Source organism: Mustela putorius, unplaced genomic scaffold (genome assembly GCF_011764305.1).
Source record: "Mustela putorius furo isolate JIRA1106 unplaced genomic scaffold, ASM1176430v1.1 tig00000145_pilon_pilon_pilon, whole genome shotgun sequence".
Lineage (NCBI taxonomy): Eukaryota > Metazoa > Chordata > Mammalia > Carnivora > Mustelidae > Mustela > Mustela putorius.
The window spans coordinates 19,595,196-19,667,284 of NW_025421294.1; the positions used below are offsets into that span (position 1 = coordinate 19,595,196).

Below are 72,089 nucleotides of genomic sequence, written 5' to 3' on the forward strand. Positions count from 1 at the left end.
GTAGAATTCAGGAGGTGGTAAGAAAGCTGCCTTCAGAAACAGACAAACCAGAGTTAATCCCAGCCGTACCAATTCTAATTATGTATATTTGGACCCTCTGAGCCTCAGTACTCTCATCTGTAAAACTGGAACAATAGTGCTATCCCATAGATTTGATGTGAAAATTTAAATGAGATAATGCTAAGTAAAGCAATCTACATAGTTTGGACACAGGGTAAGTACTCAGTAGCAATAGCTATTGTTTATTAGAGACTCCAATTTCTGTTCTTGGAGTTGAACTTTGGCCTTGATTTTGCTTCAGACTCTCTGTCACTGAGCCAGCCTTGCAAATAGTGATTTCCTGCCAATCCCTGTCTCTGTGTCCACTCTTGGCTGGTCAAAGCATTCTCTGTAAGCAGTGGCTAAGAGAAAGTTCCATCATGCAAAGTCATCTCAGGCCCCAAGAGTGGTTCCTCCTGCCTTCAGCACTACTGGATTCTGTGCTGCATTGTTTAGTACCTTTGGTTTATGAACCTTAGGCGTTTCTTTTTTCTACTTTTTCTTTATCACAATCATTGTATTATAAAAACAATACATACTCATTATTTTTTTTAAAGTACATTTAGAGTATAAAGCAAAAGTCTCACTCCTCACCCAAACTTCATTCCTACTCTTTAGAAGAAACTGGTTAGCAGTTTCTCATGTGTATTTCCAGAAAACATGGCTATAGAAATGTATATACACATAAGCTTTTCTGTGGCTTTCTTCACTTAATAATAATTGGTCTGGAATACCTTTCTCTACCCATACCTGATAGGTTCACCACACACTGTACAATGGCAACTTAGATTTTTTTTTTTTTTTAAGATTTTCTTTCTTTATTTAAGAAAGAGTGTGTGAGTGGGGAGGAGCAGAAGAGGAGGGAAAAAGAATCTAAAGAAGACTCGGTGCTATGTGCAGAGCCGGATGTGGAGCTCAATCCCACCACTACCAGATTACAAAGAGCTGAGGGGCGCCTGGGTGGCTCAATGGGTTAAAGCCTCTGCCTTCGGCTCGGGTCATGGTCCCAGGGTCCTGGGATCGAGCCCTACGTTGGGCTCTCTGCTCAGTGGGAGCCTGCTTCTTCCTCTCTCTCTCTGCCTGCCTCTCAGCCTACTTGTGATCTCTGTCAAATAAATAAATAAAATCTTAAAAAAAAAAACAAAAACAAAAACAGCCGAAACCACAGACTGGATGCCTAACAGACTGTGTCACCTAGGTGCCCCTTACATTTCTTTTATAAAAAGCGACCGAAGTTGATTTCATCAATCCCCTACACATGGGCATGCAGGATATTACTACTACAACAACATGATGAACATCCTTGTATATATATTTCTGTGTACTCCTTAAGTCTTCAGGCTTCCGATTGCCAAATGAGACTAGATTGGGGGTGATTCATCAAATTTGGTCTTACCTCCCAAGTCTCCACCCAAATATAGCTTTCAGTCCCGAATGCCCACTGACTCACTGGTTGGTGGTGTGACCACCTTCCTCTTCACTTTAAAATAGAAAGAGGTCAATGGATGGTTTCCTCATGATCCCACTCGAAAAGAGTTCACAGAACCCATGTTGCTCCCTTTATCTGGAACTGGAGGGGGAATCCCAGGCATCGGGAAGTAAGATTTCAGAATCTGGCTGTGTTCTCAGGTAGTCCTGAGGTAGCTCCAGAGAAGGAAGGAAATGTGTTTTTGGTTCATGAGATATAATCCCAGCTGTTTTCAGTGGGGCTGAGAGGGATGTGAGTGTAACTGTAAGGACAGTAGCTGAGACAGACTTCAGGTGGTGGCTGGCGGATGGTGAACACACAGGGCTTTCATCAGCAGTGACTCGGCATTATTATCCTAGCCGACATCCGTCCCTTTACACTGTGTCCTTGCTCAGGCCAAGGACAGGATGGAATAGCAGGAACTTTGATTGCTTATCCACAGCTCAGCCTGACTCATGCAGGACCCAAAGCCAGCCCCTTACCATACCCTGGGTGAAAACTAGGGCTGTAAAAAGTTGCCCCTGGGATGTATCCAAGTTGTTTACATAGAACTCTATGACCCAGTTTTAAGCTTCAGTTAGCCCATTCCCCTATCTGTTAAAAAAAAAAAAAAAGTAAATACAACAATTATTGTCCCTGTGTTACACTGTCCTCGAAGGCAGGAGGTATACCAAGTGCTTAACAAGAATATGGGATTATATAAGCGTCAATAAATCTCTGATACTTGCTTTACTGATATCTCCCTCTTGCCTAACACAGTGCCCGATTCAGAATAGGTGCTTAATTAAAATTTTTTCAATGAATGAATGAACAACCTCTTCACTTCTTAAGGGCAGGCAGGAAAATTGCAAAATAACCCCCAAGGCCTTTCCAACCTCACGTCACCCTGTTCTCTTCCTTCCTTGTGATATGGAAGTTTACTGATAATGCAGTTTGATTTGTTTCACTCAATTCACTCTCTCTCTCTCTCTCCCTCCCTCAGAGAAAGGATGTTCTATTCCCCCTGCTTTGTCCTCAAGACCCAGCCACATCAAAGAATAAGCTCAGAGCCAAGGTCCTGGAATGCAGCCTCACCTCAGTAAGTCCTAGGACCATGAAATATCAGAGGAAGGAGGAAAGAAAATTCATTCATTCATTCAATAAATATACAGTAGAATATCTAGTGTGTCTAGAATTGAAACCAAAAGCTTTCTGCTTGGCCTTGCCTCTACTCTCTTGCCATGCTGGTCTCTGCCTCAAACCCTCAAAGCCTGATTTCCAAATCCCTGGTGAAAATGCTTCTGGACAGGTAGTCAGTCCTCAGGTGCTCCCACTGTGAATCCAGGTGCCCTTCCCCACTTCTTGTTCCTCACTACCTCTCTCCTAGCACCTTTCTCCTTCTTTAGTTTCTCTCCTCTGCCCCTGATTCTTGCCCTCTGTTGTGAGCTTAAATGCATCCCTCCAAAATCCATGTTATAGTCCTAACCCCTGCACATCAGAATGTGACTGCATTTGGAGATAGGGTTTTATAAGGATTTTATTTATTTATTAGACACAGAGAGAGCGAGCACACAAGTGTGTGTCGGGGGGAACATGTTCCCCTCTGAGCAGAGACCCAATGAGGACTCCATCCCAGGACCCCTGGATCATGACTTAAGCAGAGGGCAGATACTTAACCGACTGAGCCTCTCAGGCGCCCCAAGATAGGGTCTTATAAACATTTTATTTATTTATTTATTTATTTGAGGGAGAGAGCGAGAGAGAGAGAGAAAGAGAGAGCGAGAGAGAGAGAGAAAGTGAGTGAGCACAAGCAAGGGAGGGGAGGATGTCAAGCAGAGTCTGTGCTGAATGCAGAGCCTGATGGAGAGCTGATCTCACGACCCTGAGGATCGTGACCTGAGCTGAAATCAAGAGTCAGACACTCAACTAAGTCACCCAGGCGCCCCTGGAGATAAGGTCTTTAGTTAGTTAGTTAGTTAAGATTTTATTTATTTATTTGTTAGAGTGAGAGAGAGCATGAGAGCAGGATGAGGCATAGAGGAAGGAGCAGACTCCCCGCTGAGCAGGGAGCCTGATTCCATCCTCCTCTATTAATCCACTTCCATGGCCTAAACTATCATCCCTCCCCTTCCCAATGGCCTTCTCAGGTTAACACATCCATACACTGAAACCTGAACTGTCATCCAGATCCCAGCTCCAAATTCCATTATGCCTGAATTCTTTGGCCAATCCTGAAACCTCAAGGGGTCTAAAACCACAAAATCTTTGTAGGTCAGCCCAACCACCTTGCTTTATCCATGAGGAAACTGAGGCACAAAACAAAAATAAACTCGGCTCTCTTCCCAACTTTCCTATCCCTAAAAGCACTATCTGGTCACTCAAAAATATGGAATCATCTTTTACTCTGCCCTTTTTCCTCCCACAGAGCCAATCAAGGAACTTCCAATGGATCCCAAAAGACAACAGAGCTAGGTACCTCAGGAATGGTAAAACAAATATAAAATCTCTCTAAAGGACTACAATTTCAAGCAATGCATTCAAGAATGCCCATAAAATCCTAAGAAACGGGGGCTAAACCTAAAAACCACAAAACACAAAAGAAAACAAGATACCATAAGTGAGAATCAGCAGGAACAAACCTGAATAATCATATCCATAAAAATATGACATAGAAATTAATAAGTACAAAAAACGAGTAAGTATGTATCTTTCCCTCTTTCTTTCTTTCTTTCTTTTTTTTTTTTTTTTAAGAGAGGAAGGGGGGGTGCAAGGCGGGGAGGAGCAGAGAGAGAGAAAGATTTTTGGGGGTGGGGTGACTAAAATGACATAAGTTTACCAAGTGAAGATACAGAAAAAGCTCTCAAGAGTGAGAGGGGTCCTGACAGGACTGCCCAGGAGAGAGAGAGTCTCTTAAGCAGGCTCCATATTCAGCACAGAGCTTGATCTGGACTCAATCTCATGACCCTGAGCTCAGCTAAAATCAAGACTTAGATGCCTCATCAACTGACCCATTCAGTTGCCCATATTTCAAAAAATAAATGTGAGCCTTAAACATATGAGCCAAGGGTAAAAGACTAAAAAAGTATCCAAGCCAATTTAAAAAAAAAAAAAATTAAAACTAGGGTGAATTAAATAGCAGATTAGATACTTTTTTATTTTAAAGATTTTATTTATTTATTTGACAGAGAGAGAGAGAGGTCACAAGTAGGCAGAGAGGCAGGCAGAGAGAGAGGGGGAATCAGGCTCCCAACTGAGCACAGAGCCCGATGTGGGGCTCCATCCCAGGACCCTGAGATCATGACCTGAGCTGAAGACAGAGGCTTTAACCCACTGAGCCACCCAGGCGCCCTCAGTTTAGATACTCTTAAAGGCAGAGTTAATTTACTAAAAAATGGATCTGAAGAAATCTAAAAAATGAAAGATACAGAGGGATGAAGAATACAAAGAACTACATATGTGACATCGGAGGATAGAGTAAAATGGTCTAATATATGTTTAATTGTTTTTAACAAAGAAAATGAAGGAAAGAATAAGAAATAGGAGTGTTTGTAGAGTCAGGACCAGGACTAGAGTGAACCTGGGGCTTAAAATGTATTTTAGACACTCATTCTCAGGGCCAATTCTGTATTTACACAAGCTCAAGAGTGAGGATCTCCTTAAATTTAGTGCCCTAGGCACCTCATTGGCTTCACACTGGTGCTGGCCATGCTGAGAATTTTTCCAAAATGTTGTAAGACAGCAAACTCTGGATTCAGAAGTCCCAAGAAAGGATGAAGAAAAACATATTCACAACTACTTACATCATAGTGAAACTGCAAAGGCCTGGGACAAATAAAGATCAATAACAAAGAAACGAACGTTAGACTGACCATAGACTTCTCCAAAGCCACAATGGAACCAGAAGCTTATCTCAATGTCCTGAGTCAAAATAACTGTTGTTTCAGAATTTTTTTCAAGAATTTAAATATGAGGGACGCCTGGGTGGCTCAGTTGGTTAAGCAGCTGCCTTTGGCTGAGGTCATGATCCTGGCATCCTGGGATGGAGTCCCACATCGGGCTCCTTGCTCGGCAGGGAGCCTGCTTCTGCCTCTGCCTGCCATTCTGTCTGCCTGTGCTTGCTCTCTCTCCCTCTCTCTCTCTGATAAATAAATAAAATCTTAAAAAAAAAAAAAGAATTTAAATATGAGGGTGAAAGAAAGTAAATTTCAAACCAATGGAAACTGAGGTAATTTACTACCAACAGACACTGAAGGAAGTCCTAAAGGATGACTTCAGGCAGAAGGAAAGCAATCTCAGAGAGATGCTTTTATAAGAAGGAACAGTGAATAAAGAGATTAGTGGTTCTGTAAACCACCAATGAACAATAATTTGACCATATAAAGAAACAACAATGTCTCATCTCTCTTGAAAAAAAAAATTAAAAATTAAAGAAAGATAGAATAAAAACACTCAACTAGAGCAGAATATAAAGGGGGATGTAGGTAGAGACTTACGGATTTAAGTTAATTTAAGGTCCTTGGGAGCACCTGGGGGGCTCAGTCATTAAGTGTCTGTCTTAGGCTCAGGTCATGATTCCAGAGTCCTGGCATGGAGCCCGACATAGGGCTCCCTGCTCCTCGGGAAACATGCTTCTCCCTTTCCCACACACCCCCTGCTTGTATTCCCTCTCTTGCTGTCTTTCTGTCAAATAAATAAAATCTTAAAAAAAAAAAAATTAAGGTCCTTGTATTAAATTGTTTAAGAGGGTAAAAACTGTGATTAATTTTTAAATATCTAGGGGATCCACTAAAAGGATAGAGAGACTGTACTTCCATGGCAATCAACAGGAAAGATTGGAATGACTGGGGGAAAAACAAACAAACAAACAAAAAAACCCCACCAAAACAACCAACCAACCAACCAACCAAACCTCAGTCCACAGGATGAGAAAGTAGAAAGAAAAGTGGAAATAAAAACCAGCACCTAGGGGAGGCTAGGCAGGTATTGGGATAGGGGGTATATGGGAAATCTCTGTACTTTCCTCTCGTTGTTGTTATAATTCTTTTTTTTTTTTTAAGATTTTATTTATTTATTTGAGAGAGACAGAGACAGAGATAGCACCTGTGGGAAGGAGAAGGAGGGCCTCAATCCTGGGACCCTGGGATCATGACCTGAGCCTAAGGCAGATGCTTAACTGGCGGCCCTCATCTTTGTTATAAATCTAAAATCACTCAGGGGGCCTGGATGGCACCATCAGTTAAACATCCACCTTCAGCTCAGGTCATGATCCCAGGGTCCTGGGATCAAGCTCCACATCAGGCTCCCTGCTCTTTGAGAAGTCTGCTTTCTCCCTCTCCCTCTGCCCCTCTGTCCCTTCCTTCCCTGCTCATGCCCTCTCCCTCACTCTTGCTCTCTATCAAATAAATAAAATCTTTTTAAAAACATCTAAAACTGCTCTAGAAAGTAATCTCAACACATACATACAAATGACAAATAGGACAAAATAAGACAGAAAGAAATCTAATTCAGTAATTTTCATTTCTCATACAAACACATGCAAACTGAAAGGTACTGCTCTGCCCTAAAAAGACAAACCTTGGCAGGCTGGCTAGAAACCCAAATCCAGTAATATGTGCTTGTTACAAGTAAAACAAGGGAGTGAGTTTAAGTAACTGCTAAAGTTTCCTCCCGCTTCATTCAGCCAATGTGATTTCCCCATAAAGTCAAACAGAATAAATGTGGTCATCCGAGGAGAGTTTGATAAAGGAATTATTTGCAAATATGTGGCCGGACTGTAAGGAAATCACAAGGATAGTGTGACATTCTGGAACTGGGAAAAACTGGGCTCCGTTTTATCACCTCTAGGACAGAATGACATAGTCCCTAACACACACATTCACACACATACATCCATAGCTTTAAGACTTTTAATAGCATCCCGTGGTCCTTAAGAAGGATAAAACTGCACATCCTAACAGAACCTCCAACGACTTCTATGATCTGTCCCCTCTCCCCTATCTCTAGCTGTTTCCAGGCCCAGAATCCACTGGATTGTCAATCCTTCAGTCACAGTGGCTTTCTCTTACATCCTCGGGTTCACCATGCTGGCTCCCTCCCATCTCAGGACCTTTGTGTGTGCTGTTCTCGGCCTGGAAGACTTCTCACTCCACCCTCCAAACCCACTTATCACCAGACATCCTTTTGGGCTGAGCTCAGGTATCACTAGATACTAGAGGAACTTTCCCAAAGCCCCAGCCTTCATTATATACATTCAGGGCATTGATACCTCTCCCGAAGAGCACTGATCACTGGTGTCACTTTGTATTCATATTGGTGCAGTTTTTGATGACTGTATGTCTCCCTAGACTGGAAGCTCTCTAAGGGTAAGAACGGCACTCTTCATACTCACATCTGTGCAGTGCCTGGCACCCAGTGCCTAGCAGAAGCTTAAGCAATACTGACAAATAAAGGAATGAAAACATCCTCACTAAGAGAAAGGCACTTTGCCCAGAAACAAGTGTTTCTTGTTACTTACGGTATGGAACACCCTAAGAAGCTTTCCCCAGTTTCATCACACAATTTGCATTCATTCATTCACAGATTACTTACTTGCCATTTCTCTGTGTTAGAGAAAATTAAGCACAGCTACCTTCAAAAGTGTTTCCTGAGCATAAAAACATTCCCTGGGCTGTTCATATGGCAAGAACATAGTAGGAAAGCCTCCAAGCCAAGGCAGTGGACGGCATCTTGGTAAACCTGATGGACACTCAAGGTGAAGGACAGGAAACGCCTTCCCATTCTTGACCCATCAGACTCAGCGCAGTGGCAGAAGGATTAGCGATCAACCATGAAGCCTTTCCAAAGGCCCTAAATGGTGGACAGGGCCACAGCCAGGGGAATCCAAATGACTGAACTCTGGGCATTTTGGCAAAATGGGGCTGAAGGAGCTGAGCTTGGTTGGCTTCAGACAATTGCTAACCACAGAAAAATCCTCTCTCTTAAAATTCCCATTTGCGGAAGGGACAACGGAAAGCATTTCCTTAGATTAATAAAATTTACAATCCTGTTCCCTCATTTGATTGACTTTATACATGGATGGTAATGGCTCTATGCCTTGGCTTCCTGATCCTCACAGGATGAAAATTTTTAGATTCTTTAAGAGTATCAGTAATAATAATAGCAGTAGCAGCTACTAATACTTAACTAAATATCATTCTATGCCAGGCTCTGTGCTAAATAAATATACATACATACATACACACACACACACACACACACACACACACACACACCTGTGTATGTATAAAAATCTCTTTTAATCTTCAAGTAAATTAGCTCATGGTGGTCTCCTGCTTAAGACTCTTCAATGAGAGGCACCTGGGTGGCTCAGTGGTTAAACTTCTGCCTTCGGCTCAGGTCATGATCTCAGGGGTTTGGGATCAAGCCCCAAATCAGGCTCTCTGCTCAGCAGGGAGCCTGCTTCCCCCACCCCCACCCCGCCTGCCTCTCTGACTACTTGGGATCTCTGTAAATAATAAATAAAATCTTTTTAAAAAATTAAAAAATTTTTAAAAATTAAAAAAAAAAAAGACTCTTCAATGATTTCCACTGTTACTGATATAAAATGTGGAGAGCCATGACTTAGCAGAGTGTGGAACTCAATCTTGGTGTTGTGAGTTTGAGCCCCATCTCGGGTGCAGAGATTACTTAAAAGTAAAACATTATGGGGCGCCTGGGTGGCTCAGTGGGTTAAAGCCTCGCCTCTGCCTTAGGCTTGGGTCATGATCCCAGGGCCCTGGGATCGAGCCCCACATTGGGCTCTCTGCTTGGCAGGGAGCCTGCTACCCACCCCCCACCCCCCACCCCTGCCTACTTGTGATCTCTGTCAAATAAATAAATAAAATCCTTTTAAAAATAAATAAAGAAACAAAACCTTTAAAAGGGGAGGGGGCACCTGCTGTGGCTCAGTTGATTAAGCCTCCAACTCTTGATTTCGGCTTGATCAGGATCTTAGAATCCTTACTATCAAGCCCCATGTTGGGCTCTGTGCTCAGCAGAGATTCTGGTTGGGATCCCCTCTCCCTCTCTCTCTCTCTTTCTCTGTCCCTCCCTCCACCGACCACTTACTCTCTCTCTCTCTCTCTCTCAAATAAGTCTTTAAAAAAATAATTTAAAAATTAAAAAACAGTAAAATAAAACACAAACTCCTTAGCCTTCAAGGCCCTGTACCACCTAGCCCCTGCCTACTTCCGTTGCTGTATTCCAAGCAGCTCACCCATCAGTCAGTTAGCTCCAGCAGGATCAACCTTCTTTCTGCAACTCACGTACACCAAACTTGTTCCTACCTCATGGCCTTGGCACAGCTGACCCCTCTGCACAGAGTGCTCTTCCCTCAGAGCCACCCACCACTGCCTTTTTCTGGTAATCCGGGTCCCATCTCAGTCACTACCACCCTGACTCCCCTACGACCCTTCCCCCATCGCTTGGTCAGAGCACCCTATTTTACTGCCTCTATAGCTTGTATCACTATCTGAAATTATCTTAATTATCTGCTTCATCATTATCTGCCTCCTCTAACTAGAACATATATTCCATGACCAAAGCCTCATCTGTCCTGTTCACCCCTGAATTCTCAGTGTCCAGAACAGAGCAGCACACAGGAGGCATTCCACAAATGTTTCTCAAGTAAAGGAATGGGTAAAAGACTCTGTGAGATAAGAACTACTATGCTTAACCAATTTTACAGATGAAGTGATATTGGGTAACTTGCCCAAGGTCACAGAGATGGGAGGTAAAGAGAGGCGCTGAGTAACAACTGAACCCACTTGTGCTTTTAATCACTACACAAATTGAGACTCATTCCACGAATTATGTCATGATTATCTCCCCTCTATTCATTCTTTTTTTTTTTTTTAAGATTTATTTATTTTAGGGAGAGAGAGAGAGTGCTTGCGTGAGAGCAGGAGGGGGAGGGACAGGGGGAAAGAGAAACTCAAGCAGACTCTGTGCTGAGAACAAAGCCCCATCTGGGGCTCAATCGCACAGCCCTGAGATCACAACCTGAGCAGAAACCAAGAGTCAGACTCTTAACAAACTGTGCCACCCAGGTGCCCCTTCCCTCCATTCATTCTTTGCATAGAACCTGGCCCAAGAGCTAGGCAGCAAGGAAACAACAAAGCAGTACAGAGTGTGAATTACTACAACCACATGAGATAATTGGGAGTACTCACTGAAGCCAAACCAGTCCTCAGTGTATATCCACAGATACACAAACGTGTTCAACAAAAGTCATGTACAGAATTATTAACAGAAGCAACATTCTTTTAAGATTTTAAGTCATCTCTATATCCAACATGGGGCTCAAGCTCACACCCCCAAGATCATGAGTCACATGCTCCACCAACTGAGCCAGCAGTATTCTTTTTTAAAAAATATTTATTTATTTATTCTCTTTGTGTACACTCCACGCCCAAAGTGAGGTTCAAACTCAGGACCAAAAGGTTAAGAGTCACATGCTTTGCCCACTGAGCCAGCCAGGTCCCCCAAGAAAGAGCATTCTTTTTTTTTTAAGATTTTATTTATTTGTCAGAGAGAGTGAGAGAGAGCACAAGCAGGCAGAGTGGCAGGCAGAGGCAGAGAGAGAAGCAGGCTCCCTGCTGAGCGAGGAGCCCAATGTGGGACTCAATCCCAGGACCCTTGGATCAGACCCGAGGCGAAGGCAGTGGTTTAATCAACTGAGCCACCCAGGTGTCCCAAGAAAGAGCATTTTTAAAAGTAAACACTGGAGGGGCACCTGGCTGGCTTAGTCAGTTAAGCATCTGACTTCAGCTCAGGTCATGATATCAGGGTCCTGGAATCGAGCCCTGGAATCAACTCCCACGCAGGGCCTGGGCTCACCGGAGAGTCTGCTTGTCCCTCTCCCTCTGCCTCTATCCCCAGCTTGTGCTCTTTGTGTCAAAAAATAATATGAAATCTTAAAAAAAAAGTAAACACTGGAAACAATATATATATTCATCAAAAGTAGTATGAATAAATATACTGCAGTGCAATTATGGAGCAAAATAGTAGACAGCAATGAAAAAGAAACTAACTATAATCAACCACATGGAAGAATCTTACACAAAAAAAGGTTATCTCCTATACAATTCCATTTATAGAAAGATCATCCTAAAAGTCAAGATAGTGATTACTATTGTGGGTAGAGGTGGGGTATGGTGGTGGTTGGGGATGGGAAGAGCATGAATGTGGCTTCCAGAACACTGTAGTGTTTTCTTTCTTGACCTGTCCACTAATTCCATAGTTGTGTTCATTTTGGGAAAATTTCACTGAGTTGTACACTTGATTTATGCAATGCTGAATCACATGAAATTTATGTTGAATTGCATAAAATTGCCATCTTTGTACGTGAGAATGGCTGAATATCGGCAATTTCATGTGTTTAATTAATATGCTATACTTTAAAAAAAAGATTACTTAAAGAAAAAAAATCCTATCTGGTTGAATTGCTTTGTACACAGCTCCGTAAAAAGTGGTTTTGAGAAAGAGCCTATGCCTTCCAAGGACTCCTTGGCAGGTGGTAAACAGGCTCAGGATGGTTGTAAATTCTCCCCCAGGGCCTGAGGCTGGTGCATTTGGCTGTGTACTCCAGAGTCCATCGCCTGGGCCAGCCCCAATATGATGCAAGTCAGCTGGAGGAAGCCAGAATGTCCTAAAGCAGAGATGAGCAACTCCAGCCTTGGGCCCAAGGTGTCAGTGTTCCTGAAACACATCCGTTCTCGCTTGCCCTAGTGTCTGTACTCAAGCCGCCCTCCTTCCTAGGCATTTCCATGACTCTAGCTCCTCAGCCTTCAGACTGCCCAGAGAGGCTTTCCCCATCCTCCCTAAAGGGGCCAGCTCCATCCCCCAACCATAGTCACATCCCTTTGTTATTACTTTTGTAGATTTAACCAACATCTAAAATTATTATTATTTGGTGTTTACTTTTGATTATCTGTGCCCCCCCACCCCCCATTAGATAGGCTAAGCTGTATTAGAACAGCGGATTCCTAAAATTTCTTTACTCTTGTATTCTCAGGAACTGGCATGGCACCTGGGACTTGGAAAGTGTTTAAATATTGGTTGAATGATGAGAAAACGAATAAATGACCAATGAAGTGGCATCAATGGATGTCAGGGAAGAAAAGGTGGCCAGAAGCACAACTGTCATTCAGAAAGAAGGACACAGTCCCTATTGCTCTCCTGAAGCAAGAGGGACCTTCAGAAAGTTGCTGAACCCCCAAGTCTAGACATTCATTCCTTGTCCCTGTGTTTTCCCAGGGTGCCCATTCTGTTATATGAGGGACTGAAGCATTTATGAGGTATTTACGTGAACCACTGTACAGAGTAAGAATGAATCATCATGCCTGTTATATAGATATGATTGAGGGTGTAAAGGATCTCACCTGAGATCCATCAATAATTAAGTGTCCAATTACTTTGGACAAAGTCTAAGTCTGTTTATTCCTAAAGCCAGAAGTTGCTAACTACTCTATCACCTGATTTTTCAATGTTACTAGGGAATTTCTGTGATTTGCAAGCAAGGACCAAGGGGGCTATTCTTGGACATTTTTTCCCTTCTCTTTCTGTTCATTACTCTCAAAAGTTGCTTTTGATTTAGCTCCCACACCTGAAATGAACAGTGTGCTTGCATTTTATGTGACTTTGAACTATGGCAAATCTGAAATACATTCACAAGAATATATTCTTGTGCCACAGAAGTATATTCACAAAAATCTTGACTCCGTAGCCAAAACTGATAGCATGCAAATCTGACTTCACATTCATACCTATGAGGAAATTGTTCTTGGATTACGTGAGGTCTTCTGGAATGCTTTTTTTCTCATACAATTCTATTGCCCTGCTCAGCAAACAGTGAAAATCAAGGGTCTTGTAGGAAAAATGGGGCAAAGGAAACCAGAGACCTGTATTATCACAACCAACTTAAAATCTTAAAATAATCCTGTCACACAGGTTTATTATTATCAAGGACCACAAAGATCTCTATGCACTTGGTTCTGAGCTAAGTTACTTGAAACACATCACCTTTAGTGCTCACAACTCTCTGAAGCAGATATTGTGCCATCATCCCCTTTTTTACAATGGAGGCTTGAAGAGATTAAGAATTATGCAAAGTCACCAAGTGCTTAATAGAACAGAATCATCATGCAGCATACATTCAGCATTATATCACACATGTGCTACCATGGAAGTTCAAGCATCAATTTTGGCTATGATTAAAAGCAACTCCTGGGTGAACTATTTAAGATACCGAGCCACACAGCTGAAAATACCATAATTTTGTTCTGCAAAACTGTACTAGTTAAGTCAGTGATGACAGCCACAGTATTACTGTTTTAACTGTTTATTAACAATTAAAACATTGTGCACAGTTTAGATTATTTTTCTCTTTCTGAGGTTTTGATACATCCCCATGAAATGGACTCCTCTTAAAATTCTAACTCATGGGGCGCCTGGGTGGCTCAGGGAGCTAAAGCCTCTGCCTTCAGCTCAGGTCATGATCCCAAGGTCCTGGGATGGAGTCCCACATTGGGCTCTCTGCTCAGCGGGGAGCCTGCTTCCTCCCCTCTCTCTGCCTGCCTCTCTGCCTACTTGTAATCTCTGTCTGTCAAATAAATAAATAAATAAATAAATAAATCTTTAAGAAAAAGAAAATTCTAACTCATTCCTTGCACCAAAATGGCCGAGTATGTTGAATAATACCTAAATGCATATTTGGTGTTTACAATTTGCCAGACGCTGTTCTAAGGGCTTTATGTACATTTTTCCATTCAAGTTCCCCTCAACCCTCTGTGGTAAGCACTACTATTAGTTTTCATATTACAGAGGGGGAAACTGAGATACATGAAGTTTGGATCACTTGTTCAAGGCTTGTACGGGTAGGACTGAACCTCAGCAGTCTGTGCTCAGTATCTGCACATCTGTCTTTCAAGGTCTCGAGCCTTCAAAACTGAAACAAATGAACACACTGAGCCAGAAAGCCTAGGAGCTAGGGCCAGAGCAGGGCTCTAACTCAGGCCTGACATACCATCCCTTCCTTAAGGACTAGGGTACCCCAACCTATCTTCAGTTACTCTAACAGTCCTTGAGACTTCTTCCTGTGTCTGAGCCTTCTGCCACTGAGCCCAGCTTGACAGAGACTGCATTCTGCAGATCTGAGCTGCAGGAAAACTTCTCCAAAGCCCCTAGGCTCTGTCCCTCTACTTGGCTCTCTGCACTCTCTATTGCTGATGTTAACTGTAATTAAATCAGTCTTCCATCAATTGTTTGTTTAATGTCTTCTGTCCCTTACTTGACTACAGGGGAAGCAGGTAATCTATTTGGGTTAAGGGGCTTGGTTTCCAGTGCTTAGTACACACAATAAGGCTGAGAAATGTCAAGTGAATATAGAAATGAATGAGGGCACTGATGGAAGATTATAGGGGAAAGCACACCTCACCCCCCACCCTGCCCTGGCCCCCTAACCACTGACTGAGAGCTCTATAAAGGCAAAAATTGTGTCTGTCTCTTTTATCACTATAACCCCAACACCTGGCACTGTGCCTGACTCACAGGAAGTGCATAATAATTTTTGGTGGAATTAAATAGTTAAAACATAGCCTCTGACCTCTTATCTGACAAACAAGGAGGGTATTAAGACCCAGAATACAGTTTTTTAAAGCAACAGTACATATGAAAACATGCTGAGCACAGGCATGGTACATAGCAAGTGCTCCATGAATGTCAGTCATTGAATTGGAATTCCTGCCTCTCCTAACTCCCACTAACTCAACTTCCAGGTCTTGGCAAGGCCAGGGGCTTAATAAGAGGGCCAAGCCCAGAAGTGAAGCCACTCTCCTCCCCTGGCCATGATCTGGTAGGGTTGAAAATGTTTACATTGACGTGGGGGCGAGAGGACTGTAATTAGCACAAGCAAGAACGCAGGGCCCTTAGGATCTGCCTCTAACAGAAAAGTTATACCTGGGCAGGAGACAGTCCCTTAGGAGTAAACAAAGTCAGATGAAGTAGAAGAGAAAAAAATGCAAGGCCTACTGGCCACCCAATCCAAAAGAACAAATTTGGCACCTTCAGCCTACCAGGACCAAACATCGTGCATTCCCCTGTCACCTTTCACTTTGTCCCCTCACCCCTAGCCACTGGCCTCTGGGCTGCTCAGAGGTTTAGAACACAAAACAGAATGTGCCATGATGCTGCTTAAAAGCCTTAAGAGGATAGTATATGAACTCCTCACCAGGCCAACTTCCACCTTGTTTGCCAAGCTGTGGCCGCAGAGGCCTACTGTCTGCCCTTCCACGTCAGGTCTTTCCCACACAGGGCTTCCACCAGGCTCCCTCAGACCAACTTGTCTCCTCCCTCAGGCTCACCGCTTCTCAGATTTCAGGTCTCAACACAGTCCCTCTCCCAAAACTTATCACAGCCTCAAATTGCTCAGTCTGCCTGTCTCCTCAAGATTGTGAGCTTCACAAGGGCAGGGAACACTGTCTGTCTCTTACCACTGAGTCCCCAGAGTCAGGGCAGACTCCTACTCAGAATAATATGCAAATGCATGAATGAATGAATGAATGAACACATTTCTTGTAACATCTGCCCCAAACCTCTCTTTAGGTTCCAAGGAGAGGCAGAATATAATCCTTATTTACCTCCCAGACACTCTGAATCACACTCCACTTACAAATCAGAGGCTCTGCCAAGCCCAGGACTGGAGGCTCCTCCATCCTCTCACCATATCACCAGGGCTGTGGTTTCTTCACCTCATCCTTCAGAAAGCTAAGAAAAGACCAGGAATGGAACCCCATCTGTCTCTTGACTAATTCCTCCAAATTAAGGAAACAGGACAGCAAACACACACTATCACCACCATCCTGCTTTCTTTTGATAGTTTAGAAAGGATGTATTTACTGCCATCCTTTTAATTGTTCAAGCAAGTCCCAGAGTGAGCACTGGCTGCAAAAATTACTACTCCAACTTCCCTTGTTCAGTGTGCTGAAATGACTTAACAAAAAAACAAGTTTTGTGTTTGTGATGCTGAGAAGGGGTGGTAGCAAAGTAGAGAGAACTAGGTTGCAAAGATCTGGGAAAATCATTTACTAGGTCATTCATTGAGCAGGTATAGGACTCTTGCCCTCAATTTCTTTCTACATCTGACAAATGAGAATGACACTTAATTCAAGACCAGCAAAGGTCGGTCCTAAACAACTGTCCTAGTAAAGAGTTTTTCTTTTCGCTTTAAGACTGCAGTGCTGGGCGGGTGGGAGGGAGGCTCTGCCCCCAGGATCTATGTAAGTAAATCATGCTGCAAAGGTACCTTTGAGTAGCAAGAAGACATTTTAAACTGAGACTCTGTGAACTCGAATTCTGGTCCAGATTTGCAAAATACCCCCTCATGGCCCATCCCCAGAGCCCTAGACCCAGCTCCAGCCCAAGGCCATACCTCAGACCTGGACTGGAAGCCTTTCATTGGTTCCTCTGACAACAGCCAAGCCCAGTCCTTCAGTGGTGTAGAAAGAAAAAGACAGCTCACAACCTCGCGGTCAAGCCAGAACACCAGCAAGACAGACTAAGGGGGGATTTAGGCCCTGGCCTAGCTCTTACTCAGGCATTAAAGCCATCCACCACACCCCACTTTCCACCCACCCTCCCCCCCACCCCCCACAGTCTCCTCCGTTCCTTGCCAGGGCCGGGCCTGCTGCCGTTGTGAGGGCTCTGGCCCTTCCCCGAGCCGGGCCTAATGGCGAGGGCTTTTCTTTTCTACAGCTGGGCTGATGCGATAGCCTCCACCCCACACAGCATCATTAACTGCAAAGAAAGGATCCTTGGCCATTTCTATTTCCTCCGCAGCTCAAGAACCCTGTTGTTATTTAATCCTATGGCTACTCCAGCAGCATCCTCTGCTCGGCCGGCTCCACCCATCCACCTGGCTAATTCTGGGCTGTTCCCGCGTCCCTCCGAGGGTAGCCAGCTGATGGGGGTCAATGGGAATAGACTCCCACTGCACCAAAGGGGCGTGGCCTTCGCTGGACTGTAGCTCCTCCGGCCTGCGTCCCGTGAGAGTTGGGAAACGCTAAGGGATGGAGAGGGGAGCAGCTAGTCAGGGCAGCCTGAGGCCGGCAGGCGCAAAGGCGCTGAGAATATCACAGTGGGATATGGCGGGGGTGGGGGGTAGGACTTGGCACTTCGAGGCTTGAGCCCGGCCTCTAGCTGAGAAGCCAGCGTTGGCCTGGGGGCAAGGGGTACTGGAGATGGACGAGGCCTTGGCCCTGTCTCTGTCCACACCCAAGAAATGGTGAAGTGGGGGTGGGGGGGGGTCTGTACTTACTCAAGGGAAGAATCGGATTCATTCAAGCAACCCCCACAAAGCCCTTCCTTGCTATGGACATTTAACATTTTCTTAGTTTTTGGTAAGCGCGGCTTCACGACCCCTCCCCCCAACACCCCTAGGCTAGAGAAAGATAAGGCCCCCTGCAGGGGGTCTTCCCGTCTCCCGCCCTGCCCCCCACCCCTGCGGCAGATCGAGATCCCTAAATCTATGTGAGTTCTCCCCACCCAGCACTCGGCCCAGGATTCAGAGGCCACAGTGCCCCCCAACCCCCAACGACACTGACGGTTCCTGCCCAAGCCCGCAGTGGCGTGAAGGTGGCCGTTACCTCCTCTCGCAGGCTGGGAGGGGGTACAGCCCGCGCAGCTGAGCCAGCTGCAGCAGTCGCCGCCGCCCTCCATTCATTGGGGGGGGAAAAAAAAGCAACAACAACCTCCACCCCTTTTTGTAAAAGAACGACGGCCTCTGGAGGAGCTACAGTCAGCCCCAGCAATCAGGGGTTAAGTTCTTTTCCGGCCCCCCATTCATAAAAAAAGGAGCGCGGCGCATGCGCGTGCGGGGTCTCTTGTGCCCACCCATTCATAGAATTGCGAACGGAGCGCGTGCGCACTGGAGCACCCTTCCCTCCCATTCATAAAAAAGCCATTTTCCCAGGCAGTGGTTGCAACACCGCCGCGGAGGCAGCGAGAGGAGCTGACAGCGCGGAGCTGGCGCTGCGGTGCGCAAGAAGTCCTGTCGGTTTCTCCCGCCGACGTCTGCGTGAACAGCGGCGTCTGACCCGCCCGGGTTCGGAGATTTACACAAGCGTGGAGCAATGCTTGTGGTTCTGCGGCTCCTCAAAGTAAGTCCCTAGCCGGTTTCGGGATCCGAAAGTGCCCCCTCTGAGTCGCAATACGACTCCCCCTCCGGCTGGGGCAAATGGTGCGCTATTTCTGGGCGCGCCTCAGTGTTCTTCCCTCTCTCCCTGAGCCTCCTCTAGCCGCTGCGGTCTGCCGCAGCTCCCTGACGCCCTCGGCTGGGCCGGCACAGAGCCGGGGGTGTTCACAGCTTGGCACCAGAGTTTCCGACCCCGGGGCACTGCCAAGCCCGGCTTCCCCACTCTGCGACTCAGGAAGCCCCGTGCGTGTCCCGGGAGTTTGCTACTGGCCTGGTTTCTTTCCTCCTGCCACCACCCGCCTCGAGCGTTGGAATGGGAGGCTCTGGGCTCGGTCAGGAGCCACCTTTTGGGTCCGGCGGGCGCTCTTGCCCTGGGCGGCTTGCCCACCCCGGGCTCCGTGCCCACGGTGCCAGCTCTGCCCAGATCTCCCCAGCCCACTGCAGCGGCCTATGCTCGACGTAGGTTTTTCTCTTCCCTTCGGAGCCGTGACAGACTGGGTTTTCTACCATTCTGTCTTCTCCTCGATGGTCAGCACGTAGATGGCCCGAGACTGGACATTTCTGCTCTCACTTTGGCGAGGCGGTTCTTAGCCGTCTGACCTTTGCTCTGCCGCTGCATTTTATGCTGTGGAACTGCCTTGCAGTTTCCTTACCCTTTCCCGGCCTCTGCAAGGGCAGAGGCCCTTCGGCCTCCTCTTTGCTCGTTTCTCCGGGCACTGAGCTGTGCCGGGCCCCGGGGCCGGGACGCGCTGGGGCTGTGGTGGGGGCTGAAGGTGCGTTTACATAACGCTGGGCGTGTGGGAGCTGGAGAAAGAGGTTGCATGCGTAGTAGAGATAAGGTTCCCGCTTTCCCTCCTTCTTGGTGGTACCAGGCTTGACATCACCCAGAAGAAAGATAGAGACGGTACGTTCTGAAAATTCTGAATCTCCAAGGCCACAGGGGCAGTGAAGGGGGGAAAAGGCGGGTTTGGGCAGCCAGGACAGCTGGAGCTTGGCTTCATCACTGGGGCCAGGGCTGTGCCCAGTTCCCCCTCCATGCAGACGATCAAAAAGCATTTAGACAGTAGCTGTTCTTGTGCAAGAAGAAGATTTCTCAATTCTCTTTGGGGCTGGGGGTTGTGGGCAGAGAAGGCAAGAGAGGCGAAAATGATTGCATGGCTCGATGGCTGAGTTATGGACGGAGAAGCAAGCTGGGCTGGAGGGGCTTGATGGTGGTGATTAGAGGGGAAAGCTGCTGGCTGCCTCATTCACCAGCTGCTGGATGGGCGTCCATATTGCCAAGGCTGAGTGAGGGCAGGAGGCTGCGTTCTGGCACACGGAGTCTCTAGTAACCCCCAGGCATGGTTAGCGCTGAAAGAAAAGATGTGGGTTCAGTGGGGTGCCCAGATCCAGTGGGAAACCTCACTTTTCTGCCTCTAAATCAGTGGCGTGATTCTCTCCAGTTTGGGGAGGGGCAGGAGCAAGTGCATGCCTTTCTGGTTAGCTGACCAAGGCTCTCCAGTCTTTCTGATGAGCCTCTCGGTGATACAAAGCTGGAAGGTGAAGGCCTAGAGCATTTAGGAAATACGGCCTTATCAATCTCTTAATAAACTCAGTCTGGCCTGTGGCCCTACCCGATATTGCACTGGTGATTTCACAATGTTTAGAGTTCTCTGGATCTTCACATGAATGGAACATAAAACATCTGAATTGTCCAGTTTTTTATTATCTTTAGTTTGTGGGTGTGGGGTGGACTAGGAAAGGAAAGACTGCAGTTGACCCCTTTAGCTCTCTGTTTCAAGAGAGGGGCTGGAAAGACGCAGACTTGTCCAGTGGTGAAATCCAGTTTCCTCTCTTTGCCAGCCCTTGGGAGCGACCTCACTTGCCAGCAGGCTTCAGGCAAATCCTTTAATGTGAGCAGCGCACACAATAACCAACTGAGATGCCGCATTTGGCCAGTACCTGGTGGGAGGCATTTTGATGGCATATTTCCAAAATCTCTATGATGGACAAATTTTGGTCAGTTAGGGTGAGGAAGACTTTCATAAGACATCTCTTAATTTTCCTTTTTTAGATTCTGAACCCAGGAGTCATTCCCCTTTTTGTGGAGTGGAAATCCTCATTCCCACTATCTTTTTTGTATTACCATCATTTTGAAATTACAACATTTCCTTAAAGCTTTGGTTAGGCTTGGTAGGAGGAGACAGAACCATAGCCTAGAATGATTCCTGGCTAAGCAGGACAGAAACTGGGGGCCGGAGATCATTTGGAGCTTACAGAAAAGGTAGAGAGATGAGGCTCTTTGGTATTCCACCCTCTGTCCAGCATATTCTTTACCCATTCCAACATCTACATCCCCATCCCCCACTCCCACTCTGGTAAACCCAGAGGTCTGGCTGACTTGAATGACAAATGAAGGCAGCCTTTCCAAGCAAAATTTGAAAGTAAGTGATTTTAAAGTAAAGGGAGAAAAAAACACCCATTAACACCTTCAGAAGTGGCCCTTGAGAACACTTTGGGACTTTGCATCCAATACCTGATGCTAACTCCTTGGGTGTGACATCTTCTGGCCCCCAGTGTGGGGGCCCCCCTCCAAGCATTTTTCTTTCTCAGGCCATCCTCTTGGGTATGACCCAGATTTTGTACCAGGGAGGTTTGGAAAAGAGCTCCTTTTCTTTAGTTAGAAGTTGAGTGTTCTTTAGAGAGTTAAGGCATTTAATCTGGTTGTGACTCCAGAGTGCCTGTCACCTTGCTGCTATGGACCTGCAAGTTCCTTGTGAGGAAAACTTACAGGAGTCTTCCACAAACCTGGATTTAGGGATACAGCTGAAAAATTTGGATTTGGGATGTAGATACGAAAGCGTTCTTAAGGAAAGGGAATGGCAAAAGTGGAAAGGTTCCATCTCATGGCAAACCTGGATCTCCTGGATAGAAAGAAAAGCAGTGACCCATTGGAATATATTTTTGGTCTTTCAAAAGAGCCAGAGGAAGAAGGGGATGAAGAGCAGCATACAGAAAACTGTATTACTCCTTTCAGACCAAGCTGGGGCCAGGTCAGAGAAGGTGAATAGCTAAGAAACCTGCTAAGCTTGAGCTTTAGTCTCTCCATTTGTACAGTCAGGGAGGGATGGAGGGAAGAAACTTCCCAAGGGGGCTGTCGTGGTGGGCTGTGCTGGGCACATACAAGGAGCTGGTTGTGAGGGAGCCACTTCTTACACAGAAGATGTGGAGTGTTGCATGAAGTTAGAGGCGGGATATTCTTGGCTCTCAGGGGTCTGGGGCCACCCTGCAGATCCGGACAGCTGACAAGGCTGGGGATGTATCCGGGACATGTGGTTGGGTTTAAGAGGCTACACCATTCAGCTGTGTTCATGATTGTTCTTTCCAAGGACAGTCTGTGGAGGAAGCAAGGGCACTGGGGAGGGAGCACAGATGTGCTGGATCTAGTGGAGAAGGGAAGAGGCCCTTCTGGGGCAGGTGGCCATTTGCAGAGAGTGGTTTCCCTTTTCCAGTAGTCTTTTTCTGGTTGGGAGGAGTGGGGAGTCATCTCCTGCCCCATCCCAGGAGGAAGCAAAAATCTGTTATCAGGAATCCATGATTAGAATCTTTTCTTAGAAATCTCTGGTGGAGGGTAGTAAGATAAATTGTCTTGTTGTCAGTGAGAGGGGGGCCTCCCTTGGGGTCTAAGTTTCTGTTCCCCTCCAAACTTTGATATGGGCCGGGAATTCTAGCCCCATTCTTTTCTCTCCCTTCACTTCTAGTATCTCTTTAAGGGGATCTGAGCAGATAACCAATGAAACCAACATTTAAAGCAGTTAGAATAGCCCAGAGCAAGTACAGCAAGACCCCACCACCACCACCACTAATCCTTGTGCTGGGACTTTGGCGCGCTCAACTGACTCGTTGTGGAAGAGGGAGAGGGTTGGGAACTGCTAGCTGGTAGTGGGACAAAAGGATGAAAAGCAGCTGTTTTCTTTTGTGATCTCTAACTAACTATTATGGCCAGAGGTGAGCTCCTTAGTGAACTCCTTATGCTGGTGCTGGAGAGGGGTGAGGGAGCCGCTGCAAGGATTCTCAGACAAATCCAGCTGCGCCAATGCTTTGTTCTCCCACAGGGGCTGTTCTCTGCATCTCAGAGATGCAGAGATGGTCTTCCTCAGTGGGGTGTAGGGAAGGCTGGTCCTTGGTTTTCCTCTCCACTCCCCCCAACCCCGCCAAACACCTTTTAAAGTCTTTTTGAAGCAATAAGTCATTATTTGGTTGGAATTTAATTAACTAAACTGTGATGCTGTCACAAAGAACCAAGCGGCAATCTGGGTGGGATTCCCGGCAGCCTAGAGACCTTTTCTTCTGAACTGATAAAGGGTTAAACAACCTTCGCTGGGAGGACCTGCCTAGACTGAATAGAGCAGTACAGAAATGGCCCATTCATTCAGAGCCTCTTGCCAGTCTGTCATGTGCAGAGCTATAGTTTTGAAAGCACAGCTGTCAGTATTTCCCAACTCCTCTTCCCAGGGGAAGTCAAGGGGAAGGGGTGGGTGGGTGGCATGGACCTTTAACACACCCCTTGATTCTTTTCAGCCAGCCTGCCTCTGTATCCTGAAGCTCAGCCCATCCCACAGGTACATATGCCACAGACTGCCAAGTGGCAAAGACAGGACTGTGTGCTCTGTGCTTTGCAATATTCTGCTGATTCAGTATTCTAGGACCGGCTTCTGGCTTCCTCTTACTCAGGCCCCTCCCTCCCTTCCCCACAGACCTAGAACAGAAAGCACCATCTGAGAATGTATCCCAGGGATCCTTAAGTTCAGCTTTGTAGGAGAGAGGAGAGGGAATTCCTTCCCATGCCAGGGCTTCCTTTTAGACTCTGCTTTGTGATGAGATCCTACAAGTGACACTAAAATGAACACACTTAGTGAAGCAGTGGTGTATGAGATGACAGAAGGGATGGTAAAGAAAACTGAATTGGAAACTTGAATTCTGGGCCTTCCTGTAATGACAGATTTCACCCCCAAGAGCACAGTGAGAATTCCCTCCACAGGGGGCCAGTCTGATGTAACCCCTGTCTGCGTGCTTCATTTCCCTGCTGGTTTGGTTAAGAGCCCCGTGAATGGCCTGTTGAGGCTCCCTGAGGGCTGGTGGCAGACTGGGGAGACTAGTGGAGTCCATGCTTGTGAAAGTGATCAGTGCTTTCCTGCCTTTACATGAATACCTAGATGCTACTGTAAGTCAGGGCTGTGGGGTTGAGGCAGCAGGCTCTTGGAGCCTTTGCTGTCTAGATTCAAATGGTGCCCCAATAACTTACTAACATTACTAGCATTATGACCCTTTGTTCTTCATTTCTTCCTTGCAGAATGGGTGTTACTCTCCAAAGTGATGGTGTAAGGATTAAATGAGAAAATCACTGACTGCTTAGCACAGAAGCCTGACTCGAAGATAGGTTTCATAAATATTAGCTCCTTCCACAATTATTATTACTTAGTATGAGAAGTTGGGAGTGGAGGCAAAAGTTTCCTTTCCTCATGCTAATCCATAATAATGCCACCTAAAAAAACTCCATAGAGGTGCTTCTCTGACTAAGTGGAGTGCTGGCTTTGTTTCTCTGTCCACAGTTTTCCAAATTGACCATCAGTCTTCCAAAGAGCCTAAATGAGGCAAAGCCTCCTCTCTCCTCTATTTATATTATAAATCTCTTCCTTCCTTGCAGGGGAAGCAGGGAGTACATATTAAACTGCACTTAAGTTCCTCAGCATTGCTTAGGCTAGAGGCTGGGTGTGTCCCAGTGAGTAGAGATTGATCTTATAAACCAACTGAGGGTTGGGGGTTTTGTGTTTTGTGTTTCTTGTTTTTTGTTTTTTTGAGGCTTCATTTAGCCTTGCTGAGGGGTTATCAAACAGTCTGCTCGGGAAGTAGTGGAAGTCCATGCTAATGGGGAGGTAAGGCATTGGGGCTGGGGGAGGGTTTTGAGCACTGCAACTGTGAGCCAGCCACTGGTTTTTGCTGAGCTAGTGGCCGGGAGGAATCCGACATCAGGGTTATGATAGGGAAGACGCATTTTGGAATATGCCTGCTGGAGCCATCTTGTATGTTGCATGTCCCAAGAGAGCTGAGTCATCATGGACCAAGCTCCCACCCCCATGTCTGGCCCCAACAGCAAGCCCAGATCTTGACAGCCAACATCCCATTGCCCACAGGCGCTGTGCCCACCCTGGCATCCTGGTGGGACTTTTCCATTAATGTGCCTTCTGATTCCAGGGCCTATTAAAATCTTTGAGCATTGCCATAAGAAAATATGGCTGTTTTTAAGAATTCCAAAAACAGAACTGGGGGAAGAAGAGTGTGTTCTTTACCCTTATTTTTCCAACAGCATGGCAAGTCCCAGTCCTAGTTCTAAGAGACAAAACCCCAACTACATGGGGCAAAATGGCCTTCAAACTGCCACTGGCAGTTTTGTTGGCAAGACCCTGAGCATTCATGACCCAAGCTTCTGGAATAAGGGAACCACACTGTCTTTGTCTGGGCTGGGGGTTCAGGCTGAGGCACCTCTTGGCTGGCACCTGAGAGTCTCATCCTATGCCTCCATCAACATTTTCCTTTCTTGTGCCCCGTCACATGTTTTCCTCCAGGTAAAGTCCCCATGGTGGGGACCTGGGGTTCCTAATGCTCGTCTGTTGAACCTAAACCCATTTGCAGAAGCAAGGCTTTGGAGCCCCTGCAAAAGAGTAAGTGGGCTAAGGTAGCATTCCCTAAAGTTCTGCCCCACTGTATCCTGGATCCTTGGAAAAACTCCTCTCTATAGATGCATATTTGACCTCACCCCCATCCACAGGGCCCCTATAGGAGGCTGCCTTGGTAAATGATCATTCTTGGTGGCACAAGTGTCAGACACTTAAGGCTAGTAACTCTGCTGCAGGGGAGTCTCCCATTTTAAGATGATGCTCTCCTTGCTTTTGGAGGGAATGTGGAGACAGGAGGCAGGTGTTGCCATTAGGCAGACTTTCTCCCACGTGAGAAAAACTGCACAGAAGACCTAGCATCTTTTAAGTAGGTAGAGCTATGGGAGCAAAGCCAATAATACATGCCCTATGCAAATGGGAAACAGCAGCTGACTGAGCACTGAGCCTTATGGAAAAGACTTGATGAGATGAGAACACAGGATGAGAACCTTGTGGATAAAGTTCCCTTTTCTCCCCTTCGTGAACTTTTCACTGAGAGCTAGCTTGCTCTTTTAGACAGATCAGAAAGCATTTGGAGAAGCCCTTCCCCCAACAATTTCACCTTTTTTTTTTTTTTTTTTTTTTTTTCCTTTAATCAAATACCGTTTCCAAGTTAGGGGGTATAAAATTGAGTTGCTCTGAATGCTTTTTCCACCCGCCGCCTCATTCCTCAGTGTAGACATTGGTAAGTATGGATGAGTCACCTGGGGCAGAGTATCATTCCCCTATGATTGGAGTACTGGGATAGGCCAACTGTGTATCCAGTCTAGAGAGGCATGGGGTTAACTAGAAATGGAAACCTATCAACACCCCCCCCCCTTAGCATTACTCTGAGGCCACATGAACCTGACAGCAGAGATGCAGGGACTGTTCCCCTAATGAGAACATCATTAGTATCATGAAAGGGCATTCATCCAACTCTGTCCGGTAACATTAATTCAGTGGTCTGTTCCTTTTTTCAATACCATTATCTTTCCCTTCTATCCGCTTCTTGTTCTGTCTCACACCCCCACCCACTAGTGGACTCTTCCCAGAGTCTAATCTTCCTCTTGGATTCCAAATTGTGTCCCCTTGGGCAGAGGTCTTGGCCTTCTGCTGCTATTTCTTTAAATTGATCTCCAGCCGAATTCCCAATGTAAAGGTCAGCAGGCGAGGAAATGGCACTTCTAATAGAAAACAATGTGCACTTTCTAAATTTGAACCAAGTCGTTTCCGCTCTTTGATTTAAGTGACTTCCTGGGGTTCCGTGTCAGGCACTGCAGTTGAATCTCTGGCGGGATTCCAACTTAAAATTGCACTCTCTCGGTGAAATTAGAAACTGATCCAGAGTTGGCTTAGCTATTCTAGTAAATAGCATTTAGGCTGAATGTTCAGCTCAGCACTTGGAAATGGGTGATGTGAGTGCCCCTCGAGAGGATTTCCCATCCAAGTTGTCAGAAGTGCACCTAGCCAGAGGTTATTAGCCATTGGAGGTTGCTGCTCTTAGAAGTGGTGGTTATAAGTTAATATCCTGGATGTAGAGGCATCACATACAGCCCTTCCTTCTCTTGTGACTATGTGAAATAAAGGCTTTTGTTTATCTAGCTGATACACTCCATGGGAGCTCACAGGGGCTATCTGTCATGGTCACTACATCCTCAGCACACAATCCTTTGGGTGTTCAGGAAATCTAAGCTGATGCTGTCTGGAATAGTGATACATTACTGGCAGGCAAGACGCTAGGTAGTGGATAGCCTTTTCTCATTTAATCCTCACAAGAACCCATTTTAGAGATTAAAAAACTAAGGCATAAAGGTAACAGAACCTTACTTACAGCAACATTGCTAGGGAGATGGGTGAGAATTCAAACTTGGATCTGATTCCAGACCTGTATTTACAACCACTGGGCTACCTAAACTTAAAAATAGGGCATATTTTGCAGCCATTGCAAGAATGGGTTTGGTTGGGCTAGGTTTGAACTCCTGCTGAGTTCTGTTGATAATTTTGTGTGCCTTTGGACAGGTTATTTGAACATCCATTTTCTGTAACTACAGAAGGGCTAGTAGTAGTGAAGAGTCAATGACACATTATACATGGAGCTTACCAGAGCGTATGGCTCATTAAGTGCTGAGTAAGTGTTGTTTCTATCACTCACTATTGTTAGTATTAATCATCTTGAGCCTCAGTGCTGGAGAATCCACTGAGAATCCAGTTCCCATTTCATTTGTACTCCCAAGGACCTTAAGGGATGGGGGTGGGGGTGTTAACAGGCCAAGTACTGATGCCTGGAATCCACTCTCTCTTCCTTTTCCCCACCTCCCCCTACCCAGGGCCCCTAGAAGCTTGTTCCTCTGCACAGTCCAGGACCTCCAGCCCAATGGAGCCCCCGATCCCACAGAGCGTCCCCTTGACTCCCAGCTCAGTCATGGTCCAGCCCCTACTTGACAGCCGTATGCCCCACAACCGCCTCCAACACCCACTCACCATCCTCCCCATCGACCAAATGAAGACCAGCCATGTGGAGAATGACTACATAGACAATCCTGGCCTGGTGCCCCCTATTGGCCCTAAGCGGACCCGGGGTGGGCCCCCAGAGTTGGCCCCAACGCCTGCCCGCTGTGACCAGGATGTCACCCACCACTGGATCTCCTTCAGCGGGCGCCCCAGCTCCGTGAGCAGCAGCAGCAGCACGTCCTCTGACCAGCGGCTCTTGGACCACATGGCACCACCACCTGTGGCTGATCAGGCTTCCCCAAGGGCAGTGCGCATCCAGCCCAAGGTGGTCCACTGCAAACCACTGGACCTCAAGGGCCTGGCAGTGCCCCCCGAACTGGACAAGCATTTCTTGCTATGTGAGGCCTGTGGGAAGTGTAAGTGCAAGGAGTGTGCATCCCCGCGGACACTGCCCTCCTGCTGGGTCTGCAACCAGGAATGCCTGTGCTCTGCCCAGACCCTGGTCAACTATGGCACCTGCATGTGCCTGGTGCAAGGCATCTTCTACCACTGCACCAATGAGGACGATGAGGGCTCCTGCGCTGACCACCCCTGCTCCTGCTCCCGCTCCAACTGCTGCGCCCGCTGGTCCTTCATGGGGGCCCTCTCCCTGGTGCTGCCGTGCCTGCTCTGCTACCTGCCTGCCACCGGCTGTGTGAAGCTGGCCCAGCGCGGCTACGACCGCCTGCGCCGCCCTGGTTGCCGCTGCAAGCATACGAACAGCGTCATCTGCAAGGCAGCCACCGGGGACGCCAAGGCCACCAGACCAGACAAGCCCTTCTGACGCTTCCAGTCGAAGCCCCCGCGCTGCCCCTGAAAACCTGGTTCCCTTCCTGACACCTGAGAAGACCACAGCGAGGCCAAAGGCTTTAAATGTCCTGAGGCTGACCTTGCTGGTCTGCCCACTCCCCACCCTCAGCTTCTGAAGATATGGAGACACCACTGCCCACCCTCTCTTTCCCGAAAGGATGAAGAAGCACTTTGGGTTGTTGTTTTTCGTTCTTTTGGTGGTTGTTGTTTTTTTTTTTTTTCCAGGGTCCTGGAACTCTGGCAGACAGACAGTGGCAGGGGTGTGGGGTGGGGGTTGGGGAGGGTTCCTTTTCAGAAGACAGAACACAGATGTGGACACATATCCGGAAGTTGCAGCTGCTTGAATGCCTTCCCAGTCCCTCCTTCCCCCTCTCCCCACTCTTCCATTCTCTGGCTGCTGGGGAGGAATCATTAACTGACCAGGACCTCTGAGGAAGACGCTTGGAACCCTGATGTCCGTACTTCTCTGCCTGCCAACCCCAGGTTGCCCTAACACCATGGGGAAGGTGAAGACCCTGGCAATCCCTGTTGTATATACTTGGGACCCCCTTAAGAGCAGAGGCTCATTCCCCACTCTGCCTCCCTAGAGCTGCAGACGGATTTTAGGAGCCACTACAGAGCGCATTTCTCCCTTCCAGCTTCATCACTAACTGTCAGGGGTGTTTGCTCATAACACCATCCTCTGGTTCTTACCGAGTCACAGACTCACCTACCACTATGAGTCCCGGGTTCTCTCTACCCAGATCCTTTCCAGAAATTTTTATGGGTAGAGAAGGCCGGGGCGGCACATGCGAGACCAAATATAATTTTGCCAATGAGTCTGAGGCTGTGGTCTCTGGATCCAGTCATTACGTTTTTTTAGAACAATTAAACCAGATGCTGTAATGGTGTTTAAAAAAATAATAATGAAATACTTGCTTCCTTTTGGGCCACCCCCAGGAAGGGCTGATTTCAAAATCTGGGGGGCGAGCAACCTCAAGGAACACAATCCCCCTTCCCACCAAGAAGAGGATTTTAAGAGCAAAGAAGAGAGGCAGCACCTCCCATTGGCAGAGTGACAGTAGAGCCGAGCTGGGTGTGGGCTCCTTCTCTTGTGATTCTGCTGCTTGCTGTCATAGCCTTTTGTGTACAGTGTTGTGTGTGTATCTTTAATGTAAATAGACAGATGATGAAAAAAAAAGTCTATTTTAGTGTTAGGAGGCCCTGGCTGAGGAGTAAGAGCAAGGGGGGTGGGGATTCTCCAGGGGCTTCTTGGGATTGAGCCCTGCTTCCCTGTGTGGCCACACTACCCCCACCCAACAGTCCCCAAAGACGTAGCAACTCACTTTCTCAAGGTGCTAAAGGACTCGAAGTGCAGCACGTCCAGTGGGTAGGTACTTGTTGCATGCAAAAGCTATATTGTGTGTGGTCCTCCCCCTTCCCCAGCTGTTGTGCAGGGGTTTTTGCTTCGTGTGATATTCTGTGTGTTGTCCCACCCCCATGAGAGGACATGGTCTGGGTCAGAAAAGCTACCCCAGGTGAAACCAGAAGTGCAGCAGGCAGACCTTTTGTAGCATTTCGTTTTTCCAGGAAGGAGGCAAGGAGGCAGGTAGCTGTGATTGACATGCACCCAGTGCTTCTGAGGACTTTTTTTTCCTTCTTGAAGACTAGTAGTAATATCTTATGATTTAGAATAAGTTAATCATAACCGTAGGTATTTATTGATTGGAGGAAAGGAGTGGAGGGTCATATTATTTTAGGCTTTATTTATATAACATTTGCTAGCTTGTAAAAAGTTATGAAATATTGCATCTATGTTTTCTAAGGCTGATTCACGTAGCTACCCTTGCCACAGTTGTGATGGATGTATGGATGTTCTTGCACAAATAGGAGGGAATGGTAGGACAAACACATTCAGCCAACCACTTACACTAATTGAATGTATCAGATATGTACTAAAGGGACTGGAGATGTTTTCCTCAGAATATTTGAGCAGAGGTTACCCCCCAAATGGAAGGGCACACGTCCACTCTTGGCAAGGTCTGAGAACTTTTCCCAGAGCCCCTCTCAAATGTCTCCATGGGAAACTTGACCCACTGCAAGTTGCACTTCAGTGATCTTGGTGTTCTACACACCCATTCTGTGGAGAATTGATTTACATAAGCTGTGTACACACACCCCCACACACCCCTACTCCACCAACCTTCTATCTACACAGACCCTGTTTCCTAACAAACAGCCTCCTGACCCCTGATGAACCCTGAATTTTTGTGTACATAGTTGTAAACATGGATTTTTCTAGTTTGGGTTTTCTTTTTTCTTTTTTTCTTCCCTCTGTTTTGCCTTGTTCTTTTTGGTTTGCATTTAACCTGCTAGATGGATGTGTGCCGAGCTGCCGGTGTCCCCTGTGCTCAGTGATAAAGGGAAGCGGTGAAGCAGCTTTGGTTCTCCCAGCTCTGTTGCAGGGCAAGTCCTCAGCATGTTTTTCTCAGCTTGGCAAAACAAAACAAAACAAAACTGGCTCGCCCATGGGCCCTGGGGGCCGGTCAAGGGCCACTAGGGACTAAACTCTCAGAATCACGACCCATTTCTCTGGGTGCTTCTGGCTGACTGTGTTTCCATCAGCAATGGCTTGCTTGGCTGGATTATGCCTCATCTGAACCTTTTCTGAAAAGAGCCAGCTGGTTCCCACTTCTGTTCAACCTGGGGTTAGTGGTCGTTCCGCGTGGAATTGGGGGTAGGGTCCACAAGCCTGGGTCCAGGACACATGTCCTAGTAAGCCATGGCTGCTCCCACCCTAAGGGTGGGTTTATGAAGGCCCAAACACTCCAAGAAGCACCCTGAGAACTGACTCTAGGATAGCCAAGACTTCTGGATGGATGTCGGGGTGCAACCAAGGCTTCTCACAGTCCCTGGCTGGAAAGAGGTAAAGACCAATCTCCGCTGCTGGTATGGGCCCCTTCACAGCCAGCAGAAGTGGAAGACCTTCATGTGACAACATCTAGTTCTTCCAGAATTGTGGAGTCTGCGTGGATCACCAGTGAACATCGAGTGGGGCCCAGTTAGCTAATGAGTGGCTGAAGTTTGCACAACATGGAAGGTATTGGTCAGGAGCAGACACCCAGTTTCCGTCACTTTGAAACTTCATAGTGTCCCCTGCTGCCCCAGGAGATGGCTGACGGAGTCTGGGCAGCATGACTTTGCACTGTATAATTCACTAGGGCATCTCCCAAGCTTCACTGGCTTTCTGGTTCATGCCTTCAGTAAGCATTTCCATGCCCTGTGCTTACTGTGACAGTTGATGACAAATCTTGTGCTGCCATTTTTGCTGTGGGTAACTGTGGTGTCCTACCTTGCTTTCTCTTCTCACTGCCCCACAGTTTGGTTTTGTGTTACAAACAGAAAAGCTGTTCAAGGTTCCCACCCCACTACCTTCCTACTTCATGTTGCCTCTTCACTGTAGCTCCTTCTCACCCCACAACAAAAGTTACCACAGAAGGTTTCCTTTGTATAGAATATTTATTTTGAAGCTCTATTTTAATAGTATTTATTTTAGAAAGTCTACTATTGTCAGAGTTCTTCTGTTTGTGAAGAAAAAAACAAGTTAAAAACCGAATGTACTGATCTAGAAAATATATATAAATATATATTGTTAAATATACACGGGACTGCCATTTCTTGTGTGTTTGTGTTCACACCCCCAATATCCTCACCCAGCACAACTCTTGAATTTGTCAAAGAACACTCAACAAGTGGAAATCTGTACCCCAGCTCTGGCAGGAAAAGGAGCAGAGATGGGGGGCTCCTTGTGCCACAATAGTCCCTTGTTCTACTTCTAGGACGCCCTGACAACCCCTGTAGGAAAGCTTCACTTTATAACCTAGCTGAGTTCTGCCAGGTGCTGCTCCATCCCCCCCTCCCCCCCACAGGAGTGTATCTGTAACCACTCACACAGGGAGGCAGAGGAGGTAGGTTTAGAAAAGTAGTGCAGTTCTCTCCTTTCATAAGCCCTGGTGCCCCCGAAGCAGATTTTCAGTGCACACGGACATATACAATGCTTTCAGAAGGCAGGCAAACTCTTTTTTTATTTTCACCAGATTGGTGGATATTGTACAAACGCAGTTCCTTTGACTTAGGAAGTCTCCCCTCCATTTAATGCATTGCCTTTGCCCTTATAATGTACCTTCTGTGTGTTTCTTCTGCCCACACCCTGTCCCCTGAAAAAAAAAAAAAACTGGTAGAGACCTGGCCAATTCCCACTTTATGTACCTGGGGGAACTTTTTAAATTTTGAACATGTGAACACCTGCCTCTTATTTTCTGAAAGAAAAGCAATTGAGTGATTCATCTTTTTTTTTTTTTTCCTGTTGCCATTAAGCGTGGGCACACAAGCAATAATGATGGGCAAGGGGGGCATGGAGGAGAGAAAGATAAGGAGCCTAGGGTCCAGTTCTGATTTCAACTGGAGTCCTTAATTTCTGGCGTCTTCCAATTCTTGGTTAAAACCTCAGGTTCCTCTTGAGATAGATAAACCCTTTCATTCCAAGGAGACCCACCCCACCATCTATGCCAAGGAGGGCACAAAGGATATTTGTCCTCAGTGTGGTCCTGTCTGCTCTACCTCCTTGGCCAGACCAAGTGCCCTGTCCTGTTTTCAAATGGATGAAGAGTAATCTGTGCTCCAAAGTCTTCCGGTGCTGAGCAGGTAAGTCTCCCACTGCTGATGGCTTTTCTTTGTAATCCCTTCAGTATCCATTGCTGTGTATCAGGCTTAGATTCAGCCTTGGAATTCCTGATACTTGGCCCAGCCTGGTTTTACACTGTCTCCTATTCAGAGATTAAAAATAACAAAAACTTAACGCAGGGTGCTGGGTGCTTATAATCTCACTAATCCAAGTGCTGTTTGAACAAACATGCACTGGTTTAAAAACAAACAAACAAAAAAAAACTCCCTGTCCAGAGAAAAAGCTCCACATTTGCCTCCCTTAACTTTCCTTCCCTGACTGGCCCTTTCTCCCCTCGGTTCCCAGTTACAAAATGGCCTTGGGCAATAATGGTTAGCAGTTGCTGAATAGAAGGCTTTCTTTTGCCAGGAAATTGACAAGTACACAGCAGACACTACCTGTTAGCTGCCTTAGAGGTACAGACACAGGCTCCGAACACATGCCAAAGATGTGGTTGGGATGGATGGGGAAAACGAGTTGAAGTCTTAATAGCTCAATTTGTTAGAAGCAGAAGATGAATTTAAAAGGCTCCCCAGTGACTGAATTTTAAAATAAGGGGGAAGAAGCAGAATTTCCACCCTCTGCATTCTGATAACCAGATAACTCCTCTAAGAGACACTATAAGCCTGGTGCTCATTCCACAAAAGAGGGCGTTGGTCCCTGCTCTGGGGGCAAAAACCAAGATATCCCCCCTACACACAACTCTGCTGTATGGCCAGGAAGCCCCAAGGCACCCCTGCAGCTCCCTGGCCATCCCCTCCAGCCTGCTGAAGCCACAACTTGAAATGAGCTCCACTTTCCAAAGTACCTTTGTGAGGTAATCAAATGAACCCAGGCAGACCGACAGCTCCATGCTGAAGGTGTGTGCCAGATGAAAGCCAAGAGGACATTTTTAAGAGCCTGAAGTTTATTCATCGGAACTTTAATAAAACAATATGTCCGTGGCCTGGGGCAGGTATTATTTTCATAATTTATGGGTCTTTGAGACGGGAAGAGAGCTCAGGGTTTTATTGTGTTTTGCACGATAAATGGCATTCCAATTGTCTACATGATGTTCCTTAAGGACTTTCGTCTGGCAGGAACACAGGCCTTCTGGAGCCCACCTGGGCCTCAAGGCCTGAGGCGAAGGATAATTAGGAATACATCTGTATCTGTTAAGCAGGAGATGATTGACAAACTCCCTCGTTTCCTTCTGTCATTAGAAGACGCTTCCTATGCTGACACCTACATTAACATTTAACTGTTGAAAAGTTTGGAACCCTCCCTGTTCTCTTCCTTTCCACCTTCTTCTCCCTTGGGTCTGGCCTCTTTTCCTTCCGGCCTTCCTGTACATGAAGAGACTCAGGTAGACTTCTGACTGGCTCCCCTCCCAGGGAATGGCAACTCTGAATAGAAAAATGTACCATCCACAAAGCAGGATAATGGAACTCCAGATGACATGCTAATTGAGATCAGTAGTTAGAATACCCACCGTCTGATGTTGGCGAGGATGCGGAGAAAGGGGAACCCTCCTACACTGTTGGTGGGAATGCAAGCTGGTGCAGCCACTCTGGAAAACAGCATGGAGGTTCCTCAAAATGTTGAAAATAGAACTGCCCTATGACCCAGCAATTGCACTATTGGGTATTTACCCTAAAGATACAAATGTAGTGATACAAAGGGACACATGCACCCGAATGTTTATAGCAGCAATGTCCACAATAGCCAAACTATGGAAAGAACCTAGATGTCCATCAACAGATGAATGGATCAAGAAGATGTGGTATATATACACAATGGAATACTATGCAGCCATCAAAAGAAATGAAATCTTGCCATTTGCGACAACATGGATGGAACTAGAGCGTATCATGCTTAGCGAAATAAGTCAAGCAGAGAAAGACAACTATCATATGATCTCCCTGATATGAGGAAGTGGCGATGCAACATGGGGGCTTAAGTGGGTACGAGAAGAATCAATGAAACAAGATGGGATTGGGAGGGAGACAAACCATAAGTGACTCTTAATCTCACAAAACAAACTGAGGGTTGCTGGGGGGAGGGGGTTTGGGAGAACGGGGTGGGATTATGGACATTGGGGAGGGTATGTGCTTTGGTGAGTGCTGTGAAGTGTGTAAACCTGGTAATTCACAGGGGGATAAAAATATATGTTTATAAACATAAAAATATATGTTTATAAAAAATAAAAAATTTAAAAAAAAAAAAAGAATACCCACCGTCTTCTGGTAAGCTTTCAATAGGATAACAAGAATCTAGAGGCCTTAAGAAATCACTACAAAAGCTACTGCTTCTGAGCAAAGATGCTGTGTTACCATCTACAGTCTTAAGAACAGTCAAGTTAGGGTGATATAATCAGTCTCACAGATGAGAAAACTGAGGCTCAGAGAAGTTAAGTCATTGGCCCAAGGCTACACAGCTGATAAGTGGAGAGCCTGTGTACTGCATAATAAGGTCTGTCTTTAACTTCCAAACCCAACCCAAGTATCACCTCCCATTGGATATTTTCCTGTGTTCCCAGAAAGTTTTCCTTACACTTGTGCCTCTGTACAAGTTGGCAGAGTAGGTGATCTTTAACCAAGATTACATAGACTAATTGACAAGAGATTTGAATCCTGGTCTAACCACCTCACCACAGCACCGCATTTAAATTTTGAGGCCACATCTCCAAACTGACCTCAGGAGGGATCCTCCATTACCACATGACATTACAAGAACCCTCTCAACATTGCTACTGGCCAGCCTTCCTGATTCCTTGTGCCATCAAAAGAGGACCAGTTTTCCCCAACAATGGAATTATTTGGGCTGTGGTGGCCAGGGACAAGAATCTTACACGGAAGAGAAAGACATGTAAGTTTCCCCTTAACAATTCACAAATGTGTTCTGCTGGCTTTGTGGTTGAGTGGGGCAGCAGCTGCAAGGGAGTAGATGCCTACATGGGGTGAAGGGCTTAGGCCATCCTCTTTGGATGTCTAGGGGCAAAGTCCTGTTCTTTGTGCCAGTCCTGGAGTAGATGGAGCAGGCACAGATCAGGGAGCCAAAGCAGTCAGGTCAGAGATGGATTCTGGCAAGGGTAGGGGGTCCCCAGTTTAGAAACAGTGCTCCTCTCAAATCCCCAGGTTACTGCTTGACTGATTTCCAGACAATGCTCCAGCTAAATGCTCCTGGATTACTAAAGCTCTTGGAGATGCCAGGCCTAATCTGATTAGAGAACTAGTATCTATCCAGGCAGGGCTAATTCCCAGAGTGGGCACAACCTTGGGGCTCTCCTAGTAGTGACTGCCACTTCCACAGGCCCCCTCTTAGGGCGATGTGGTGAGAAGAGCACTGAGTCTTACGGTCCCTAGTGCTCAGGTACCTGTTCTGTCATCTTCACTAGTTCACATGACCTTGGGAGAATGCTTGCCCTTCTAATAACAGCTGGTGGATGAGATACTGGCTGTGCACAACCCCAATGAATGCTCTTACTACTATCAGAGATGAAAACGGGGCTCACATGGGATGGCAGAGAATACAGGAATTTAGTTATCTATTGCTGAGCCTCAGTTTCTCCATCTTATGCCAGCAGCCTGGACCATGGAGGCAGGAAATCACAGAATGCTGGTCCAGTGTTTTCAAAAACTAATTTGAAAAATAAGAGGATTCCAAACCCAGATATACAACTTCTCTTGGAACATAAAAATAGCTGGTGCTGGGGGCGCCTGGGAGGCTCAGTGGGTTAAAGCCTCTGCCTTCAGCTCAGGTCATGATCTCAGGGTCCTGAGATGGAGCCCCACGTCGGGCTCTCTGCTCAGCAGGGAGCCTGCTTTCTCCCTTCTCTCTCTGGCTGCCTCTCTGCTTACTTGTGATCTCTGTCTGTCAAATAAATAAATAAAATCTTTAAATAAATAAATAAATAAATAAATAAGCTCTTAAAAAAAAAAAAATAGCTGGTGCTCTGAGCTCCCATTTCCCCCATGGTAGGAATTGGCTGGAGCTGAAAGGCGACTGCCCTTTCCAAACTGGGCAGGGTCCCCTTGCCTTCCCACAGCATCCCCTCCCTTTGCACTGCCCAGTTCCCCTGGGTTGAATGCCCACAGACATTGATGACGTTTGTACCATGATGTCCCATATTCCAGCCTGCTTCTCTTTTTTTTATTTTATATTACCTGCCTGGCTCTCCAATCATGATGCTGGGTAGTGTCAAGTCTGATTGGCCTCACTGGGCACTTTAACTGAAATCATGATATCCCAAACTCCACCCAGAGGGCTTCCTAAGGTTGCCCACCCTGCAGGCAAGTCACTCATATACCCGTACTAGAGTCACAATCTCAGAAAGGAAATCTAAGCTCATGGAAGCCAGTGGTTCTTAGCCCAGAACTTGGGGGCAAGGCGGTGGGGAGGGCGTTAAAGGGAACCCCTTGACATTGTTAGAAAAATTTCTGCTTTTTGTCTGAGACACACCCATCAGTTTCTCAGAAGGGCATGTGAACCTCCCAAAATGTTAAGAATCCCTGGTCCAATCCACCCACCTCCAATATATATATAGATGGGGATGTGAGACTAAGTGGCTTGTCCAAGGTCACATAACAGGTTAGCTGTAAAGCAAAGAATAGGAGCCAGGTTTTCTCTCTAGGAAACAGTGAATGGTTTTCAAACATTTATAAGCCTAATCTGTAGTCTAAATCTAAAAAAATGCCTCAAAAGTGACCTCAACCATAATGATACCACGACCCAAGAGCATTTTGCCCTGACTCTCTCTGATCTCTTCTTGGTTCTTCCTGCCACTTCTGCAATATCCAGCAATTTAATGACCTTTCTACTTGTTCACAACATGTCTCATCCTTACTAGAGGATGTGTTCTGTGAGGATGTGGGAAACTTGGCCTTTCTTGTTTGTGACATCAGTGCTGCCTGGCCTTTGTCACAGCACACACAGAAACTGCCCACTCAGGTAAACCATTAAGATCTGCCAGCAAAGGGCAGCAGCACTCCAGAGTCCAGGGGCTCTATCCTCTCAAGCTACACCCACTACCCTGAGCACCCAGGGGATCAGTATTTCAATATAGTTCACATCCACAGGGAAGCTTCCAGCACCATCTGGCACATGAGGGACAGTAGATAATCAATTCAAGATACACTGAGAGGAGAGTTAAAAAGGAAAGAACAAGGGGCACTGGAGCAATTTAACGGCTCAGTCAGCTAAGGATTTGACTCTTGATCTCAGCTCACATCTTAATCTCATGGGTGTGAGTTCAAGCACTGTGCTGGGCTCTCCACCCTTGTGGAGGGTGGAGTGAACAAAAGGAGTGAAAAAAAGGAGTGAACAAGTGGTCTCGGGCTTTATTTTATTTCCATTCTAAAGCTAGCCGTGTGAGAGAATTCAGCTATGACTAAGACCAGCTTCCATTAATACAGCTGACACGCGAGTATTTATCATATGCCTGGTACTATACCAATCAACTGCTTTTTACCTATTTTTCTTTTAATCTTCTCTCTGTATTAGTACTTTCATTTCCCCTATTTTACAGATGAGAAAACTGAGGGTCTAGAAGGTAGAGTCATGTGCCCAAGGTCACACAGGCCTGACTCCTGAACCCCTGCTTTCCTACCCATGTGCCCACTCATGGACACTGGGAAGGGGCATCAGCATGGTGTCTGGACAGCCAGCTGGGGATGGCTGAGGAGGCCTGAGCCCTAGCTGCCAGGTAAGAAGGACCGGCTGCACTGCTGTAGAATGACTCATGGACTGGGAAGGTATCTTGGGCCAGTAATTTGCAAACATGAAGCTGGCAAATTCCCAGCCCTGAGCTCCCTTTACCATTTGCCTGTGACAAAATATCCTCAAGGAGAAAAGAAGCAGCCAGTTATGCCATTTGGTTCTTCTGACCCTTCTAGAACATGTATGGTTACCATGAGTGTTAACAGTCAACAATGAACATTCAACTGCTTAGACCAGGGCAGTATAAGAAGAATGATAATTGACCAGATTCAGAACAAGAACAATGGTGGCACTTAATTTTTAAAAAAAATATTATAAGGACTGAAATATATTTTTAAAAAATAACATAACTTTTGCAAAAAAAAAAAAAAAAAACAGAATAAAATAAAATTCCTCACCAAATTCCCAACTTCGGTGTGACATTTTGGAGTATACCAGTCATTCACTGAACAAACATTAAGTGTGCAGAGATGTCCTTCCAACTTTCTAAACCGCACAGAGGATCACACTGCAGAAAACTTCTACACACATACATGGATGGCCTTCCTTCGGTATCTCCAAAGCTCCACTCTTATTTTTAGTAAGTGGTATTGCATGACATTTCATTTTACAGCCTTACCATTCCTGTTTCTACCTCATGTTGTGATAGCTCACTCTCTATACCCAGCCATAAACCTCACCTGGACCACAGGACACACACATTCTCTGCTTGCCCTGCCCAAGGAAGACAATGATCAAAAACAAGAGCCCTGCTGGCCCATGGTAGGGTGTGTATGGTGGGTGTAAGGGGTGGGGCTTGACACAGGGCAGCATGTTGGAGCCATTACTGGGGTATACAGGAAATTCCTCCCTCTCCAGAAGATCTACCACGTGGCACATCTCTGAATGAGGACAAAATTTAGACAGTGTGACATTCTCCTTAAAAGAGAGCCACGACAATCAACAGGAGAGAACAGGAAAGACTGCCATCTTCAAGATACACAGCTTTCATTGGGCCATCAGCTCCAGGTCTGTACTACTTAGAGAAGTGTATTCCAAAGTAACCATCATTTATTTATCCATTCCTTTCTTGTCACTGCCCTTCTTAAAACCTTCCAGTTTCTTCCTCCCCTTGAGTGTGGGCTGGACCTAGTGACTTGCCTCCAAAGAACAGAGCATGGAAAGGGAAAAACAGTCACTTCACAGTGGAGAAATCTGGCAGACTCCACCTTGACCAAGTGATCAAAATTAAACATCACCAGTAATAAGTCACATTAACATCACATACTCCCTGAAATCATGTGACAAGAAGGGCACATCACCTCTCTTATATTTCTCCCAAATTCATAGCCTTAGTGGAATCATGAGAAAAGAGCAGACAAACTCAAATTGAGAGACAGTCTTCAAAATACCTGACTAGTGCTCTTCAAAAGTATCAAGGCAATCAAAAGCAAGACTGAAAAATTGTCAAATACTAGGGAGGACGGAAGAGACAGGAGCACTAAATACAAGATGGTGGGAAAAAAACTGACATCTAAATAATATTTGTATAGTATTGTACCAATGTTAATTTCCCAATTTTAACCAATATACTATGGCCATGAAAGATACTAACATTAGCAGAGGGTGGGTGAAGAATATAGGGAATTTCCTGTACTACCTTTGTAACTCTTATGTAGATCTAAAATTATTTCAAAATAAAAAAATTGCTTAGTAAGTAGTTTTTTTAAAGTCTTCAGTTTCCTCCCATTGAGCTTAGAATGAAAGTCCAACTCTACCAAACACTACAAGACCTTGCCTAACTTACCCCAACTTTCTTCCAGAGTTCATCCCTTTGCTATACAATTAAGGGAAATGTAATTCTAGTCACAGATAACTTTAAGGAGTATAATCAAAGCATGCTGGGCTCAGTCCCCTTGCCAGTCACTGGTTCTGCATGGACATGTGGACAGTGACAACTATGAGATGTGAGGGGAAATCTGCTGAGGGTTTCTGGGAAGTTTCTTCATTCATAAAATGAGAAACAAGGAAGAAAGGAATACACTATAGTATCTTTGTGACACTGGAACTGAAATTTTCATACCATGAAAGGAGCTGATCTGAGGATATGGCCCAGAAGCTGGATGGCAGAGAGAAGATAGGAAGAGATTCTGAAACCTTTGTGATATCACTGCGTGGCCTAATTAGCCAATCCTGAAGTCACTACACCTGGAGACTTCTTTTACAGAAGTGAACACATCTTTCTTTTAATTAAAGGCAGTTTGAGGTAGGTAATTTTCATGACTTACAGTCAAAGGCATCCTAGCTGATGGAGTTGGTACATTCTCTCCTTCTTGAGAAGATTGGCACTTAGAAAGATCCTAGGTTTGGGAGGGCCTTAATCCTCCGTACAACTGTGTAAGTATAAGTCATCATTTTCAACCCTGTCTGAGATTTTCCTTGGAACTAATGCTACTATGTCATGTTTTGTTTTTTTTTTTAACATTTTGTATATATATACACACACACATCATATGATATATAATGTATATATGTATATTTTAATATTTTATTATTAACATTATATATATACACATTAACATATTTACACACACATACATATATGTGTGTGTATATATGTGTATATATGTGTATATATATATACACATATGATATATAATGTGTATATATATGTATATTTTAATATTTTATTTACTTATTGAGAGAGAGCATGCACGCACACACAGAGGGAGAGGCAGAGAAAGAGGGTTAGAGAATCTCATGCAGACTGTGTGAGTACAGAGTCTGATGCAGGGGTCGATTTCATGATGCTGAAACCATGACCCAAGCCAAAATCAAGAGTTGGATGTTTAACTGATTGAGGCACCCACGTGTCCCTAGATTTTTTTTTTTTTTAATAATTTCTATACCCAAGGTAGGGTTTGAGGTCAAGGGTCATGCACTCCACCAACTGAGCCAGCCAGGTGGCTCTACCACGTTATATCTTAAATGGGTCACTGACTTTTGTAGAGGGCTATGTCCAGTTCTACCGAGTCATTTGCAGCATTGAGAGTTTGGCAACCAGACTGCCCATAGATAGTAACTACTTCCACCCCCCAATTAAAAAAAAAAAATGTGGAGGGAATTCCACAGTTTTTCAAGGTGTATCCTATTAGTTGATTTTACATCCCCGCTTTTCAAGGTGGGGGTAGCCGCAGATCTACAACTCCTAAAACCTTCCAAAGTAGATTACATAGAATGTTGTCTCTGAAATCAAAATCATGTTTTCCTTGTAATTCCAGGAAGGAAGGGGGAAGTCAGATCTTAAGTAAATCCCAAATTAGAAACAGCCTTTTTTTTCCCCTCTGCTGAAGCAACACGGCCCCACAAGTCTTTCTTGTGGACTTTCAGACTGGATTACTGCCAAAAATGTGAGCAAGAATTTGGCCCATTGTTACTTTAAATATCCTGTGTCGCAGGCCATCTAGGAATGTCTAAGTATGGGAATTTTCCTTCTGAGGTCTGGGATGTAGATATAAATAACTCGTTTGTTAGAAGCTGTCTCCATCCTGCCTCTCCTGACTTCAGTGGTGTGAATATGCCAGCCTTATAAATAATGATTACCAGCCCACTCAGGGTGAGGCCAGCAGCCCAAAGCATCAGGTGAATGTTTCTCACCTGCTCTCCAACAATAACTTCTCCCTGCCAGGTCAGGCCAGCTGGGGTGGAACTACTTCCAAGGCTGCCCCAAACTTGTCTTGAAAATGTTGCCTGGTAGATTGTGGTGTAGGCTGACCCATCATCATCTTTCTACCATCCTGTTGAAGTGTGAAGAGCTCGTGCTTCTGGTAGGGTCAATAAGAACTGAGTTTTATTCCTGTCCTTCTCACCACCTCTTTCCAAAAAAAGGGTCTGTTGAAGTCAGACTTCCAGTCATATCTGTCACAGATGAACTGGTAGATGCAGTTTGTAGCTGCTTCTCTCCTTCCAGCTCTAACTTTCCAAGCTTCTCTGGCCTTCGGGTTACAACTAAACCAAACAGGCCTGCAGACAGCACCTGGACTGTCTGCAGGGACTCCCCACTTCTCTCAGGAGCAGAGTGTGTATGAGGGGTGACTATAAGGTGTGACCTCACAAGCCTCCCGACCCCATCCAGGCACCCTCTTGGCCTTCCCAGCCTCATGTTCACCTGTTGGAGAAGTAGAATGGTGATCACCATGTCGTCAGAAAATAACATTTGTTTTATGTCAGAACTGTGGCCTTACGTGGAGCATAAACATCAGAAGACCTGGATTCAAGTCCCAGCTGGGCCATACACTGGTTGTGTGAACAGACAAGTCACAAAATCTGCCTGAGTATGCATTTCCCCATCTGGAAAATGGGGACAATAATGACCTATCTCACACAGACTCCTGTCTGGGGTCAACAAGTGTGTGTACGTATAGTAGTTACCATGAGGTAAAAACACAATAAAGAAGTCAGAACGGGGGGCGCCTGGGTGGCTCAGTGCGTTAAAGCCTCTGCCTTTGGCTCTGGTCATGATTTCGGGATCCTGGGATTGAGCCCCACGTCGGGCTCTTTGCTCGGTGGGGAGCCTGCTTCCTCCTCTCTCTCTCTCTCTGCCTGCCTCTCTGCCTGCTTGTGATTTCTGTCAAATAAATAAATAAAATATATTAAAAAAAAAAAGTCATCAGAACAGGGCACCAGGGGTGGCTCAGTCAGGAAAGCATCTGTCTTCAGCTCAGGTCATGATCTCAGTGCTTCTCCCTCTTCCTCTTGCCACTCCCCTTGCTTGTGCTCTAGAAAGAGCACATTATTTATTCATTCTGTCAAATGAATAAATAATCTTGGGGGGGGAGGAGTCAGAATAAGGAGAGAGAGGATGAGTAGGAGACAAGGAAGAAGAGAGAGGGATACAGAAATAGAGAAACAGAGGGACAGGGAGAAGAAAAAGAATCACAGAGACACAGGCAGGCGGAGAGACAAAGAAAGCTCAGACCCAGAAAGGGACATGGGGAGGTGGGATCTGACTTGACTGGGAAGTCCTGAGGGGAAAGGAGGGATAGACAGAGCAGCTTCCTCTCCTGCTGAAAGGTCAGTGAAGTAGCAAGTGAAAAGTGCTACAGGGAAATCAGGTGACCTGGTGGAGAATGACCCACATGATGGTCAGAGAAGGCTGCTCTGAGGAAGTGACGTTTGAGCTGAAAACTCAGGGAAAAATCTGAGGTGTGAGCCATAGGATAAAGAAAGAGTCTTTGGTGGGAGGTCCTCCCAGAACCTAGTCCCTACAACACATACACACCCCATAAAGCAAAGTCAAAGAGAAATCTGTAAGAATTCCCCAAAGAAAAGATGGCTGAGCTGAACTGGGTTGGCAGTTCTTTAGAACTCAGTCAACCCCCCTCACGTGGCAAGAGCAGGAAGAGGCTGTGAGCCCCCAGGGAAGCCCTTCATGGGGGATAGGGGACAGCAGACAAATGGTTCAGATAAAGATCTCCTTGCTATGTGCTATTTTCCTTCCTAACTTAGCACCTCAGCTCACTGAATCACCAGGGCTTCCTCTGGCTGGGGAGAAAGACTTCACACTTTCCATCGCAGGCCCCCAACCCACCTCCACTTTTCCTCGGGCCAGCAGGGGACTATAATCTACATTCAAAAAAGTGCTTCTGGGTGCAGTGTGAGGAGGGAGGCATGGAAAGAGTTCAAGGAAGGATGCCTTCCCTTGACCCCAGTACAAGTTGAGGTGAAACTGCTCTCTTCAGGTCAAAACTGCAAAAACAAAGTTAAAGGTGTAAAAACAATGTGAGAAGGTCACACAGGGATAGCTTCTCTCTGGAACCCCAGGGAGGAATGGGGGGAGTGGGGACACCGGGAGAGGAGGGGAAGGACTTGCCTGAAAAGCACTCTTTAACTATTTTAACTACAGATGCCCCTCAACTACAATAATAGCGTGGGAAGGGTAGCCAGTTTCATCTGCTCAGTAAACAAGCATTTTTATATGTTTTAAACAAGTTAAAGTTGTGACTTTCTCTCCTAACCTGCTCCTGCTGTAGCTTTCCCCTATCTTAGTAAATAATTTAATTTACCCAGTAGTTCAGCCTCCAAATCCTGGGTTCATTCTTGGCTTCTTTCTTTACTCCCCACCCCACATCTGATCCAGCAGCAAATCGTACTGGTTCACATTCAGATAAATCCAGGATCTGATCTGTTGTCACCACCTCCACCACCATGCAAGCCACCCACCATCCTCTCTCCCATCTGGATTATTGTACCCACCCGCTTCCTACCGTGTCTCCCTGCTGTCTCCTGCAGCCCCTAGTTAGCTGATTCTCTGCCCTATCACCAGAGGGAATTTACTGAGAATACTGAGCAGCTGCGTGACCTTATTAGGCAGGTTATTTCATTTCTTTATCTTTAGTGTCTGCATCTAAACAAGAGGCAGAATAATAGTACCTGCTTCACAAACCTACTGTGAAGATTAAATTAGGTAAAAGTACTTGGCACACAGTAAGTCCTAGTATTGTGATTTGTCTGCCATTTCACTTACCATGCTGTGTAATAACTAGTTTTTAAAAAGTCCTTTCTTCCAACTAGACTGGATGTTACTGGAAGGCATGGACCATACTAACTCTCTGCTCACACACTCCCTACTGGCTTCTCATTTCATTTAAAACAGTATCTAAAGGCTGATTTAAAACAATATCTGAGACCAACAGTACTCCCTATGATCTGTACCTGACTATGCCTCCTCTGACTCTCCTCCTTCCTTTTACTCACTTTCTTCCTGCCACATGGCCTTCTTTGAGGTTCTTCCATCCACCCAAGCATGTTATGCCCCAGGGCCTTTGCATTTGCTGGTTCCTTGGTCTAGAAGGATATTTGCCCAGATATTTGCATATCTCATTCCCTTACTTCATTCAGGATTTTGCTTGCCACCTTTTCATAAAGGCCTATCTCACTTCCTGTCCTGAACATTCCCCACTTAAACCTCCAATCTCCTCTCACCCTATTTTACATTTCACCACCACCTGCTCTTATATTACATATACATTTTTGGTTACTTTTTTATTGTCTGTCTTGTCCACTAGAATGTTAACTCTATGAGAACGCAAGGAGGTTGCCTTTTTAACCTCTATATTCCTAATGTCCATGACAGTGCCTGGTTCATGGTAGGTGCTTAATAAAAATGTGCTGGATGGATGGATGGATGGATGGATGAATGAATTTACTGAACAGTTATGTACCCTGGCACTGTAGAAGGTACTTTACAAACTACACATCCTTTTGTTCAGTCCTCACATTATACTACTAAGTGGGATTCATATATTTTCTTTTTTAATATTATAAGAGAACTCATTAAGTATTTATACTCATCAAACTGAAGCCTATGAATGCATCATTGGTCCTGGGCAAAATTCTGGATTTTATTGGTAAACTAGTGACTTATGAGCACCTAGAAAAGAAAGCTGTGGTCACCAGAAACCAGCACATATTCACAAAGAGCAAGTTCAGTGGACTTCTCCTTTGATAGAATTACTATCACAAAAGTATGAACCAGTTCAAGGCCTTTGCGAAAGCCTCAGGCATTCTTTTGAATACAACTGAAAAATGTAGGTCGAATGAAATACAACAAGGTCATTAATAAATGGTGATTTCCAAAATCTGGAAGGAGGTACATCTTTCTTGTCTCTTTCCTTTGTCCTCCTCAAATGAATACTTTGATTGGTGATTTGATTAATGACAGAGAAAGAAATGCTTAGAAAAATATCAGTAGATTCCATGAAGATAGAAGGAATAAGCACACTTGGATATCACAAAAAGGTTTTAATTTTTTTGTTTGTTTCAGGTGGGACTTATATTTTAAAGATTACAAAAGAAAACAAGTCAAGTGGTAAACCTTCCAGAGCTGGGCAAGAGTAAACCCCAAATAGAAGGGACCCCATATGCTGTTCCCTCCCCTGTTAACTCCTTCTTGGTCTTCTTAGCCTACTGAACCTTAAAGATCAACTCAAACATCTTTCCTTCCATGCAGCCACTCCAGCCTTAGGCTGGCCAGGCACCCCTCGGGCATCCTGTACAGTCTGCCTGGCTTCCATTCCCACTTCCGACAGCTGGGTTGACATGGGCAGGTTACTTCACTCCTCTGCACTTTAATTCCCACGTCTGAAAAGTGGAGAAAATACTAGTACCTGCCTCATGAGACTGTTGTAAAGATTAAATGAAATAAGATGAGTAATGAGCTTCACAGATTTACCTGGCGTATACTAAATTCTAATATTTTGCTCCATTTGTCATTTCACCTACGATGTTGTGTTGCAGCTGCGTGTTTCACGGGCCATCTCTTCCTATCAGCTGGGTGGGCCCTGGAAAGCATGGACTATATCCAACAAACAGCACAATGCATGGCTGGATGTCACTGGAAAGCATGGACTATATCCAACACCCAGCACAACGCATGGCACAAGGTACATTAACAGTCACTGTTTGCCAAATGAACAACAGCAACAGTGGAAGCTTAAATTTAGTATGTACTTTTCAGGTGCCAGGTTCCATGACAAATGCTAAAAAATACATTCACTCTTCTGAGCCTCACCAACAAACTATGAGATGCTATGTTTTTGGCCATGTTAGAGATAAGGAAACTGAGGCTTCCAAAACTTAAGCAAATTACCACCGAAACAGTAAATGGTGGAGCCAGCATTCAAACTAGAAGGAAGGAACTGAGCAAGGGAGGAAGTCAACTTGACCTCTGTATTGGCTCAGCCAACCCATAGCTCAAGGGGATTAGGGTACATTTGTGTGAAAAAGGGAAGAAGAGAGCTAATAAATTTGCAAATCTCCCACCCAAGTCCCTAACCTCACTCTGGTTCCAGCCAAAATAACACAACATCAACTCATTGTTTCTTGGTGCACAGATGCTTTCTCTTTAGCAATGAAACACCCAGCTTGGGCTCGGGGTGCAAAGCTGGAGAACTGTTATGGTTTACCTCTGGGTGAGGCTTGAAAGGCAGATGGGTACTGGAGCCCCATGGGTCTCTTATATCTCCATTTCCCTCCAAAACAAATTCCTACAGAGGAGCGTATGTACCAAAGCCACCCAATAAATAAGTCACCAAACCTGGCGGAGCCTAGCCCAGACTGCAGCCCCAATCCTGCAGTTTCAAAACTGGGAGAGAAAAAAAATTCCATCTCTGAGCATGACACTGGGGAAAGTTTCCACTTGTCCTGAGTCTCAACCCCCTTCAGGGACTGTTGGAAGCACAGAGCTCAGTGCTACCAGCACCCAACACACAGAGCAGTTTGGGCTTGTCCAAGGCTGAAAAGACACTCTGATGAGTTGGGTCTAGTCTTTCAAATGTGATCCCGCTAGCGTGGGAAATGGGTGCCAAGAAAAGAACGATAGATGTACGGTTTGAAAGCCACAGTGGGCTAACCTGGCCAGTGCAGGAAGTGTAGGGTAATTCAAAGACCATGGATTCCAGGCCTGGCCTCAGGTTCAGATCATGGTTCTGCCAGTTAGTACTGGGTAACCTGGATGGATTGCTTGTCCTTTCTTTGCCTTAATTTCTCATCTGTAAAATAGGGATCCTAATTCTAACCTTGTATGGTTGGTGTTGGGATTAAAAGGAACAGTGGCTATAAAGTGCCAATGAAGGAGGACATAGTAGGCACTCTGTAACTCGTGAATGCATTCCCCCAGAGGGAGAGGGACCCCTGAACCAGGAGGCCCAGAGCAAAACTAAGGAGAACTGCTCACACAAGGAATCCCCTTCTTTATTGCAGACATGCTCTTTCATCATTGCTATCCAGGTCTTAGGGCTGTGACTTACCTGCTGATTCTAATTCATCATCATATTCTTAGGAGCATGAATTTACTTTCTGAGGCCTTTGAGATTCAAATCACTTGTTTCAAACATGCCTCCTGGACACTGAACACAGTGCTCCAGGCTTCTCTTCAATAATTAATTCTTCCAATAAATATTTATTGACCACTGATTTCTTGTCAGGCCAGAATCTGGGATGAACACCACAGACATGGAGCCTACCTAGGGGAAGCCTGGCCATCTGGGTGGCGAAACAAGACACAAGCATGATGGGAGAGCCGAAAGCAAGGCAGCAGTGTAAGTTCTGCTCGTGAGACCCTGTATCATGAGTTTTTAGCAGAGCCCTGTTCATAAATATGGCATGAAATGAATATATTATTGAAATGAAGACAAGGGAACACATGGAAGAAGCACCCACGGTGTTCCAGAAGGCAAAGCATGTGGTGCCAGCCTCTCAGAGCAGCCGGTAGAAGAGGAGGAGCCCCTCCATACAGGCAAAGCTGCTGAGACTTTGGGAGGTTTATTTCCTCTGCACATAGGATCTTTGGAAGATCCGGGATTTGAACACTGGCTTTTCTTGACTCCCAACTTCGTGTTCTTTCTACTATCGCAAGCCATGAATACAGTATCCTCTGAGGATTTCAGACCATCAGAAGATGGCCTGGCTGTGGCGGATTTTAGGATCAGGCCTTAGGGGCTCTTGAGTACTAGAATAACATGTTCAGTCTTGAGTTTCTGAGCAGGGCAAATGACAAGTTAGGAGCTGTTTTGAGAAAGAGAAGCACTGACTGAGGACAACAATCACAGAAAGAATATACCATCAGCTACCAGTGTTGTGTTTACCCAAGTCCTGCTGTTATCAAGCTCATGTCAGAGGTGAGGAAAGGGAGGATAAGAAAGGCCAAGCCATCTGTTCAAAGTCCCAGGGCTGGTAAGAGGAGTTTGAACTCATAACCCATGATCCTAACCACTTCCTCACCCATCAGAATGAGGAGAGACGAACCAGAGAAAGGGCTGTGGAAAAGGAAAGGCTGGTGGTTTATGGCAAAGACCTGTCGAGAAGTATCAGGAGGCTTGTGCCTCCACAAGCTCTGGTCCAGCCCAGTGTCAGTGTCCCATGACAGACTACTCCTTTTCCACTGTAACCCCTCTTACAATGTCTCCTCCTTCCTGAAAGCTGACCCACCTATCCCAAAGGCCACTCTTTTCCCTGACCTCCCACCGCTCTTGGTGCCTTTGACCCCCCAACCCGGCATTTGAAACCCAGATCAGAATCTGGACCTGTCACCTCTTAGCTGCACAACATGGGCCAGTCTTTGCCTCAGTTTCATGGTCTGTCAAAAAGATGCCATAAGACCTCCTGGAGTTCAGTAATTAAAGACAATTAAGGATGTGCTCTAAAAGAAAGAGTAATGTTTTCACGTGACAACCAAAATATCCCATTTTTGCCACATTGCCTCACTACATTATGAGATTATGAATGAAGGTTTTTATCTGTCCCTCTGCGGCACATCACAGAGCTGACCAGTCACGCAAAGGACTTTACTCTTGGTATCTTGCTAGGGAGAGGCCCTGGGAACCAGAGGAGCCGGCCACAGCTAAGAGGCCAGGCTGCCAGTCCTTTCCTGAATCTGGTGGGCCTCTGGCTTCCGAGGCAGCTGCAGTCATGCACAATTCACCTCCTTCCCGTGGAACCCATTTCAGGATTAGCTGCCAGGAGGTCATAAAATGCAAAGAGGAAGTGGGAGCATCCCACAATTGTAGGAACCTGGCTCCAAGGGAAGTAACCTGTCTGTTGGTCTGTCTGCCTCTGGGGAAGTGGGCCATAAATCGCAGTCTTAAGGGCTGGTGAAAGGCCAGAGCTATTTATAAAAAGTCTGGGCTTTTGAACTCTTTAAAGAGGCAATAGCCTTCTCTCAGATAATTGAGGTTTGGTATCAAGGGCTCAAATGCTTCAGCAAACAAAGCTGTCAGTGCCCAGCTGGGAGAATGAGGAGGAGAGTGTTTGCTGGGAAGCACAGGAGCATCTTCCCCCACGCCTGGTCCCACAATTCTGTCTTGCATCCCTGACCTGGGCTGATCACCAAGCATGCACAGATGAACTCAGGCAGGAGGACGGTCCACTTCCTTACAAGAGCGGGAGGCAGCTGAAAGAACTGCATACCCAGGTTTGCACACAAGGCTGTGTGACTACACTTGCTGTTTCTTCCACCTTGAATACTCTCCCCTCTAGTCCTTTCTTGAATGTCACCTCCTCCAAGAGCCCTTCCTTGCCTACATTGGCTTCTTGCAGCACCTCCGTTGGTTTTATTTTCTTCAAAGAACTTTCAACCATCTGAGAGCTGGGCTTCATAGACGTGTGTCCCCACCAGACCCTTAGCGCCAGCACCCTGAATGGCAGATGGAACGAAATACCATTAAATGCTCCCTAAAAATCTCCCTAAAAATCTGTTGCATGAGAATATAAATTACCATACGATCCACACAGAGGAGAGGACCATGACCCTGTGTGGGGAGTGTAGATTGGACTGGGAAACACTTCAGAGAGGTGGTGACAGCTAATGGGACCCTGCAGGAGGAGCAGCCTCCCGAGTGCAGGCCAGGTAGGGACTGCATGCTATGTGTCAGGGAGCAGGAACAATGCAGTGTGGCCAGCGTACAGGGCACAGGAGACAAGGCTATAGAGGAGGAGGGCAAGCAGGTTTTATAGGCTCTGAAGGGGCACAGAATTTATTGCCCTAAAATATGCCTCTTTGGCATAAGGATTACTTCAAGCTGGTTATTTTTAAGAAACTGCAGAGAGAGGAGAAGCTTTAAAAACTGAGCAAAAGTTACCCTTTTGTAAGAGACATTTACATGGATAAGAGAAACCTCCACTTGTAAGGCTGTGTTTTCCTCACTGTACCAGGAAGAGGGAGATGACCAAATCTCTAGAGATGCGTATCAATAGAGAAGGCAATGAATTAAATCTTCATTAACAACCATATGCTTGTTTTCTGTGCTTTGCTGGTGACCTCCCATAACTGGCTCCTCCCCACCCCCCCAAGAACAACTTCCTTTTGTTTTTAGCTGAAGGTGGTATTGAAGATGATGGCCTGGGTCATTTTGGAGAGTTACTTGATTTGCCTGTGTCTCTCCCCTGTAGACAGAAGGGCTACATGTTATTTAACTTTTTGGGGTTTTTTTCCTGCTAATCTTTCTATTACAAAGGTATCTCAGTCAAGAAACAAGAAGGGTAGAAAGAAAATTATTTTTCATATGCGCCCCCCTCCAGTTTTGGCGCCCCAGATGGGACTTTCTAGGACACCATACTCATTTTGGAGTCTGCAGACAGAATCTTGGTAAACTGGCAGAATCCATGAAGGGTAAGAATTTTTACCAAAGCCAGCTCTCCTGGATCTCTGTACTACCTGGTCAAGGGAAAGATAAAAAAATGTTTGCCTCTTCCTTTCCAAACTTAGATCAGCAAAAGAAAATATGCTATGAGCACTCATTTGCTAGTGATCTTCCTCCTCCTAGAGATGGTCATTGTTTTCTTTTGTCTCTGTCTTCTGTGCTGTTTGGACAAAGAGGAGAACCATAGGTCTAATGAGGTTTTTCCTTTTGTCTTGTTCTATGGCTTCAGATCTTGGCTTTGCAACCCGTAAGATTATTCTCCCTGGTCTCGACTAGCCGGAGGATACATGTACCAACATGCATCTGGCGGATAGCCGAATAGGCTGTAGATCCAAGCAGCAGCATTCTCTTTGTCCAACTGTGACAGTTCTCAGGGGAGTTTGTCATAAGGGGTACCAATCCATAAGGAGCCTTTGTCATGTCAACCTTCATTGTGTTGTTATTGCTGGAAAAGTCCTATGCCAGCAGCGCCTTCCAGTGTCACAGACTAGTGGGTCTGTGACTGAAGGCATCTTGCATTCTCATGGGAAACCAGAGACACTGTTCCAGCTACACCATTCTTATTGCCTGTGACAACAAAGATCTTTGGCTTTTTAGACGGAATCTAAGAGTGAATTTTCTTTCTTTCCTTTTCTTCCTTCCTCCTTCCCTCTCTCTTTCTTTTCTTTCTTGCCTGCCTGCCTTCCTTCCTTCCTTTTTTCCCCTTTCCTCTCCTCTCTTTTCTTTTGATTTATTTAAGAGAGAGAGTGTGTGCCCATATCCATGGTGGGGGAGAGGGAGGGGGAGCATCTCAGGGCCTGACACAGAGCTTGATCTCACCTGAGATCAAGATCAAGATCAAGAGTCCAACACTTAACTGACTGAGTCACCCAAGCACCCCTAGGAGTGAACTTCCTGGATCTTGTGGGGGCTGCATCTTTTATATTCCCTTTTGGGATGTCTCTTGCATCCATGGTTAAGCCATAAAAAGGCTTACTGGTTTGAAATGCTATTGAGATTATGGCCAGATGATGGATCCTCTGCAGAATTCTCTCTCTCTCTCTCTCTCTCTCTCTCTTTTTTTTTTTTTTTTAAGATTTTATTTATTTATTTGACAGAGATCACAAGTAGACAGAGAGGCAGGCAGAGAGAGAGGAAGGGAAGCAGGATCCCTGCCCAGCAGAGAGCCCAATGTGGGGCTTGATCCCAGGACCCTGGGATCATGACCTGAGCCAAAGGCAGAGGTTTTAACCCACTGAGCCACCCAGGCACCCCATGGATCCTCTGAATTAAACAAACTTCCATCTGTATAGAGAGCTCTCATCCTAAACAATTACCTTATTGGTGCCTACAGAAAAATCCAATTGAGAAGACACACAAACACACACAAATGAGTGTGGTGGCTAGCCTTAAGGCATTATTCAACCAGATGAAACTAGAAAGCCCTTTGCCTTTACTCTGAGATGATCCTACCAAATTTAGAGAAGAATTAGAAAGAGAGTAGACATTCGCAATCCCACTCAGAAGGACATCAATTGATTACAAGAGTTTTCTTGCCACTCATGATTTATACTGTAGTTATCAAATAAGCCAGACAGCTTCCTGGGGAATCAGCCCCATCATAAAGAAAACAGATGACCAGAATTTTTCTCAGGCCTTACTATAAATTATCAGGCAATCAGTTACCTGGAAGCCAATACTCAGGGACTAAAAGAAGCAATAGTAGAGAATTTTCCTTCCAGGTCAATTGGTCCAAGGTTGAACTGTACACTCAGAAATGAGGTATTTGTTAAATGCTTTAGATGGACTTCTTAAAAGTACACTGTGTTAAACCCTGAGTTTCTAGAATATAGAAATGTTTTGACTTCCATCTTAGCTGGAAACCTCCTTGATAAAAGAAGCAAGGTTTAGTTGGATGGGTGCATCCTTCTATTGATGTTTAGGCTATAACTAGATTCTCTGAGGATTTAGAAACAACTGTCTTTGACATGCAGGTCTACAAAACCAGAACAGGGGCTCTAGACACAATTCAAAGTCCACCTATCATTACCAATCCCAAAACTTCCCTTATGCATCTCAAAATGCTATAGATGTTGGGACCCTGGAAATATGATTATCCTGCACTTTAAAAAAAGGAAAAATTTAAGTAGTAATTACTCTAGACCCCTGATAATAGGCAATATACGCCAAAACTCCTCAGAGAAAACTTGGAAAACTTTCTCTATGCCTTTGTGATACAGATTTTCTACCTCTGTCTTCTCTAGGACCTAAGAGTCATTCTTCAAAATGCAAAGTTTTGTGTCAGAAGAAGAAAAAAAAGGAATGATTTGGCAATTAGGCTAATGACAAATTTAAATGTCCTCTCCACAAACATTAACAAAAAGCTTTAGCAATCTCAATAGCTAGGACGCATGGTGATGAATTTTTTTTTTTTTTAAGGGAAATGAAAGTCACTTTATCCTTAAGGAAAACTGGATATTTCAGAATGAAAAAGAGAAGAATAAAGGACAAAGTGGTACAGAAAGTTGGGGAAAGAGAGAGGGAAGAGAATTTTACCTTAGTAATCAAACTAACTTTGCATTACTTTTTTTTTGTTTTTTGTTTTTTAATAAGATTTGGGTGCCTGGGTGGCTCAGTTGGTTAAGCAGTAGCCTTGGGCTCAGGTCATGATCCTGGAGTCCCAGGACTGAGTCCCACATCAGGCTCCCAGCTCAGCGGGGAGTTTGTTCCTCCCTCTGACCTCTCTCCTCTCATGCTCTTTCTCTCTCTCAAATAAATAACTCTTTTTTTAAAAAACAAGATTTAATATCAATAGTGTACTTAAGTCAAACTGGAACTTCACTTTCTTTCATTTGGAAAAGGACAAAGTTTTTTGGGACTACCGGTCTGCTTCTCATAAGAAGTTGTGAAAGGTTTTTCTTTATCTTTATCTGCCTAGAAAGTAAAGATTTCGTGTTTTACCAAGATAATTTCTTTTGCTTCATGTTGTCTTAATTCTTTAATTACTTAAGAAAACTGAATCTTTTCAATATTAAAAGAGCTAAGTTTTGCTTACAACTATGTAACCTCCTGTATTTGCATTTAAAATCTTTTGTCACAGGCTCCTAGGTGGCTTAGTCCTTAAGCATCTCCTTTTGGCTCAGGTCATGATCCCAGGGTCCTGGGACTGAGGCCCATGTTGGGTTCCCTGCTCAGCAGGAGGTCTGCTTCTCCCCTTCCCACTCCCCCTGCTGTGTTCCCTCTCTGTCAAATAATTAAATGAGTCTTTAAAAAATAAAATAAAATAAAATCTTTTGTCACTTTGGACAAAAATATAATTACTGTTTTATAATGGTCTCTTATTCTATTTAGTCAGGTGTCCAAATTTTTTTATATTCTTTCTAAAGATTTTTTTTAAAGATTTTATTTATTTATTTATTTAAGGGAGAGAAAGCACAAGAAAGAGAGAAAGCACATAAGCAGTAGGGAGGGGCAGAGAGAGAAGCAAACTCCCCACTGAGCAGGGAGCCTAATGCAGGACTTGATTCCAGGACCAAACTTGATTCCAGAAGTTTAACCAACTGAGCCACCTAGATGGCTCACCTTTTGATATTTTTGATAAACCACAAAATCAAATTGTAAATGCAGTCTTCTTGACCTCTGACTAACTTTGGGATTTTTCAGAAGGTCCTTGGAACATCCCTAAAGATTTGTTCTCTTTATTAAAAAAGGTGGAAGAGCTGTTAAAATTAATTATGCTTATTTAATATGTTAAATTACAGAGGAAGCATTGACAAGAGGAATACTAAGGTTTCTTTATGTTGTCTCTGCACACATATATAAGAATTCCAGAAATTGTATGAAATTTCTAAAATTCTGATATGTCCTAGTATAATGTTGTCAGTCATAATTCTAGTTATTATCTTGAAATAATCAGCACATTTCCTTGTCAAATGCATTATAATGAACTCTTAAGCATGGACATTTTAAAGTCTTGTCATTTACAATTATTGTAATTTACAATTATTACTCTCATACTTTTGCAAATGTGCTTCATCTGCAAGGAGATTCATGGAAAGGGCTCTAGTGAGCAAGGGCTTTAGATAACTTTTAATACCATAAGAGTAAACTGGGATCTTTCTAAAACAAAGGGAAAAACTGCATCCAAACAGAACAGTCATTAATAACATGGGACTGAATGAACTAATGAGGATGATTATAATTTTTATAGCTTATTGTAGGAAATACTGCTGGTTCTTTAAGGTTTTGTTTTTCTAGATTTAAGGACATTATTTTCTCTTAAGCTAACTATGACTTAGAGCAATTTGGTAAAGTATACCTTTGTAAACAAGAATGAAACAATTTCTTTTTCTCCCTACCTGATCCCTCCAGAATGAAAACTCAGTATTCTTATTTTCATGACAATACAAATATTTACATGAGTTCATTAAGAATCCGTTCTCTTGGGGCGCCTGGGTGGCTCCTTGGGTTAAGCCTCTGCCTCTGGCTCAGGTCATGATCTCAGGGTCCTGGGATCAAGCCCCATATGGGCTCTCTGCTCAGTGGGGAGTCTGCTCCCCCACTCCCCTGCCTGCCTCTCTGCCTGCTTGTGGTCTCTGTCAAATAAATAAATAAAATCTTTAAAAAAAAAAAAAAAGAATCCGTTCTCCTTATAACAGGGCACCACTAGAAACACTGATTATCTTATCAAGGCTTTGACTGCAATATCAGATTTGAGAATGTGCACAGAGTCAGATATGCCGGACAGCTTTAAGGAACTACGGTTGACTTTATGGAGCCAATAAAGCCCTTGGATAAATAGCCTGGAACCCTGCTTATAGGGATCCTGGCAGCCTGAGTAAGGCAGGTCATTTGTGGGCAGATGCAGGAACCTCAGGATATTTGGGGGACCTTGAGAAAAATTCACCCAAATCTAGGGTACTACAGGCAAAGTTTGATTGTGAGTACCTGACTTGGTTTCTTACCATGGAGAGGCTTTTAAAAATTCTATCTGAGATTCCTTATGAAAAGTTCCAGCAAAGCAGCCTGAAAGAAGACTCTATGGTCAATCACTATGCTTGCTGCCCTTATGTAAATAATCAGTCCAAAGTTTACCGAGACCAGACTTATCTTGGGAACAAATCCATCTTAATTTGGCCATTTTTGATAGAAATGATGGTGCTTTTAGAGAGAAAATTTATATTTCAATAGAAACCATGATGCACTCTTGTGATCATCACATTCCAGTTCAATTACTTGTCTTTGAGGTTTCTCTTTTCTACCTATAAACTGAACCAGATTCCAAATTCTGGTTTCTTCAAATATCTGGCTACAAATCTCCAAACTAATATTTTGAACTTTCTCTGTTCTTTTTCGTTTGTTTGTTTGTTTACGATTTTATTGATTTGAGAGAAAGAGAGAGCACAAGCTGGAGGAGAGAGAGGGGGAAACAGACACTGACACTCTGGTGAGCAGGGAGCCTAACTCAGGGCTCAATCCCAGGACCCTCGGATCATGACCTGAGTGACACACAGATGCTTAATGGACTGAGCCACCCAGGTGCCACTCTCACAGTTTTGACTTAAAATCACTAAGAACAAAAACTGCCCTTTTCCCCAAAGCTCCACAACCTGAATGTGAATGACCTGCTGTATACTTCAGAGAGAATGCTGCACCAGTGAATGTTTAAATAACCTTCACGCCTGCTGCTGTGAGGGCAACGCAGAAAGTTACCTGACCACCCAGTGACCATTGCACATATTCCAAATGCAAGAGATGTTCTAAGCCTAACATCTAGAAATCTTGACTGACAGCCCTCAGGACTCAGACTGGGTTTTTAATTTGTTCCTTTCGTTAACATTTTTGTTTTTCTTTTGTGTCCATAGACATATCTTACTAAATACCTGATTTCTCACACAATATCAGCCTAACTTAGGGAGCCTAGCTACATTATCTCTTCCTGAGATGAGACACAACTGTTCAACTCAATTTACCTAACCTCAGGATGGAGTGACTAGTTCAGTGAGATATGGAAAAAATCTATCAATTTAGCTTCTGGACTGTGAAAATTCTTTTTTTTTTTTTTTAAGATTTTATTTATTTATTTGACAGAGAGAGCACAAGTAGGCAGAGGGGCAGGCAGAGAGAGAGGAAGGGAAGCAGGCCCCCTGCTGAGCAGAGAGCCCAATGTGGGGCTCAATCCCAGGACCCTGAGATCATGACCTGAGCTGAAGGCAGCGGCTTAACCCACTGAGCCACCCAGGCGCCCTGGACTGTGAAAATTCTTGTTTAAAGTTTCAAAGGCAGGACTGAGGGGGAGCAGAATTTTTCACCCCAAAATATGTCTCTTTGGCATGAGGATTATTCTAAGCCAGTAACTTTTTAAAGAAACTACAGAGAGGGCGCCTGGCTAGTTCAGTGGGTTGAGCCTCAGCCTTCGGCTCTGGTCATGATCTCAGGGTCCTGAGATCGAGTTCCGCATTGGGCTCTCTGCTCGGCAGGGAGCCTGCTTCCTCCTCTCTCTCTCTGCCTGCCTCTCTGCCTACTTGTGATCTCTGTCTGTCAAATAAATAAATAAAATCTTAAAAAAAAAAAGAAAGAGGAAAAGCTCTATAAACTGAGCCAAAATTACCTTTTCATAAGAGACATTTACATGGATAAGAGAAACCTCCATTTCTAAGGCTGTGTCTTCCTTGCTGTACCAGGAAGAGGGAGATGACCAAATCTAGAGTTTCTTATCAACAGGGAAGGCAAAGACTTAAATCTTCATTAACAACCATATACTTGTTTTCCGTGCTTTCCCAGTGACCTTCCATGACTGGTTCCTCCCCATCCTCCAAGAACATCTTCCTTTTGTCTTTAGCTAAAGATGGTATTTAAGGGGGTGCCTGGGTGGCTCAGTGGTTAGAGCCTCTGCCTTCGGCTCAGGTTATGATCTTAGGGTCCTAGGATCGAGCCCTACATCAGGCTCTCTGCTCAGCAGGGAGCTTGCTTCCTCCTCTCTCTCTGCCTGCCTCTCTGCCTACTTGTGATCTCTCTCTGTCAAATAAATAAATAAAATATTAAAAAAAAAAAGATGGTATTTAAGGTGATGGTCTGGGCCATTTTGGAGATTTATTTGATTTTCCTGGGTCTCTCCCATGAAGACATGTTTTTTTAACTCTTTGTTTATTTTTCTCCTGCTGAACTGTCTTTCTGTAATAAAGATGTCTCAGCCAAGAAACTAGAAGGGTTTCTATTACCTTTTTACTAGAAGGGTGGTAGGAAAATTATTTATCCTCCCCTACATTTCTGAAAGATGAACTACAAATAACTTTGATTGGAAAAAACTACATTTTACCATGGGTTTTCAGGGAGGGAGGAAAGGATGAAGAAGAAGAGACAGACCATTTTTAGGGCAGTGAAACTATTCTGTAATAGTGGACAATGGCATTATGCATTTGTCAAAGCCATTAAATGTACAACACAGGCTGAACCTTAATGTAAACTACAGACTTTAGTTAAGAATGTATGGATACTGGTTCATCAATTATAACAAATGTAACACGCTAATGCTAGATGTTAATAATAGGGGAAACTGGGGTTGGAAGAAATAATGTGGGAACTCTGTACTTTTTGCTCATTTTTTCACAAACCCAAAACTACTTTAAAATATAAAGGTATTAGTTGGGGAAAAAATACTAACAATGTGTCCACCAATAGGATATTATTGCTTACCTAAATTTTGAGAGAACCAGACAGTAGAGTAGTATACAATCATAAAACTTATGTACCAACATGGAACAATCATCAAGAAAAAAGTAAGTGCTAGCTATGAGGATGGCATGACCCCAACTTATGTAATTATCCATGAGTTTGCTTGATGACAGCTAGACTATCCCTGGCATAATACCTTAGATAATGTGGCATCGCTCATCTCTGAGAGGAGATGCATGGACACTTTTCACTACATATCCTGTCCTATTTTTTAGATTTTATACTATACATAAGTAACACTTACTCAAAAGTGACCAAGAGCTTAAAATTTATCTATAAATGTAAAAACATCCATCCTTCAGGTCTAGCCTATACAAGTACAGCAGAAAGGAAAGAAAAATCCAGTGCACAGTTCCTATCTCCCAGGAGTTGATGGTCTCCCAGCATCTCTGTCTGATTACACTCATGCTGATCAATTATTCTTAAGTAGTTGTTATTATTTTTCTTCCAGGTTAAAGTATAAATAACTTGAAGGTGAGCATAGGTTCTGTCATACATATTACTATTTTTCTGGTGCCTGCTAAAAAAGATGTTTTAATAACTATGTTAATATACTGATAGCTTAAAGCCAGCCTCTGAAAACTTGTCTGATTGCTCCAGGGAAATATCTTCTAAATTCAACTGTCTACCTGATTTTCTTTATTTGATCCAATCAAAAAATGTTTATTGAGTGCCTACTGTGTCAAGACACTTCACAATTCTATTTTGCAGTACAGTCTTTTGCTCATTTCTCTTCCCTTCCATTTGATCACTGGTTAGGTGCAGAGATTGTATATTATCATATACACAGAATGCTACCATGCATTTGGTATATCCCCAATATGCATCTGTTGCATGAAGGGATGTATTAGCTCAATTCATGTCCTAACCAATGAGTTATTATAAATAATATGGGAACCAAGAGTGATTTCCCATTTAATCCTCAGAGCAAGCCTTTGAGATTCGTACCATTTTGCTGATGAGGAAACTGAGGCTGGAGACATTCAGTGACTTCCTCAGGGTTACAGAACCACGAATTCTAGCCTAGACTGGCCTACTAGGAACTAGTATAATGTAGAGGAAGAGTCAGGTTACCTTCTCATTTAGGCAATAGGCAACATTTTTGAGACAGCCTTGAGGGTTACATAATAAGAAATGGCTCTGCGGTCTCAGAGGCAAAATTCTGGAACCTTCCCCTGAATGCAGGCAGTGGCAGAGGTATATTTTAAAGGTGTCATTTTTGGAGCACCTGGGTGGTTCAGTTGGTTGGGTGTCTGCCTTTGGCTCAGTTCATGATCCCAGAGTCCCAGGATGAAGCCCCACATCGTATCAGGCTCCCTGCTCAGTGGAGAGTCTGCTTCTCCCTCTCCCTCTACCCCTTCCTTTACTCATACTCTCTCTCTCTCAAATAAAATCTTTAAAAAATAAAAATTTTTAAAAATAAAGGTGTCACTTTTATGATAATAGTCATTTAATGACAATTGTTCAGTTAAAGCACCAGGGAAGGACACCTTCTACTGCACCACACTGATAGGTACCATAGGTAATAAAGGTGGGCTGCTAGCACCTGGAAGGCCATGTTCTCAGGGCCCCTGGGTAGACAGAAAAGCTTGATGATTTCAGAGCAGACATAGGCCAAGAAACTGTGGCATTGAGTGTGCTGAGTCCAGACAAATGATATTTATATACACATCCAAATTTGAAGAGAAAATGTATTTCTTTAGGTTTCAAACACTGTACTAGATATAAAGCAAAAATAAAAAACCTGTTGCAAAGTTCTAAAAAAAAAAACAAACTTGAATGAATTCAGTCTCCTCTCTCTGGAGAGACAGCAGGGTAAGGAACAGGGACTAAGAGGAGAGTGAGAGCCATCAGTGGCCAGGTCAAGGTCCCCTGTCATTTAAATCATAATACTACCAAATAATCATGGTATTAACCCAAACTGCCATGGTCAGCGTAGGGGCAGGGGTAGACAGTGCCACAGGCAGGGGGCACAGAACCCCTTACATTCTGGTCAGAAGCAGCAGCATAGAAAGTTGCAGAACTGAATGCCACAGAGGAAGAAGTAAGAGCTTGGCAGTTAGGACCATGAACAGAACTAAATCCCTCACCTCAATGTTGACTAAAATGAAACATAAAAAAAAAAAAAGCCAAAAAACTAATATTTCACCAGAAGCAACCAAAAATACTATTGCACGTGTACAGGTGTGCTGGCTGGCTACCCACAGGTAAGTGCTACAAGTTTGAGTCTTTGACTCTATGTGTCAGTGCTGCAAGGAGCACCTTTTATCCCAGGCTACCCAAAAGATACACTCACCATTGAAAGATGGGGACTCAGGCTCTGACCCAGATCCCACAACTGTAAAGTGACAGAGCAGGTGTTCAAGCAGCTCCATCTCACCCCAACCAGAGGCCTTGGAGCCTCAGACTCTATGAGGCACTCCCTTGCCAGATGCCATGCTAACCACTCAACATGCATTACCTCACTTAATCCCTGCAGCACCCAATGCCTAGTGTTATTATCAGGCCAGGACCAGGGTAAGCCTGGATCTGAACTAAAAACAGAATCATGATTACTGATTTTTTCCTTTTTCCTTAGGCTCTGGTATAGCTTAGTATGGCCCCTCTTTAATAAAATTTTTGATATTTTGGGGGCGACTGGGAGGCTCAGTTGGTTAAGCACTTGGCTCTTGATTTTGGCTCAGGTCATGATTCTCAGGGCTGTGAGATGGAGCCCTATCAAGCTCAGCAGGGCGTCTGCTTCGGATTCACTCTCTTCCTATCCACCCCCCACCCCCCCTGCCACACACACATTCTCAAATACATAAAACTTAAAAAAAAACACTTTTTAATATTCTTTTCATCATGGATTATTTGCACTGATTTTGAAACTCTAAAAATAATGCATTAAATTCCTACTTATCATGATCACCAAGCTTTTTGGGGTAACTCTCCACCTGGCCTGCCTACATCATACTTAAGGCAAATGCCTCACCCAACTTAACCCTGGTCCTCCCCCTGAATTAAATCCACCTTTCAGATGAGGAAACCAATACATGGGGGAGGGTTTATGCCATTTGTCTTGATCACAGAGCTGGTTAAGTGCTAGTAAAAAAATTCAGATTCGTGTAGTTCAGAGCCCACTGTCTTAAGCTGCTGGGTTCAGTTCTCAGGCATTTGTGTCTTGTGGTCAGGTGCTTTTACCTCATCTCTGATTCTCTCATTCTTTGTTCTACAGTTTTCACGCATCAGACGCACCCTCTTTGCTCCAATCTGGTCCTTCCTCACGCCCTAGGACCCTGCGCAAACCGATCTGTCCTTATAAACCATCCCCCACCCAAATGGCTCTCTAGAAGTCTTCCTGACTTCCTGAGTCTCCAAACGGATGTGGTTTCTCAGTCCTCTGTACCGAAGGCTCTCTGTGTATCTTCTCCATGGCACGTACTCTGCCCTCTCCAGCAGTAGGTCATGTCTGGACTTGTCTTACTCATCTTCCCAGGTGGCCCTTGCTATCATTAACTCCCTGAGTTAGGAAATGAGGAGGAAACAGGTTTCATCTACTCCTATTTAAATGCCCTCAGTGCCTACCCTAGGGCTTTCTTCATAATAAACATTTAGGAAAAATATTTTTAAATTCCACCTTAGTGACTGGAGTTCAGGCCCTGCATCCAGCTGACTGTATTCAAATCCTGGCTCTGCAACTTTCTGCCTGTGTGACTTTGGACAAATTTTTCACCTTTTCTGTTTCTTCAACTGCAAAGTGGCGGTAATACTGAAAGAGGACTTTGGTGGCCTCCATTTTGACCTCATACTTTTTAGTTGGGTTCTTTCCAGCTTGTCTCTTAGCTCAGGCAGAAGACCCTGGGAGCAAAGTATCCCCTGATGGTAACCAAAACTACTCAAGCAACAAGGACTGTCCTGGGCTAGCAAGACCCTGCCTAGCAACTGAGTCCAAGACAATGATCACTTAACCCTCACTGCCCACCTACATGGACCCACCCCTTTGTCCCACATTTTCCTCATGTAAATAAGAAAGTATTTTCACCATTTTGGAAATAGTCTTTGAGACACTAGTCCGCTGTCCTCCAGCTGTAACAAATAAATTCCTTTCTGGTTTCCCCACCCCTCGGCTCTCTGCCTTTGGATTTTTTCGGCTGTGAGTGGCTGAACCCAGTCTTTCTGGGATCCCTGAAACCAGGTGCTCCTGCACCTCTGTGCCCCAGCTACAATACTGGACAGTTTAATGGAAGTTTGTGGTATACTTCTTGACAGACAGTACCCTGTCACTAAAATGTTAGCTGGAATTCCTAAGTACTCAATATATAGGTAGCAATTGTTATTAGGTCAATGAATGTGCTAGTCACTTATAGGATGGGTTAGAGAGGCAGGGACAGGTCTGAGATTAACCAAGTAGGCAAGCACTGAGCCAGAGTGTGGTAAAGAGGACACAAAAAGGAGGGAAGAATACAAGACACACGGCAGGGAGTGAATGGATGGAAAGAAGGCAGGAAGTCAGGGTGAGCTAAGGGCACTGTTTGAGGAGGGGTGTGTGTGTGTGTGTGTGTGTGTGTGTGTGTGTGCATGTCCCAGTGGCTCCTGGCACCAACTGATACCACCTCTACATTATGGGAACTTCAATTCAGCTTACTTTACAAAATGATGGTGGAGCTTAAAACACACAACATGGGGAAGCTGCCACCCTACAGATAACCAAACAGCAAAGAGAAAGGCACAGAGAACATCTCCTAAGGGTTAGGGAGTAAACTTCAAGTCAACTTTCCTCACAAAATGATGGTGGAGCTTAAACGCACAACATGGGGAAGCTGCCACCCTACAGATAACCAAACAACAAAGAGAAAGGCACTGAGAACATCTCCTAAGGGTTAGGGAGTAAGGAAATCATCTGGTCCCTCAGACGAGAGCCTGTGGGTGGGGCGCCTGGGTGGCTCAATGGGTTAAGCCTCTGCCTTAAGCTCAGGTCATGATACCAGATTCCTAGGACTGAGCCCCATATTGGCTCTCTGCTCAGGCAAGGAGCCTGTTTCTCTCTCTCTCTCAGCCTACCTCTCTGCTTACTTCTGCCTACTTGTGATTTCTCTCTCTGTCAAATAAATAAATAAATAAATAATCTAAAAAAAAAAGAGCCTGTGGGAAAGGAGGCACATCCTCCTCTTTAGCCCCAGAGGTGCTAGTTTCTTCACTGGTGAGGCCAGGAGAGCTACGGGGCTGTCCCTCCCCCACAGGCAGGGGCGTTTGCTCTAGTGGCCAGAAGGTCCATTAGAAGGCCATAAAGGGGGTAAGGCTCCTGACCCAAAGGCCTCTGGTCATGTTGTGGCTGAAGGGCCAGGCTCTGGGCGAACAAAGGGACCTTCCTTGGCAGGAAGGGGACAACAGGCTTCATTGCCTCATTTTCTTCCCTCCTCTTACTGGTCCAATGGCCCCTCTACCTCACTGAGCTGTAAGTTTCTTCCTCTCTACAAAACACAGGGGCGAGGGGCGGGGTGAGGAGGTTAATGATAGATGAAAAGAAATCTCCCTACGATAGAAGACTAGACTCTAGACTATAGAGACTAGAGTTATCTCCATGGAATGACAGGGTGACTTCAGGGGGGCCAAAAGGCCACCTCCATTTGGTGCCTGAAATTGCCATCCTTAACAGCCGCATGGGTCCCAGGCCCTAGGAGGTGTCATTATCACCTATTAGCATCGTAAGTAAGTTTTAATGTGCTGGGAGGGGCACTGGAGGCAGTCTGGGAACCATGAGGAGGCCCAAGAAAGGGGCTCCAGACCTGGTCTCCCCAGGAGCACTGAGAAAGGAAGGAGGTCTTAGACTGAAGGGGGCTCAGAAGAGTTGAAAAGACAAATCCTGCCTATTTCGGATTCCTGAGCACATCCTGTCTCCACCAGACTTCCTCAGGCTCCTTTGTGCCTGGGTTTCTTGGCCAACACCATCCCAGCTAAACTCCTCAAGACTGTACTGGTCACCATAAACCACTGTCTCCTTTTCTTGGTACAACAGCCTCAGACTTCTGACAAGCAAATGCAGAGAGTTTCTCTTGAGCTCTGCAGAGCCTGGGAATGGATATGACCATGGGATCTAGTGCTTGGAAGACAAAGCAGTATAAACACCCAGCTGTGACATCAGAATTGCTGACATCTTCACTCCCACCAAACCTGTTTTGTGTTTCCTAGGAGGCCCAGGCTGGCCCTCCCCAGAGAAAAGCCTCACTTACAGGGCCCTTTCCAAAGAGCATGTGAGAAGGACAGGGTTGGCAGGTACTGGCAGTGGTCAGTGCCGCTATTAGTCACTGGGTGGGTGGCTGCTGAACACTGGAGGGGTCCTGGCCAGGTTGCTCAATACTAGCATTCTGGCTGTGCTATCAACCAGCTCAGCTGTGTGATGCTGGGCAAGTTACTTAATCACTCTGGGCCTGTGTTTCCTTTGTTGTGAAATGGGGCTGACACTGGCAACTATCTCATAAGATTTCTGAGAGGATGAAATCAAAATACCCAACCTGGCCTCAGAAGCCCAGGAGGCCCTGGGCTACTTGTCTGCCCATCAGTGAAGGCTGATCTGTCCCTCCTGGAAGGATCTCTAGCTGTTCTATTTTATGTCCTCAGCACTCTGAACCATGTATCAGCACCTAGTGAGCCAGCTTCCTAGAAACTCTCTTCCCTTGAGCAACTCCTTCTAGTTTTAACTTAAATGCTCCCACCTTGACCTCTGCCCCTATACAAATCAGGGCCCCATTTTATTCTCCTGTCACACCATCTTCTTTTCCTCCCCAGCACTTGTCACCCTCCGCTATGGTACCCTGATTTCGGTGATCACGTGTTTCAGGGCAGCTCCCCTCAGTAGACTGCAAACTCTTGAAAGACAGAGGCTCTAGTCTCATTCACCATGTAACCTCAGTGCCTAGCAGGTAGCTGGTGCTCAAAGCAACACTGGTCAAATGAAAAGATGAAAATGGAATAATGCAGGTACAAAAGCAGGCACAGTCCCAGGTTGTTAACAGCAACTGTCATGTTGGCTGCTACCCTGTGGTTGCTGATCCAAGACCCTTCAGGGGAGAAAGAGAAAGAGACAGGCCACTCTCTGCAAGCCGATTAGAGAAGAGCCAGGAAAACAAAATGCACATCAACAGAGAACAGTAAGGGACAGTATTGAATTAAACGTTCCATGATGGGATGTCATTACCTCAGAAACTCAGAGGAAAAGGAGCTAATGAGTGCAGAGAAAAAGTGTATCAGACAAAAAAAGAAAGAAAGCTGAAGGAAACGGTCCCCTGGAACAGCAGAGGAGAAGAGGGTGGAAGTCCAGGTGGAAGAGAAAGATCATCCTTCGACTAGCTAGCATTTACCATCAGGAATAGCAGAAATCATCACCCTCATCATCACAGAGCCAGCATCCAGTTCAACATCTACAATGCACCAGGAGCTACCCAAAGCCTTTTTGCACAACTGTTTCATCTTTAAAACAACCCTAAGCAAGTTCTCCTATTATCTCTTAGAGGTAAGGAAATCAGAGAATGTTGTGTAATTTGCCCAAGAACTCAGAGCTTTTATTAAGTAGATACGAGACTCACACTTCAACCACTTCCAGACTGAGTGGAGCCTGCCAGGCAGCGGCCTTACAGTGGACGCGACGGCAAACCTGAGGCCGGAGGACAGTAAACCTCGAGTGCAGAGGGCACACTTGGCCCACTCTAGTACAGAAGGAAGGGAGTCACGTTTCAGAGCTGACAGCTTGAACTCCTGGGCAGCAGTGGACATGAAGAGGAAGAGGTGGATGGATGTAGGAGACATTTTAAAAGAGGGAAGAGCCAGGCCCTGGAAGCTGGCTGGTTGGAAGTGTGGGGCTGTTAAAGGTTATTGCTTAAAAAGAACGTTCAAGTTTTAAGCCAAAACGTACTATATGACCACCCCCATTCTGTCAACAATTCTCAAGGACTTTAATTTGACAATCTGCCCCAGGGCTCAGATTTTTCCCCACTCTCCAACGTTTTAGGGTATCTTTTTCTGGGCCCAGTGGTGTGCCAGTGCTGACTCAAGGGTCAACAGCCAGCTGGATTCTAGGAAGAGTCTGCTTCCCAGGAACCTCTGTGGGCTCCATGCCCTTAGCTGCATTTCCAATCTAAAGGTGATGGCATGAGTCATCAAAGGTGTGGAAGCTGGGGTTATCAGCACTGGCTTTGAGGAATAATGCCCTTTTGTGACAATCACTATTCATGGAGCATGACTCACCTTGCCTTTTTAGAACAGGTCTGCAGTCTCCTTTGGGTCTCTGGGACTTTACAGCATAGGCTCCAAAACAAAACATTGTAATGGTAATTTAAGAAGAGCGAGGAAGAGAGACAAAACATAGGAATGTGAACAGCTTCTCTTTTTTCCTGTATCAAATGTATTAAAATACACATTTCCAAACAGGTTCAAAGTCATCCATTACAGGCCCTCATTTGCACCTCAAAATGGTGCGGATATTATCCTAAATACATCATTACTCATAAGGCATCGTTACCTCAAGACTGATGTATTCAGAGAACATATACCATAAAGCCCTCAGGGACATCTGGGCTATGCTTCCTAGAAAGGTTTTATCTTGTAACCGATCCACCCTATGTTCCCATCATTTTTTTAAATAGACATTATTTTTTAGAGTGATTTTATGTTTCCAGAAAAACTGAGCAGAAAGTACAGAGAATTTCCATATGCCTTATATCCTCTCTCCCACATTATCTCCAATAAGCAACATATTGCTCTAGTGACGTACATTTGTTACACCTGATGAACCAATCTTGAAACATTATCACTAATTAAAGTCCATAGTTTATATCACGGTTCCCTCTCTGTGTTGTACATTCTGTGGGTTTTAATAAATGCATAATGCCGTGCATCCACCGTCACAGTACCTTACAGAATAATTCCATTGCCTTAAAAATCCCACATTCCACCTATTCATTACTCCCTCTCTTTACCTGAAACACTGGCAACCACTGACTGATTCTGTACTATGTCTATAGTTTTGCCTTTTCTAGGATGTACCACAGTTGCAATCATACTGCATGCAGCCTTTCAGATTCCATTCTTTCACTAAATAGCATTCAAGTTTCTTCCCTGTCTTCTCATGGCTTGATAGCTCATTTCTTTTTTTAAATTTATTTTTTTCTCTATAGTTCATTTCCTTTTATTGTTGAATCATATTCCATTGTCTGATATGCCACCATTTGTTTCTCTAATCACCTACTGATGGACAGGTTGGTTGCTTCCACATTTTGGCAATTATGAATAAAGCTGCTATAAACATTTATGAGCAGGTTTTTGTGTGGACATAGGTTTTTCAATTCATATGGATCAATACCAAGGTGTTAATTGCTGGATCATGTGATAAGATTATATTTAGCTTTGTTAGAAATTGCTGAACTGTATTTCAAAGCACTTGTACCTTTTTGCACTCCCACTAGCTGTGAACAAGAACACCTGTTGCCCCACACCCTTGTCAGCATTTGATGCTGTCAGTGCCCTCAGGGACATCCAGGCTGTTTCTAAGAAAGATTTTATCCTGCAAACAAACCACCCTTTTCTCCATTCTATTTTTATTTTAAAAAAATAATTATTAGTTGTAAATCTCTAAATTTATGGGTCATTTGTTATGCAGCATTAGATAGGTGAAACAAGAGACATACATAGATCCTAAGCTATCAGCTAGCACCAACTGCCAGGCATGTGAATCAGTCATGCTGAATCCTCCAGCCTCAATCTAGACTTCACTCTAGCTGATACATGACTGCAATTACACAAGAGATCCTAAGAAGTGTCAAGACCTTCCTGAATTCCTGACTTACAGAAACCATTTATTTCTTAAACTCATCAAGACTATATAGTGGAAATTCAGGACTCTTAGGTTCTTCTCATTTAGTAGAATTGAAGAGAAAAAAAAAAGGAGCAAAACTGTATTCTCATCTTGGCTTAGTTGCTTGTTGGCTATACATAAGAAGACAATGCCCATAACTTTTTTTAATAAAAAAAATTTTTATTTATTTACTTGAGAGAGAGAGAGGGGCTCTCTCAGTGAGGAGCCGAGAGAAGCAGACTCCCCACTAAGCAGGTGGCCCAATGTGGGACTTGATCCCAGGACTCCAGGATTATGACCTGAGCCAAAGGCAGATGCTTTTACTGACTGAGCCTCACGTGCCCCTCATCATTTTTCAGAGACTGTTTCCCATGTTATAAAATGGAACACCACTATAAGTTCTGGCCACCTGTCAGGGTTGACATGAGAATAATTGTGGCAGTGTTTTATAAAGAATCACTTACTGAAGAAACTTCAAGCGTCACATAAATGGAGAGAACCAGTAGTGAAAGTTTTTAAGTGATGTCCAGCTGACTTTGGACCATTACATAGGATTTTTCTCTCCATCCAAACTGCACAGTCATCCTTGAGATTGCTTGGTGGCTCACCTTAAGCTGAGATGGTGTCCTTTAGGCATGCTTTTTGTAATGGCCTCAGGAGAGGTCATTGCCATTACCATTGCAAGGTAATCCATAATGTACATCATCTACTTGAACATAACTGCCCTTGACAAAACAAAATGTCTATGTAATTTGTAACCATCCAGACAAAACTAAAATAACCACAGTGATCACAATTTATTGGACACTTCCTATGTGCTGAGCACTATGCTGGGTACTTCACAGGCATTATTATTTCAATCCTTTACCAACCCATGGGTAAATACTATTACTCCTTTTCAACTCATTAAAGAGAAAGTTGACTTACAAGTAAAGATGAGGGACTGAATACACATAAATGTGTTTGTTCCCATCCAAAACTCCATTAAAAGAGTAAACTGATTTTTAAATTTTTTTTTTTTTTAAGATTTTTATCTATTTGACAGATCACAAGCAGGCAGAGAGGCAGGCAGAGAGAGAGAGGAGGAGGAGGCAGGCTCCCCGCCAAGCAGAGAGCCCGATGTGAGGCTCGATCCCAGGCCCCTGGGATCATGACCTGAGCCGAAGGCAGAGGCTTTAACCATTGAGCCACCCAGGCGCCCCTAAACTGATTTTTTTAAAAGCCAAACCAGTGTCTGGCACATAGCACAGGTTAATAAGTATTTGTGGAATAGATGAATAAAGTGATGAATGAAAAAAAAATTAAAAACCTACAAGGTAAATAAAATAGACACTGAGCTCACACCAACAAAACTGTGGAAGATGGAATGAATATTAATGGACTTTGCAGACCCGAGAAAGCTGAATGTTAAGTCAGAGAAGAAAGCCAAAAAAATGCCAGATTATAGCTCAGACTTCCCCACAAGGGGCTGGGATAGGGAGCACTAGCTATCCCCTAAAGTGGGAGTGGGATGAAGGTAAAAACAGAGGATTCGTTGATTTAAGAAGGTGTTGGATCCCAGATTCCCTACACAGTGCAGTCAGTTTTGTGACTCCCACTTCCACAACTGAGCAGAAGATTCAGTTGTTTTCCCACTGAATAGGAGGAGTATGGATTAGAGAAAACCCTACAACTGAAGGTGAGGATAGCATGGGAAAAAAGAGGGCCCAAGTGACACTGACGTACTAAATGCTGAGAACCCCCACCACCACCACCACCACTCTCCTTGTTACTTTGGTGCCCAGAGAGCTAGAGAGCTAGTAGCCAGTCTGGTGTTCTCACAGCAGGAGACAGAACCCCCTTCTGTGGGCGTTTTGACTAGTCCAAGAGGAAAGATAAAAAATACTAAAATCAGGAGTTTCCCAATGAAGGAATGATCCAGATAAGCGTATGGCAGAGATCAATCAGTAAGTACCACACACTCAGAGCTTCCAACAAATACCTCATTCTTAAATATGAACAGAAAAGGGCCACTAGACATTTGAGGAAAGGCAAGTGAAAGGTAGAGACCCAAACAAACATTTATAAAAACATTATACATCTGGTAGAGGTAGAAATAGTGCATGAAGAAGAAATCTCTTTTTAAAACTATCATTATGGGGTGCCTGGGTGGCTCAGTCATTAAGTGTCTGCCTTTGGCTCAGGTCATGATCCCAGAGTCCTGGGATCACGCCCCGCACCGGGCTCCTGATTGGCGGGAAACCTGCTTTTCCATCTCCCACTCCCCCTACTTATATTCCC

At 44.9% G+C, this 72,089-nt stretch overlaps 1 protein-coding gene and 1 long non-coding RNA gene across 3 annotated transcripts; both read left to right on the top strand.

The window, feature by feature from the left end:
* The first annotated feature begins 18,461 nt into the window (after nucleotides 1-18,461).
* Nucleotides 18,462-32,330, top strand: SPRY4 (sprouty RTK signaling antagonist 4). The gene is made up of 2 exons (XM_004744726.3): nucleotides 18,462-18,678; nucleotides 27,718-32,330. Exon 2 carries the CDS (start codon nucleotides 27,765-27,767, stop codon nucleotides 28,662-28,664), a length of 900 nt encoding a protein of 299 aa, XP_004744783.1. The 5' UTR covers nucleotides 18,462-18,678; nucleotides 27,718-27,764; the 3' UTR covers nucleotides 28,665-32,330.
* An 8,636-nt stretch (nucleotides 32,331-40,966) lies between these two features.
* Nucleotides 40,967-51,849, top strand: LOC101691186. 2 transcript variants are annotated; one of them, XR_001178200.2, is made up of 3 exons: nucleotides 40,967-41,334; nucleotides 47,367-47,512; nucleotides 49,055-51,849. It is a non-coding gene; the product is annotated as an uncharacterized LOC101691186 (long non-coding RNA). The 2 variants fall into 2 exon arrangements; XR_198908.3 differs by having other exon boundaries at nucleotides 40,972-41,465.
* Nucleotides 51,850-72,089: the final 20,240 nt, after the last annotated feature.

Excerpts from the sequence above, each read along its gene's own strand:
- SPRY4 (XM_004744726.3), top strand. The coding sequence starts at position 27,765 with ATGGAGCCCCCGATCCCACAGAGCGTCCCCTTGACTCCCAGCTCAGTC.